Genomic DNA, 70,740 nt, shown 5'->3' with positions numbered 1-70,740 from the left:
TAAATAAATCTATATGGAGGGACCCGTGGCTCCAGATACATATGTAGCAGAGGATGTTCTTTTCTAGCAACAGTGGGAGGGGAGGCCCTTGGTCCTGTGAAGGTTTGATGCCAGCATAGGGGGATGCTGGAGCAGAGAGGCAGGAGTGGGTGAGTGGGTGGAGGAGCACCCTCATAGAGGCAAAGGGGAGGGGGGAGGGTATGGGGGATTTGTGGAGGGAAAACCAGGAAGGGGGATATCATTTGAAAGGTAAATGAATAAAATGATTAATAGAAAGAAAGAAAGAAAGAAAGAAAGAAAGAAACCCACTAAGGGTGACATACTAATATTTGTATATTAAGAACATGAAAAAACCAGACAGTAATTTTAATAAATAATACAGGGATAAAATAAATTAAAAGGAAACAAATATGAAGTAAGAATTATACAAACAGCATCTAAAGCCATGAACAAAACAATCAAGAAGTAAGGTTAAGGGCTGGAGAGATGGCTCAGTGGTTAAGAGCACTGAACTGCTCTTCCAGAGGTCCTGAGTTCAATTCCCAGCAACCACATGGTGGCTCACAACCATCTGTAATGAGATCTGATGCCCCTTTCTGATGTGTCTGAAGACAGCTACAGTGTACTCATATACATAAAATAAATAAGTAAATCCTTAACAAAAAAAGAAGAAGGAGAAGTAGAAGGAGGAGGAGGAGGAGGAGGAGGAGGAGGAGGAGGAGGAGGAGGAGGAGGAGGAGGAGGAGGAGAAGGAGAAGAAGAAGAAGAAGAAGAAGAAGAAGAAGAAGAAGAAGAAGAAGAAGAAGAAGCAAGGTTAAAATTGCTGACAGACTCTGAAGCAGATCTTAGTTTTTGTAAGTAAGAAGTTGAGATCATTTGATTTTTTGTTTTCAGGGTGACTGGGCCCTCGGGTCAGTCAACTGGGTCTGCAAGGGAGAGAGTGGGGATGAAGGGGCTAGAGACTCGAAGAATGGAGACAAGACAGGGTGTCTGATCAAGTCTCGTTTAGTGAAAGGTAATTATGGGTACATAAGCACACGCAGGGGAGTGCAGCTGGAGACACTTTATCACAAATGCCTTGCAGCTGGGGGACACTAAACCTTTAAGTCCAGGATATGTCTGAGAAAAACAAGATGTTTATCAGAGTGTGCTCGGCTGTTGTAGGCTGTTTGCAAAAACATCATGCTAGAAAAACAGGTCTCTTGTCAGGTTGGAAAAATATCAACCTTCAAATATATGGCCCAAGATGGCTGCGAAGATGATAGCCATTTTCAGCCAGGAGTTGGCTCCCAACAGTGGGGCAATTTTTAAGTCTCTGAGAGTTTTCAGGTTTAAGAAACCTTGTTCTGAGCACATTTTTGATGCTGTGATGACTCAAAAGAGAAATGCTTTGTTCTAGAGAGAAACTTTTGGGGTTTATTTTTTTTATCTAGGTGTAAGCCTCTAGACTTCCTAGTGAGGTTTCAGTTAACACCAGAAGATATTTATAGAGCTCACAGGAAAGCATTTGAGTAAAATCAGATTCTTGGTATTTTGGTTAGAAGGTACCTGTCCTTTACCAAGTTAAGAAGTTAGTTAGTGGCTCAGTTTCACCTCTTGGGTTACCATGGAAACAGACCGGGGCAGTCCCTTATAGCTTTCTGTATTGTTGACTGTACAGTCTTTTTTTTAATACTCCCCTCTAACTTATTTGTCTATTTATTTTTTAATAAAAATCACTTTATTCTAATTAACTCACAACTAAAAATGTCACACAGATCATTTAAGCAAGCAACTTGAACAATTGCCTGATCCCAAACCCTGTGCATCTCCTTACTATAGGTACAGCTAGAATGGCCAGTGTCTCAGTTAGTCTTCTCTTGCTGTAAAAAGACATCATGGCCAAGACAACTTATAGAAGAAAGAGTTTATTGGGGCTTACGGTTTCATTGGGTGAGTCCAGGACCATCATGGCAGGGGCCCTGACAGCAAGCAGGTAGGTATGGTGCTGGAGCAGCAGCTGAGATCTCGCATCTGATCTCAAGTAAGAGCAAAGAAAGAACAAACTGTGAAGGGTGTAGGCTTTTGAAACTTCAAAGCCCACTCCCAGTGACATACCACCTGGAAACAGGCCACACCTACTAATCCTTCCCAAATAGTTTCATCATATAGCTTTAATACCAAAGTGTTAGCCCTGAAAAAATACATAAAAGTGGCATTATGTATACTCGGTATGTTATATTTAGGAATATACATATGTGTGTGTTCATACTTGAGTGTAGTAATTAATTAAAAATATGTAATTATAGGTCAAGAGTTTGAAAGAGAGCAAGAAAAGGTACATGGAAAGGTTTGGTTGGAAGAAAGAGTTGAAGAAGTATAATTATAGTCTCAAAATTAATCTTTAAAAGTCTACAAAGCAGACAAAGGGACATTAGTAGATGTCTTTTGTCACTTAAAGCTGCACACACAGCATCAGCATGTGGAGATTTTTTTTTTTTTTTTTTGGTTTTTCGAGACAGGGTTTCTCTGTGTAGCCCTGGCTGTCCTGGAACTCACTCTGTAGACCAGGCTGGCCTCGAAGTCAGAAATTCGCCTGTCTCTGCCTCCCAAGTGCTGGGATTAAAGGCGTGCGCCACCACCGCCCGGCCAGCATGTGGAGATTTTTGACTCTCTGTGCATTTCTTTTGCTGCCTTTCCTTGTTTGCTGGGAGCATTCCCTCATGTCAAGATTACTTCGACAGCGTGCCAACTCTCTCAATAAAATATAAACTATTTGTTCTCACTCATAGGATCAGTGAGATACCAGGGGCAAAGAAAGATGCAAAAATTCAAGTGGGGAGAAAGTTTGCTTGAGACTTTTAACACACACACACACACGCGCACACACACACACACACACACACACACACACAAACCTTGGTAGTTGAAAGTATGTATGTACCAGTCCACTTTCTGACAGGAGCCTGATATGGCTGTCCCCTGAGAGGTTCTACCATCACCTGACTAATACAGATGCAGATACTCAAACAGCACCATCAGACTGAGCCCGGGAACCCCAATGGAAGAGTTATGGGAAGGACTGAAGGAGCTGAAGGGGATTGTAACCCCATAGGAAGAACCAGACCACCAAGAGCCCCTAGGGACTAAACCACCAACCAAAGAGTACACATGGAGGGACCCATGGCTCCAGCTGCATATGTAGCAGAGAATGGCCTTATCTGGCATCAGTGGGAGGGGATGCCCTTGGTCCTGTGGAGGCTTGATGCCCAGTGTAGGGGGAATGCTAGAGGGGTGAGGCAGGAGTGGGTGGACAGGTGAAGGAGCACCCTCATAGAGGCAAAGGGGAAGGGGGAGAGGAGGGATGGGATGGGGGATTTGTGGAGGGGTAACCGGGAGGGGGGAGTGATTATAGGAAAGACAGAAAAGAAGACTCAGAGACAAAGGTTAGAAATCAGGAGGGCTGTCCAGTCAGTACTGCAGCAGCCTTGGGTTCACTTCTCTTAGGCTTTAAATACAGTGCAGTATTGTGGGAAACAAGGTCACAAGCTAGCAGAGACAATGGCTGGCATACATTCAATATCTGTACCCATCCAGGGGCCTCCCTATTCCTCCCTGTTCCTTCCTCCAAGATTAACAGAACATTCAGCCCCTTGCCCTGAGCTTCAAGTGTATCCCCTCTTATCCTTCCATAAATCAGCAGGCCAGGAAATCTGCCAACAGACCCTGGCCTGACTTGACTCTGCCCGACAGGCAGGCTAACACAGAAGCAAGCAAAATGGTTCCTGGCGTATGTATAAAGTAATCTTAATTTCCATCAGTGTGTCATCTGTGTTCTTTAGATTCACACTGATGGAAATTAAGATTACTTTAGGACAAGACTAGAAAGTGTGAAGCCAAGGAACAGAAGGTCTAGGTTGTATAAGGTTTGTGGACAATGGGACTTAAGGATGACATGTGTCTGCTGATTAAAGTTCCCAAGGCTGGACTGAACTACTCATGATAACCAAGAATGGAGTTGTGTGAGAATTCTGAGAGCTTGTGAGAAAATTCCAGGAAAACAAGATGAGTCTTTTTGACCTTAGTTGATTCAAAAACTCAGAGTTGCTCTTGGAATGTGTTTCTGTGTTCCTCCCGAGAGTACAGAGCTAAACCAGAGAATTCTCAACAGAGGAATCTCGAATAGCCGAGAAGCACTTAAAGAAATGTTCAGTGCTCTTAGTCATCAGGGAAATGCAAATCAAAATGACTCTGAGACTCCACCTTACAACAAACAGAATGGCTAAGATTAAAAACTCAAAAGACAGCACATGCTGGCAAGGATGTGGAGCAAGAGGAACATTCCTCCACTGCTGGTGGGAGTGCAGACTTGTACAACCACTCTGGAAACCAACTTGGTGGTTTCTCAAAAGATTGGGAATAGTTCTACCTCAAGACCCAGCTATACTACTCCTGAGCGTGTAATCAAAAGATTCTCCACCATCCCATGAGAACACTTGCTCAACTCTGTTCACAGCAGCTTTATTCATAATAGACAGAAACTGGAAAGATTCTAGATGCCCCTCAACTGAAAACTGGATACAGAAAATGTGGTATATCTACACAATGGAACGCTACTCCACCATTAAAAACAAGGACATCATAAATTTCACAGGCAAATGGATGGAACTAGGAAATATCACCCGAGTGAGGTAACCCAGACTCAAAAGGACATGCATGGTGTGCATTCACTTATAAGTGGATATTAGCTGTAAAGTACAGGATAGCCACCCTATAATTCACAGACCCAAAGAATCAAAATAACAAGGAGAGCACAAGGGAGGATGGTTGAATATTTCTCATAAGGGGAAACAAAATATCGGAGACCAATGGAAGGAGGGAACAGTGTGGAAGAAGGGATGGGAAGGGAGTGGGGAAGGGTGAGGGATTATATGTAGGGAGATTGGCTGGGGACTGGACAGTCTCTAGGATGTACCAGAGAAGTGGGATGGGTAAGGCCTCAGAGGGTCTAAGTGAGTGACACTAGCTGAGATTGTTAGCAGTAGGGGAGATGGATCCTCAAGCAGCCGCTTCCTGTAGTCAGGCAGGACTCCCAGTGGAGGGATAAGGACAGCAACCCACCCACAAAACCTTCAACCCAAAATGTGTCCTGCCTACAAGATGTTCAGAGACGAAGATGGAACAGAGACCGAGGAAATGGCTAACCAATGACTGCCCCAAATTGAGACCCATCCCATTGGCAAGAAGAACCAATCCCCAACACTCTTAATGATACTCTGTTATGCTTGCAGACAGGAGCCTAGCATAACTGTCCTCTGAGAGGCTCCACCACACAGCCTATGGGAAGAGACGCAGAGTCCCACACCCAAACATTAGCTGAAGCTCCAGGAGTCTTATGGAAGAGTTGGGAGAAAGATTGAGGGACCCAAAAAGGACAGAGACTCCACAGGAAGACCAACAGAGTCAACTAACCTGAAACCTTGGGGGCTCCCAGAGACTGAACCACCAACCTAAGAGTGAGCATGAGCTGGGAGCTGACTTTTAGCAGAAAGTGGCTATCAGCTTTGCAGCCATCTCAAGCCATATACCCTGTCAACTTGTTTTTCAACAGCCTACAACAGCTGAGCACACTCTGATAAACATCTTGTTTTTCCCACACATCTTGTTTTGCTGTTTAGTGACCCCAGTTGCATGGTGTACACGGTAAAGTGTCTTCATCTGTGTTCCCCTGCTTGTGCTTATAAATACCCAGGATTTCCTGGCAATAGGAGGAGACAATAAGAGAGAGACAATAAGAGGAGACAATAAGAGGAGACAATAGGAGACAGTAAACGAGACTTGACTACACACCCTGTCTTGTCTCCATTCTTTGAGTCTCTTGCCCCTCCATCCCCCACTCTCTCTCTTGCTAGACCCTGATGTCTGATCCCCTCGGACCAGAGCGCTTAGCCCCAAAGTGTGGGGCAGTGTGGCATTCAACATAATGGCCCCCAGTCGAGGGGCAGTGTTGCCCACAACAAGCATGGGCTGGACGTAGGCCTCTAGCAATCAACTGGAGCAGGGGCTATCCTTCAGCCTGTGGTCTACCTGCCTGCCTGTGGATCCTGCACCCCTAAATGGACAGCCTTGTCTGGCCTTAGTCAGGGAGGATGTGCCTAGTCCCACAGCAACTCGATGTGTAGGGCAAGGGAGTAGGGGGTGGGGGAGGGGGTATGGAGGTTGACACCCAGAGAGGGACTTTCTCTTCTAAGGGAAATGGGGTGAACACTTATGTGAGGGGGTATTGGGGGGAGAGGAAGGGTTGATATTGGGTAGTAAAGTGAATAAATAAATTTAATTTAAAAAAAAGAGTGAATTTACTTCAGATTATTCATTACAACTGGCTGTTATTACTTTATGCACCTCTATGGGGAAACATGTTTTTGTCATGCGTGTCTTGTCCTTGTGATTATAAACAGCTCAAACTCATGAGAACGTTACTCCTGTGACTCCTCTTAACCCCCAGAGTATAAATTGTCTGATGCTCTGAATAAAGCTGGCTACTGCCTGACACTTTACCCCACCTCACCTTTAGGCTCCATTCCTCCAGGTGCCCCCTCCCTCCCCGCCTTTAGAGCAGTAAACAGATAACAGTTGTGAAAACTGCCTTAAAGGAACAAAAATGTATTAAACTTTAATCGCATGGAAAAGTTGAGTCATAACAAAACCAAGATTTGAAACTTTTGGGGGCAGGGTGTTAGTGGTGCACACCTTTAATCCCAGCACTGGGGAGGCAGAGGAAGGTGGATTTCTGAGTTTGAGGCCAGCCTGGTCTACAGAGTGAGTTCCAGGACAGCCAGGGCTACACAGAGAAACCCTGTCTCGAGAGAAGAAGAAGAAGAAGAAGAAGAAGAGGAGGAGGAGGAGGAGGAGGAGGAGGAGGAGGAGGAGGAGGAAGAAGAAGAGGAAGAAGAAGAAGAAAAAGTTGTTAAAATGACTAGTAGAGCTGTCCTTCTGTGAATTCAACAACTTTCAGAAGTTTATTCAATGAGAATAAGACAAAGATAGCACCCAATATGTTGTCTCTCATCATCTTCTGAAGTCAGCCAGGACACAGGTAACAAGGAAATCCTTTTAATAACTCACTTGCCTCTTAACCAGAGAGGCCATGGAGTTCTTGGGTATTAGACTCTAACCAGTGTACATCCCACAAGAAGGGAGGTTACTGGTGACCTTAGGCTCTACGTGGTGCAATACAAGAGTTATAACTATGGAGGAATCTACAACACTGTTAAACAGATGCATGAATAATGTGTAATTTGTCAGAGAAGGGGGAAACGGTAATAAATAAACATACATATAAAATGAAGATAAAGGTTTTGACACAACCTTTATAAACAGAAAATGGATATGAAGAATTAAATACTTAGGTAAAGTAGGTTAAATTGGCATTAGTCTTTTTTCCCCCTTCCCTTCTCCCTCCAGCTCCACTCACTCTGGCCCAAAGGTTTTTATTTATTTATTATATGTAATTACACTGTAGCTGCCTTCAGATACCCCATAAGAGGGCATTAGATCTCATTACATATGGTTGTGAGCCATCATGCAGTTGCTAGAATTTGAACTCATGACCTCCAGAAGGGCAGTCAGTGCTCTTAAGCACTGAGCCATTTCAACAGCCCAACTTTAGTCTTTAATAGTAATGGTTATGCTTCCACAGCAGGACATTCCCCAGGCCTACATGTACTCTTTCTCCTTGAATGACACTCAGACCCCACCAGGACAAATTGCATGCTAGCCTTGTTATATATAGGATAACAACACACAAGGAAATAAGGTTTGCTATAATCTTGTGCTCCTGTTCCCAGATATACAGGCCAGGACAGCAAAACCTCCTCCTCATCAGCTGACAGGTGAATTACTCCTCATGTATCACATAACCAGGGGAATGGAGTCTCTCATCCAGTGCAAGCTCTTGAAACCTGTGGCCATGTCATGGATTTCTCTGCACTCCATATGTTTCTTGAGCTGGCATGTGGCAGATCTGTGGACAAGGGAAGTTTTGAAAAAGCCTACCATATAATTAGATCGGGACCTGTCTTAGTTAGGGTTTTACTGCTGTGAGCAGCTAGCTCCAGCTAACCAGCATCAATTATTCCAGTAATCTCTTCTGTTCTTGACTCTAAAGCCAGACCCACATGACTGAAGCTGCCAAGTTCTGCTGCTTTCTGGAGCTGAAACAGGGCCCCATTGTTCTATTACATTATCATTAGCTTTCTGTTTTCCAACACCCTCACTGCCTAAGCTTGGCTGTCCTGGAACTTGCTCTGTAGATTGACCTTGATCTCAGAGATCTGCATGGCTCTGTCTCCTGAATGCTGGGATTAAAGGCGCGTACAAGGAAAGCATGTAAAAACAAGAGTCTTGTGATCTCAGCTTCTTCAAAAACACAGAATTGTTCTTGGAATGTGCTTTTGTGCCCCTCCCGGGTACAGCAGATAGGAGTGAGTTTGCTTTGGGTTACTCATTACAACTGGGTATTGTTATTTGTTTAGATGCCTCTATAGAAAAGCAGGGTTTGGTTTTTTTTTTGTTGTTGTTGTTTTTTGTTTTGTTTTTGTTTGTTTGTTTGTTTGTTTTGCCACGTGCAGCTTGTTTTTGGGCTGTATACTTTATGCAGCTGACTCTTCTTAAGCCTCAGAGCACAAATTGTCTTATGCTTGAAATAAAGTTGGCTAGTCTGCCTTTTTAGGCTCCATTCTCTCAAGTCTCACTGACTTTAGATAGTAAACACCTGAAGTGGAAACTTCGAGTCTCTTTGGAAAGTCAGTATGTCTAATGATAGTTTGCATGAGCACACGGGTGAAAGGAAGCCTTGCTAAAGCAGACTGTTTTTCTAAAGTAGACACAGGTGAAAGAATGTTTTCATATAGCAAACATGTGAAAGGAAATGTGATAAATATGACCCCACAGTGTTGGGAGCCGACTTTTAGCAGAAAGCGGCTATCAGCTTTGCAGCCATCTTGAGCCATATACCCTGACGTGAGACTTGTTTTTCAACAGCCTACAACAGCTGAAGCACACTCTGATATCCCACATATCTTGTTTTGCTGTTTAGTGCCCCCAGCTGCAAGGTGCACGTGGTATCCAAGCCTGCAAGATGCACGGTTCACGTGCTATCCACGCCATACATGCCTGTAAGGTGCACGAGGTATCCAAGCCTGCAAGGCGCACGGTGCACGTGCTATCCACGCTATAGATGCCTGTAAGGCTTACGTCATATCCACACCTGCAAGGCACGTGGTATCCACGCGCCTACAAGGCACGTGGCAAAAGCCTATAAATACCTCAGAATTCCCTTCAATATAAGAGAGACAAGGGAGACAATGAGAGAGACAATAAAGGAGAGAGAGACACAATAAACGAGACTTGATCAGAACCTCTGCCTTGTCTCCATTCTTTGAGTCCCCCCACTCTCTCTTGCTAAACCCAGACCTGTGGAACAGAGCGGGGCCGTTACACCACAGACAATAGAAGCAAGAGCATTTGTTTGGTTTGCTCTGCCTTCCTATTCTTTGCTAATGACGGGCATGTATGGGTTATGTAGGATTGTTCGGCTCCTGTTCGGCTCCATTTGTGGTCACACTGCCATTGAGAGAAACTCACTCATGAGGTTCAAGTGACTTCTTGCCTCTTCAGTGGCCTCAGGCTGGTTGGTGAGCCTTCCTGTTTCATCAGGATTGAACTACACCTGCTGGTTCATGTGTGGTGTCTGCCGGCCGAGAGGACCGTACTGTCGCTGCTGATTCATATTTGGTGTTTGCTACGGGACTGAACTGCTGACAGAGAGGATCAAGCTCACCCCCAAAGAACTATTGCTGAACAGGTCCACTTCCCCCATGTCCTAATAACTTTTCTCTTCCACTAGCTTGGGTGGGTGGTGGGCTGGGGGAGAGGTTGAACAATTATTAAAATAGGCTGCAGAAAACGCATGCCTAAAAACTCCCACAGATTGCACCTCTCAGCCCTCATCAGAGAAGCTTCCTTTCGCAGTAGATGGTGATTAACACGGACTCACAACTGATCAAGGCGCAGAGAATAAGAGACTACAAGGGGACGCTTAGCCCTAAGTGAGACTCCAACATCATACCCTCTCCTGCTATGGCTCAGGGATTATTGTAGAAGTGGGTGAGAAAATTCTAAGGGCCAGAGGCATCAGATGACTACAAACAACAATAACAACAAACAAACAAAAACACAGTGTTTCCAGGAGAGTTGAACCTATGAAATCACAGAGTTTATAACTGCACACACAAGACCTGTACAGCCTGACAGACCAAAAAAAAAAAAAAAAAACCCTTTCACAAAGGAAGGGAATGGGCACCAAGTCCCACCCCTAGCTGAGGTACTATTGATGACTGAGGGCAGCAGGGAAAAGGAGAGTCAGTTTTCTTTAAGGGTACATCTGGTAAGTTAATCTCGCACATCCAAGACAGTGTAAGCGATACCATGTAAGTTTGTTGGGCTTACTAACTAAAATTGAGACCATGAAGTTGGGTGGGCAAGGAACACATAGTGAGTGTACCAGGGGTTGGAAAGTGGGTGGTTGTACTCAGAGTATCTTGAGAGCCTCTTAAGAAACCGCTCATGAAATGTTTCCAAACATGCACAATGAATTTGAAAAATGACGGAATTGTGTTATAGAGGGGGCATTACGGAAAATGTCAATGAGGGGCTGGAGAGACGGCTCAGCGGTCAAGAGCACTGACTGCTCTTCCAGGGGTCCTGAGTTCTGTTCCCAGCAACCACAGGGTAGCTGACAACCATCTGGAATGGGATGGATGCCCTCTTCTGGGATGTCTGAAAGCAGTGACAGTTTACTCACATAGATAAAAATAAATAAATAAATAAATCTGAAAAACAAAACGAACAAAAATGTTGATGAGATGTATTCTCTTTTCTATCAAAGGGTCAAATGTGGACAAAGGAAGAGCCCTCTTTACAGAGGTTTGCAAAGACATCAGTCAGCAAAATCCCTCCCCAAGTCTGCCTTTTTTTTTTTTTTTTTTTTTTTTTAATCAAAGCTCAAGGTTGAGTCCTATTCTCAGAAGTTGCACTTTGCTGGTCAGCTCTGCTGTTTTGAATTAGTCAATCACATAACGAATGTGAGGCCAGGTTCCGACTGACCAGAGTGAGGCACTGGACGCCCTGGTTGGTGGCTGGCTGGCTGGCTGGCTTGCTTGCTTGCTTGCTTGCTTGCTTGCTTGCTTGCTTGCTTGCTTGCATTGGTGGTTGTTAGGCAAGGGCTAATAAGTAGCCCTGGAAACTCGGTCTTACTGGGGATTAGTGAACTAATCTGAAGTGCATCTGTGCATCCTACAGAAGTAAAATTGAGATGCCAAATCTTTTAAATTCAGACTCCATTTTAGAGAACCTGACCTAAGTTTGAACTCAGGTAAACTAACAGGCTGGTACCTAGCATTAGTTTCCAAGTTGCCCCCCAACAAAACCTGAGCTTAGCTCCAATCTCTAGGCTAATCCTCAACAACACCGAGTTTCCAGGTTATATCCTCAATAAGACCAGTGTCTCCAGGTTATTCCCCCAACAAACCTGCACCCCCAGGTTACAAACCCACCCTCTGCCTAACGACCACCAATGCAGAGGGGAACAGAAGTTAAGTTTATGATATGGCTCCCAGCACCAGCCAATTATGTTAAAGGGCATAGTGCCGATTAAATTCTTGCTTACTTACTTTCCCTGTTTACTGTTTACTATAAAGCCTTGCCCTGATAGACGTTCGGGGCTCCCCCACTACCAAAACTGTCCTGAGTAACAGTGGTGCATTGGGTTCGGAGGGTGCGGGGGAGGGGTTGAGCTAGCTCAAATAGAATAAAGACCCTGCTGTGAGTTGCATCAGATCAGCTCCTGTCTGTTTTTGGGGGATCATTAACACTTCCCTGGCACAACAAAACTTCTGCCTTGTGGATATCTGTCAGATTGCGTGGTCATTTTTTTGGGACCCCCAGACCCATTTCTAACAGGACACAACATGGGGGGGGGGCGCCAAAACTGGCACTCAGAACTGTCTGCTAAAGAACTAAGGAAAGAATAAGGCACTGGGTATGTCAGTAAGTATACCTTAAGAATGTGGGTTACACAACTCTGAATGGGCCTTCCCCAAGTCACTTCAAGACACCTGAAAGTTACTCCGGGCAGCGGCAGTGCACGCCTTTAGTCCCAGCACTTGGGAGGCAGAGGCAGGTGGATTTCTGAGTTTGAGGCCAGCCTGGTCTACACAGTGAGTTCCAGGACAGCCAGAGATACACAGAGAAACCCTGTCTTGAAAAACCAAAAAAGAAAAAAGAAAAAAGACACCTTTAAGTTTTGCTAACGACACACATCATTTATTATGATCGGAGAAGAAGAAAGAGAAGTTTAGGGGATTCCCATAGAGACATAGCCCAGGAGTGCCTGGACATTGTCGACTAAAAAGAATCTCACCTATAAAGCCCCACTCTTAATGTAAGAAACGGGGTGTAGCTAAGGAGAGCTCATAGCAAAGGAGTGGACCCTCCCTCTACCCTCAAGGGAATTAGAGGAATAGAAGCCAGTAAGTGGTTTAAGAACCAACTCCTTTAGAGCACTCCTGAGCAGCTGAAGTTTGCACCAAGGAGGGAGCTGTTGTTCCTTGGTCGCCTGAGTGGTCATCGTAGGCATTGATTCAACACCTGTGGGCGAGAGACTGCGGCAAGACAGGCATCTTTCAGCTGGACCATGCCTCCCATTTTCATAGAGAACAAAGCAATATTGAGTGGGGAGATTTTTAAAATATATCTCAAAATATTATAGATTTTTTTTCTAAAGCCAGCATTAAATTTTAAAAGGAAAAGCCCGTAATGCCTAAGAAATTTAGAGACGAGGGTTCGCCTCCAAGAGGAGCGCATGTTCTCTCTGGCTTTGTCTCTTGTCCACGCATGCGCGTCAGCTGTTAGTGCTTGCCGAGGGAGAGCCAGCGTTCATTGGTGTGGTCTTGGACCCCCATATTGTTGGGTCTCTATAAAGGAAACACTTCATCCCTCCGTGATGAGGCAGGCAGTCTGGGAAAGGCAACAAGACCTGAGTCATCATGCAAAATAGACGTGAGCAGCAATGAGAAGCAGGATCAATAGGATCGCGCTAGCCTGCACGACTCTCTTCCAGAAGTGGCTCTCCAGCTCGTCGCTCCAGTCTTTCATCCTGTCTATGTGATCCTCGCTCTTTCTAGATGCCATTCTCCTGGACAGAATCTCTAAGGCCATTGACGTCTCGTTGGTCACCATTTGCTTCCAGGTTTCCTCTAACTCCTCTTTGGTGGTGTTCTCAGGGCCTGTCTTAGACTTGGGCTGTGAGTCGAGACCACAGAACAAGTCCCAGAACTTCCAGAAGCAGGTGTGGGCCTCCCCGAACATACCTGGAAAAGAGGGAATGGATGGTCAGGGGTCAAGTAGGCTTGACTTTGGAAGTCAGGGAGGCCCACCTTAGCAGCATGAAGTTCCTTGGACTCCTTAAATGAAAGCCTGTTGTCAGCCTGTGCAAGGAAAGTTCTTAGAGAAAACAAATAAAACACCGGGTGAGAAAGGGGTTTGGGAAGTATTGGGGTGCTGGTCGTGCCCAGATCATCTAGATTGGGCAGCCCAAGTAAGTGTTATAGGAACCCACTGTGTTATAACTCAATATGCCGTTACGATACTGTTCTCCATCCTTTTAAGTATAGGACAAGTAGTGGTGGCCTTTCTTCTTTCTGCACCTGTTGTCTTAGAGTTTGTATTCCTGCACAAACATCATGACCAAGAAGCAAGTTGGGGAGGAAAGAGTTTATTCAGCTTACACTTCCACATTGCTGTTCATCACCAAAGGAAGTCAGGACTGGAACTCAAACAGGGTAGGAACTTGGAGGCAGGAGCTGATGCAGAGGCCATGGAGAGATGTTACTTACTGGCTTGCTTCCCCTGGTTTGCTCAGCCTGCTTTCTTATAGGACCCAGGGATGGCACCACCCACAATGGACCCCCATCCTTGATGACTAATTGAGAAACTGCCTTACAGCTGGATCTCATGGAGGCATTTCCTCAAGGGAGGCTCCTTTCTCTGTGATAACTCCAGCTTGTGTCAAGTTGAAGCACAAAACCAGCCAGTATTCTTGCCCCTGAGGTCATTATGCTTTGGAGGACAGAGGGAACCCCCTAAGTCCTAGAAACAGACGTTGTTCTCTTTAGTAACTTCCAGGCCGTGTCTTCTCCTGGAAGCTCTAGTCCTCTGTGTGGCCAGCAGGGACAACTGCAGACACCAGGGCTCCAGAGGACCATCCTACAGCTATCCAGAAGGGGAGCCCAGTAACTTCAGAAGGCTGCCATTCTTTTCTCTGGGACTCCCAACTGGAGCTGCATGTTACTCCAGAGTCTGTCTTTGCTGATAGTGCTGGCTGGATCAGCACCATACTAAGGTCTATCCCACGACTCAGGGCCCAGCCTCTGCCTAGAATGTGACCTCGCCTAGCCACTCCTGGGAATAGGGCCCTGCTGGGTGACAAGGCAACTCCATTTCAGCCAGAGCTGGTTATGCTGTGACATCTGATGTCCCCCGAGCCCATGTCTTCTGCCTCTTGTCCCTGCAGCTGAGACTGGAGAGGCCTCGGGGACAGAGGCCTCTCCAGAGATAAAGTGGCTTCCATTTCAAGGTGGAGGAGACCTGTAGCCAGGGAGGACCAGCCGGTGACTTAGTTATTTCATTTTGTGGCTGAGAGTCCTGGTCCCCAGTCATCCTGTGGCTTCTGCTCTTAAATACCCATGGCGTTACTCTATGGCACACAGGCTGCAGAGAGAAGCATTGGAAATATTCGGAAAAGCCATCTAGTGATTCAGCCAGAGCTCAAAGGCACCTAACAGGTAAGGCGATATGGTGAGCATCTGGCTGTTTCATGGTCAGAGAGTGCACATTTTGAAGCTCCCGGGCTCGCTGACTTTACCTGACTGCTGGGCACCTTCTCTTCCCAGCTCAAAACCTGAAGAAACTTGAGGGAGGAATTCCCCACCATTGCCCTTCTTTTACACTCGAGTACTCCTCTCTCAATGCCGCGCTTCCGCTTCCGGTATGCTCCGCCAGAGGTACACTGTGCACTGTGTGTGCAGGGGGTGAGGGAGTCGGATGGGGGCCGCTAAACCCAAAGGCCAGTTCTTGAGACTTGACCTCCACCCGTCATCCAAACATTGCTGGGAAGTGTTTCTAGGGCACTAGGTTTTCCTGGATCCTTTCTCCCTTTCCGGTGCCCCCTCATCGCCTGGCTTTCCCATCCTTTGACCTCATAGACTCCACATGTGCGAACAACCCCAGAAGCAGTTTAGTGGGAAGAAAGCGAGCGATAGAAATCCTTCTATCTGGATGTATCTGGGGGGGGGGGTAGAATGATGGGGTAGGAGGTGTTTGGGGCAGCTGCCCCAGCTTCGGGGTCCACCCAGGATGGCTTCCGGAGGCTATGGATGTCCGTCATTACCTGGCTGGGATGAGAAGCTGGGGAAGGTCTTCCACCTCATCTCTTTGTCTAGAGTCACTCTCCTCTGTGGACTGTTACGTAAACTCCAGCAGAGACCATGGAGCTAGGTGTGGAGAGAGCAGGGTAGGAGGGTGTCACCATGGGACCTTGGCCTACAGACATATATCCAAGTTGGCTCTGCTTATCATCTTTATGACAGCTTTTCCCTGAGTGACTTAGGCGGCCTTGAAATTTGCTACTTACCCGGCTGACCTAAACTTGTAATACCTCTGCCACTGTCATGGCTAATTTAACTTTTGACAATGGAATTCACCCTTTTTGTCCAGACTAAGTAACACTGCAAGCAAGGTACTTGGTCAAGACCTTGCGCTCCGTACCTGTCTGTCTTGCTTCCTCTTGATTGACAGGTAGATACCTGGGACCCTTACTCCTGCCAACACCAATTCCTTGTGCTAAGTGCCAAACAAAGTAGGCTATAAAATGGAGGCAGTTCAGGCTTTGGAGAGCATGGGAGCACTTCATATGCTCATTACAATGAACAACTATTTTTAACTTCTCTAAGTCCAAGCTTTCTAATAAACACGTAAAACAGATGACCGACACTTGCCTCCTGAGGAGAGTAGGAAAGAGCTTCTGAAGAGGAGGTTGAGAGGGCCTATAGTCTGGGGCCTATAATCCTGTCCCATGGCCCTTCTGCGTGGACTGTCCTGACGGCATTGCTCTATACTGAGATTAGTGAACTCAGTGCTTCAGGGACAATAAGCCCTTTGTAAGTCTAACTCTCAAGCTTAAATGAATTTGTAGTTGATGGATCATTGAATCATGTGTTTATTACTAATGTTATTGTTATTGTTATTATTTTATTTATTATTATTATTATTATTATTATTATTATTATTATTATTATTATTACTGTGGTGGTGGTGGTGGTGGTGAGATTGTTGAGCCAACATTCAATTGCAACCAGGATCCTTTCTGGGATCCTTTGCCCATGGCTGACTGACTCTACCCGTGGTCCTCCCATATCCAGGAATCCAGCCAGTCCTCCCCCATTCCTGATTACCCTGGGACTCTTCCTCAAGCCTCGGTGTCACTTACATGATCATCTGGAATCGGTTCCGTGAATAAGGAAATAGCCAGTATGACCAGAATGGTGACCAAGAAAAGGCAAAAGCCAAAATAGAGGTAATGGAGGTTGCAGATAAACATGGGACACTGTCGCTCTCCCCCGCAGGTCACGGGTCTATAGAAAAGCTCGGCCAGCAGTCGGAAGACACCAATTGTGGTTCCCAGAATCAGCCCCCAGAAGGCGCCCTGCCAAAGAAGCCGAACAAGAGTTAGACGGGCAAGACAAAGGGCTTCTTCCCCCCTTCGCTGATGAGCTGGGTTCTAAAGTTAAGTGTCTTGTGATGGGGGCATCAATACCTTGCAGATGAGAGTCTGAGCAAGGGAGGAGATGCCAGGCTGTGGCACTGTCCCTTACATCGAGCAGGGGACTTGGGAAGAATTGCAGATGCTTTTAACTGAGGCATCTCAAACTGTGTATGAAAAGAGCTGCATCCCTCTTTTCCCTACGTGGGAGCCCAGCTCTGAGAGCTCATGCTCCAGTCAAACCCAGGAGCCAGCTCCAGCTCACTGCTTTTCTATGCTCTTCCCCATCATCCATCCCTCAGCAAGTCATGTTGGCCTCTGCTTCCAAACTGTGTCCTGAATCCAGTCCTTTCTCGTGGCCCTCACCTCCTCCATCTTTTCTGGTTCAGGGGCCCACACCTTGTTCCCAACTGTCCCCTGGCTCTGCAGGAACTTCTACTAGAGAATGCCAAGCCTCTCCCTGGACCCTCCAGTGACTTCTCAGCACCTGTCACCAGGATCAAGACTCACCCCTATAGTGTGCTTCATCCCTACGCCAGCAATCCCCAGTTAACTGTGAAGCCAGCCCCCTCTACCAAAAGGAGTGGACGTATGACTGCTTGTGGTGCCTATCAACACATCAAAGCCCATGATGGCCTCTGGACTCTCTCCGCATCACAAGTCCCTGTTACGCACTTCAGAGTCTGTGCTGGCATGCTCCTCCTCCTCTTCCTCACCCCAACTGCCCGCTCTGTAAAGGTAAGGACTAGATCGTGGCTCAGGAGTCGAATCTAGAGACTCTTTCGGGCTGGGGTGGATGTAAGACAGGATCTTGAATGCAAGTGAATAGTAACACGGGGTATTTGAAGAGTTGTGAGGCAGGGTGGGGTGGGGTGGGGTGAGGTGGGGTAGGAGAGATAGCTTCACCTGTTAAGAGCATTTGCTGCTTTTGCAGAGGACCCAAATTCAGTTCCCAGCACCCACTTCGGGTATCTCACATCCTGTCTCCTCCTCCCTTACCCTAAACCCTCTCCAGCTCATGGACTTCCCTCCCCCAAATGACTCATTCTCCTTAATAACCCTGTTATCCCTGCTATGCCCCTCCCCCACTCTGTCCCTATGTCTCTCTATATACTTTCTCTCTTCTCTCTCTCCCTCTCCGTCTCACCCTCTCAGCACTGGCCTTGTCCAGTCTACTTCTTTCTCTCTCTGTTCTGGATTCTTCCTGATGCCCTTGGTTGTACTCTCTCACATCTATAATAAAAAGCTTCTGTTCATCATCTGTACCATGGAGTGGTCATGCCATTAAGTTTATACATGGAGGATTGTTGATAAAATAAACCATTCATTGAGACCTTTTGGGTTGGGGAGGGGGTCTTGGGGCATTGGGGGGAGGTTGTCTTTCTCTTTCTTTTTCGTCTGAAGCGTAACTGAAGAGTCGGTTCAAACAATCATCTCAGCACAGAGAAAGCAAAGGCATCTACCGCTGTAATTCAATATAAAGTGTGAGCTCTCTCCATGGACAGAGGCCACGGAGGGGCAGTTTCTTAGAGGCAACTACTCAGCAGAGGGGTCCACTCGGGTTTTTATCACTTCCACAAGTTTAAGGGAGATAGCTTCTTCTGGCAGGGACAGAAGTGGGTTGCTTTACAAAGGGAAGAAAACAAAGGAGATACATTCCTTTCCCTCTGTGCACAGCAGTGCACAACTCCAACTGGGAAAGACCAACTCCCCTGGGAAAGAGGTCATCTCTCAGAAAGCAGATGATGCCCTCCTGTGAACTCCTGATACCCAAGGAACCTCGCTAAGGCGGCTCTTGTAAAGATATCTGGGGTATGAAGATGGCCCCTTGCACCATTCCACGTGAACACCCACCTGCTCGTTCACCCTCTTGCAGAACACGGCCAGCAGAAAGACGGCAGTCACGCTTGGGGTCAAGCAGCTCTTAAGGACCTGCATGTACTCAAACAGTGTCTCACTGGGTGCCATTTCTATAATGGGGATCCAGACAATGGTGACCGCGAGCAAGATTATAACAAAAAACCTGTGAATTAAACCAACACTCGGTGATTGATTTGAAGATTTTTCCTTCCTGCAAAGAAACCCTGCAAACCCTAACTAGTAGCTTTTTTATGATTATTAATATGACTACTATTGTTGTGGTTATGATCTATTTTAGGAATAGTTGTTTGTTGAGACTATATATTCATCAGTGTTTGAAAGAAATGCACTACAACGTCTACTAGAACCTATTGGATCTACAATGCCATTTGAATCAGATGTTTCTCTGTTTTTTGGTAGAATAAGTTGGAAAGACTAGACTATTGATGTTGCCCACGCTATTAAGTTGGGTCTAATCTGTTTCTTTGTAGTTGGTGGTGTTTGTTTTATGAGGTTGAGCTGACCGGGATTCTTCTCTTGATCATTTTGAAATGACTCTCTTCACCCTTTCAGACTAACTTCGAAGTCTATTTTGTTCCAATAGTAATACCTTATTTCCTAGTTTCAATTGCTTGGAATGCTTTCCCCCGCCCCCATCCTTTTACTTAACATGGCACCCATTTTGGTGGTAAAATACATGTTTTGAGGCAATGAAGAGATGAGTCCCCTTGAGATTTTTCACCCCAGTCTCGGAGGGTGTAGGCCGTCGACCAGACTCGGCAGGCCAAGACACGCACGCCAGCCAATCTGGCCAACATGGCGCCTGCCTAGGCCTCTGGTAGTAACTACCAGTGCACTGCGCATGCGCAATTCAGTTTGGCTCCAACCCCTCCCGAACGGGGTATGCTAATTAAGTACCACATTCTGACCAATCACCCCTCCCGGGCGGGGTATGCTAATGTGGTATGCTAATGAAGCACTGCAATTTGACCAATTGTGCACCTCCATGTGCTTCCCCACCCTCCCAGGGCTGAGGGTATATAAGCAGCCCATTCTGGGCATTCGAGGTCTCTCCCTGAAATCTAAAAGAGCACTTCTACAATAAAGGCTGTTGAGAAGGATCCGGTTTGTCGTGTCTTCCTTGCTGGTCGAGCGGGGCGCGACAGGAGGGCACAAGGTCTCTGTGCTCACAAATAAGCACTGGGAAGCCGGGAATATTAAACACGCATGCATACTTGTCTTTTTAAAGGAAGAGGTATATAACCTGTTTTCTGCCCACAAAGCTTGGAAAGGAAGTGGTTAACGGGCTGGTGATCTGTGCTATGTGTACAGCCTGGCCACACTTGGCTCCCCTAGAACCTTCATGTTTACCTCAGTCATTCTCCCTAAGAACCTTATCTTGAGCACTGTTTTTTTCGGTCAATAGAACCCACCTTTATGGGTGAAGTCACATATACTTTACAAAGAGCAGAGGTGGTTAATAGCTCGGTGACCTTTGTGCTACCTGTATGACTGAGATCACCACTGGTCCTCCCCCAGATCCTGAAGATGTCACGTGTAGGCAATCCATAGAACCCATCTTTATGGAAGAGATCTGGAGTGGAAATTTCTGGTTACATCATGTGATGCAGACTCATGTGATGTTTTGCTGAGGCAAGACCGGTGAGAGGACATGTGATATTTGGAGAGAGTATAAATAGGACTTGACAGGCAGTGGTGGAGCACTTGCATAGCTATGCATAGCTTGCTAGCTGTTCAATGCTTCATTGGTCTTGAATTTTCACTGATCTTTACTTGGTTGAGAAAGGCACGGCAGAGAACTACTCCTGCCATTCCCTCTGGGTCTGGTCTCTCTCACTGACTCCTGGTGATTTGGGAGAGACCTGGCTGTTTTTGCTGGATCCTGCCACTGGTGCTGATCTGTGGTGGAATTTTTGGACTAGTTTGTTGGTATCCTGACACTACTGAACTGGACTGCCGGTATCCTGACAACAGAGATTGGAATCACCACAAAGAACTACTTCTAAACAGATCCACCTCCCCTTGCCCTATTCACCATCTTTTCTCCCCTACCTTTGGATGGTGGGCTAGAAGGGGCGGGTTGTCAAAGCATGTGAGAACCCTATTAAAGTAAGTTTTGAAATATCTAAGCCTACAGAGACCACATGTACTTTACAATGTGTTTCGATGTGGTCAAGCCTTAAGTTTTTTATACTGTGCACACAGAATTAAGCTATTACAGGAAGCTTTTTTTTTCTAAAATTGTGTCATACTTAAATATGCCTAAAGTATTGAAAAACCAAATATATATATGCCTAAAATAAACTGTTCAGTATCTGAGTCTCAAGTTTAAGCTAAAACTGGATATTGAGTTGTGTTGAAATAGACCTCCTGCTTGCTTCATGTGGACCAACACTCTGTTGGATGTGGTGTTTGCTGAAATACCACATGCACACACCAGTCTGCCAGTCTGTGTCTCTTTATTGCAGAATCAATACCGTTAGTATTCAGGGTTCTTGAACTAAACCCCAATTCCTGTCACTTTGCTGAGTCGGCTATGTTTCATATTTTCTTACTTCTTGTTTGCTTACCAGCTCTGCTGGGACACTTTATTCTTCCCTGTAGCCTTGTGGATGCATTTTTTTCTCTCTTCAGTTCAAAGGATTCCTTCAAATACAGTCTGTAGAGTTGACTTAGTAGTCAAAACTTCCTGTAATCCATTTTTTATCATGGAGAAGTTTTTCTTTCTCCTTCAATTATAGAGGATAGTTTTGCTGGGTATAGTAGTCTGGTTTGGTAGTTTTGTCTTTCAGAACTTGAAATACTTTATTCCAAGCACCTCCTCGTTTTGAACATTTCGTTTGAGAAATGTGCTGTTATTCTGATGGGTCTGCCTTTGTGTGTGACTTGGTGTTTCTGTCTTGCACCTTTGAATATACTTTCTTTGACCTATATATTTAATATTTTAACTATAATACAATATGTGGAGAACTGACTTCCTTATATCATGCAGCCATTTGTATTCTCCTGAAATTCACTTGAGAGTTTGTATCTTCATTGGGCCTTTTAATTATAATTAAATTATAATCATTTGTTCAAATTCTTTGTTTGGAATTTCATCTAATCCATGCTCATTAGAAGCTTAGTAATTTCTTGGAGGGCAAGGGGGGAATCATACCAGTTACATTCTAACTTATAATATTAAGATTATATTGTCTGAAAAACTTTCTTTTCCCATTTAAAACAAGAAAAGTGAAAGTTGCTTTCAACAGTTTTTCTCAGGATTAAGGAAATTAATAGGTCAGCTTATATGAATATCCCTTGATGGACCATTTAGGAGAGGTACATTAAACCACGCTCATTTTTATTCTCATTATAACTAATACTTCCCTTTTTAAACCATATGGAAACAGTATTCCTTGTGACAACTAGCACCTTATAATTGCAAAACTGCATAAGAATAACCCCCCACCCACCCACATGGACTGAGAAGAAAAAAAAAAAAACAATAATTTTATGTCAAGTATTAACAGCCTACTTTCCAGGCAGTCACTGCCATGGCTGACTGACGTGACTGGACACTTCACCTGCCAGCTATCATGAGCTCCTTCTCCGTGGCGGTGGGCCGAATCCAGGTGTAAATGTTCAGTGTGAACAGGGCACTGGAACTGTTGAAAATGGAGGTTAAGGATGACATAAGGGAAGCGCACACTGTGGACAGCATAAAGCCTTGCAGGCCTGGAAGAAAAAAAGAACACATTTCCTGGACTTCCAGCTCTCTGACAAGGCCAGAGAAGACCTCTGCCCCGAAAGGGACATTGCCAAACACCAGAGTGTGCTCTCAAACACGCAGCCTGGACAAACCTGGAATGGAATTCCGCCTAAGAACACTGTGTTACATTTGTTGGTGACAGGACAATAGTTTCCTGTTGTGCCCTTACAGAATAATGGGAGTTGCAATTTCTTGGACGGTTAGTCTGCACCAGGTTATATTACCCTTACTTACTACAGCCCTGCGAGATGAATTGTTTATGTCCCAACTAGGCGAGGTCCTTGCTGGAGACAAGAAGTACGGCTCTTCATCTGTGAAGTGGGCAGGCAGTGCCTACCATGAGGCCCTTAAGATGTAGGTGTTAGGCTGCAGATTTGAGGATGAAGGCCAAGATGGCATGAACCAGGAGGTCCCTGCCTTTCTCCTCCAGTCAGGAGTTTACCCTCCCAAAAGCCTGGGGAAGATAGGCCACACAAAATAGTAGACAAAGCCAACACCTAGTTCTGGATTCCAAAGTGATCAATGGACCTAAGACCCACTTACAGGGCCCTAAACTCACCTGATAAAGCTATTCTCATACCTTACCAGCACACCACCACTCACACCTTCCTTACCCTATAGAAAGCTCATACACCTGCCCAGGGGCAACTTCCTTGACCTCCTCCTGTGAGACCAGGGAAACCCACCGGAGAGCTAACCTCAATAAACCTGCCTTTATACATTAATTTGGCTCAATTTGGCTTATTGAGTCAGTGGAGAAGCCATGCAGTACAGAAGGTAGGTAGATGAGTTCACACCGAGTCCAAACAGAGGTACAGCTCTATAGAGATGTACCAGCTTGGTACCACTACCTGCTGGCCTGTTGGTGGCACTGCTCTGCTTAAATTCTTTTGTTTGTTTCTTTTGGGTTTTCGGTTTTTTCAAGACAGGGTTTCTCCATGTAGCCCTGGCTGTCCTGGGCCTTGCTCTGTAGACCAGGCTGTCCTTGAACTCAAAGATTTGCCTGCCTCTGACTCCAGAGTGCTGGAATTAAATTCGTGCACTGCCACTGCCTGGTTGAAAGTTTCTTTGTGCTATCAGGAGAGTCCAAAGGTAACCAGCACCCTACCCGGAAGCTCCCTGTGGCAGTATCTCAACTAATTTTAGTGGGGCTTTTAAAGCTAGAAGACACAAGACTGGGACAGTGCCTGACTGAGTAACTGCCTGACTCTTTAACTAACCCCACGGTATAACAAGCAGTTTGAGGACAACACTGTTCTTGCTGGTGTTTTGTGTTCTAGGGGCTTACAACAAGACTTACGCTGTATGGAACCAGTTTTCTGAATAAATGAGCACGTGACCTAAATAATGCAATCAAGTGTGTATAGGTTGTGCCTCCGTGAGGATGTGTACTTCAGTGAGGGAAGGAAAGAGAGGGCCAAGGCCTTGCTCCTACCCGAGTGAGCAAAGTTTGTTGCAACGCTAACTACTCCCAACACGCAGCTTGCCTCTATATGCAGAGTGATGGACTGACAGGTAAGGAACCCATTCCTGTAGGCTCCTCCCACCTGCCTTTCCAAAGGGAGTCATGGAACCCTCAATGGAGAGGCCCACTCCTTACCAGGAGGCATCACTCCTAAGACCAGCACTGGGTAAGCCAGGGCACTACAGCCGGTTCCTTGGCCACAGAACTTCTGGCATTCTGAAGGCACAACACATGCCACTTGATCTGCAGAGAGAAGTATGGGTTGGATCAACATCCTGGTTGAAGAGTTCTCAGTTCTGAGTTTGGGGGGAAGGGAGGAAGCGGATTAGGAATCGTACTCGGACAGGTAGGTGTCCGACTCCTGATCCACCGTAGGGTTATCCAATCCATGATCCTTCTATATAAAGAAAGAACAGGGACTCGGGATCCAAGAAGTCAAATGCTCTGTCCTTCTACTGGCCCCAGAGCGAGCCACAGAACCTCTGCAAGGCTTTCAAAGGCCCTGATGAAGTGTTAAGGAAGCCCGTGAACCATCCACCACGTAATAATATTGGAACTCGGAAATTCACTACCCTTTGCCCCAAGATGGGCATAGTTCAAAGTGATAAATTAGGCTCTGCCAAGTCATGGAGAGCAGAGAGGTCGATTTTCTACTTATCAAAAAGAAATATCCATGAGATTGAATGGCACTGCGAGATTACTGAAGAGCAAATGGTGAGACGTTGAGTCTCTTCTCTATTAAAGCTGGTTGGGGGCTTGGGGGGAGGGAGGAATGGGCATACGGAAGGAAGCATGTCGGGGCAGACCAAAGGGTGAGGTGGAGTGAGAGATGGCTGCCGCCCTAGTGACCGAACACTAAGCCCTGTTCTCCATTTTCTTTGACCTTGACAGAAACACTTAGCACGATGTGGTGCTAGAATTCGCCCATGCTACCTGGGCTGCTAGGGGGTTTTTTGTGTGTGAAATTAACACAAGCTAACATCATCTGGGAAAGAGAATCTCAATAGAGAAAATGTCCCCCATCAGACTTACCCATAGGCAAATCTGTGAGTCATTTTCTTAATTAGTGACTGATGGGGGAGGGCCCAGCCCACTGTGGGCGGCGCCACCCCTAGGCAGTGGGAGGTTCTGGATCGTATAAGAAAGCAGGCTGAGCAAGCCTTGAGGAGTAAGCTAGCAAGGGGTTTTTCTCCACGGCCGGGGGTGGGGGTGGGAGCGGGGGTGAGGGTGGGTGTGGGTGATGGGGAGGATGGGGGGGTGGTCAGTTCCTCCAGGTTCCTGTCTTGAGTCCCTGCCCTGACGTCCCTCAGTGATGGCCTGTTACCTGGAAACATAGGATGAAGTAAACCCTTTCCTCCCTCAAGTTGCTTTTAGTCACGGTGTCCAATCACACCAACAGAAACTTAACTAGGACACCACTCTTACGGCAATGCCTATCAGAGTAACTGTTCCCTTACCTAACCAATAAGCAAGACTCGTAGCCTGAGAGACAGGTCAAGCTAGCAAAAGTCAACATGGGGACGAAATGCATTAATGGAATTCTGATCACCCATTAGGAGAGGCAGGCAAGTTGTTAATAGTGTTTAGTAGAACGAATGTGGGCCTTTCTTCGGGTCTTTCTTTCTGAAGCAGCCTCTTCCAGGTTGTGTCTTGAGTTCAGCCAGCACTGTGGGATGCTCAGTCTGGGGCTGTGAGAAACAACTGTCTCAAAGAGATCCGGGTTTCGCACCGGAGGCATGCGGCATGAGGCCTGCGATGGGACAGAGCGGCCGGAACTCCTAAAGACTGTGTTCCAAAGTTGTGGCTGGGCCTCTGGTGCGGAGGAATGTGACTGTGTCGTGGGGGAAATGCTTTTATCTGTTCTTTACTCTAAAGAGCCCCCCCCCCCCAGGCAACCCCAATAACCGCTACGCCGCCATGAGAGACGCCTCCGGGTCGCCCAGAGAGTGTGACAGAATCAAGACTGTACCTGGGAACAGGATACGGCTGATCATCCCCGGCATTACCATGAGGAACATGGGCAGCAGCTTTAAGTAGCCGCACAAGAGGCAGCCACCTTCCATGTGAAGCCTGCTCTTTCCTGCCAGAAACCGCTGGACAGAAACCTGCAGTGGAGAGAAGAGTGGGTGGAGTCATAGGTGTATCGAGGTCGGCACAGATAAGATTCTTGTCTCTGCTGCAGCAGCGTGGTCTGCTGGGGTTTGCTAAGATGCTCAGCCTTCATCCGTACATCTTTGGGCCATCCACAGTTGGAGAGACAAAGGTTACAAGTGAGCACATATTGCCCCATACACAACTAATGGATGGGACAAGGTCATCATGTTTGATTTGGGCTTCACTGCTAGCATTACATGCCAGCCATGGCAAGGTAAGGCTCACCAGCCCCTGGCACGGGGAAGACATCCTCCCTTCTGCCACACAGAAGGAGTAGGCCCTTATGAGTGATGAGGATAAAGGCAAGACTGTGGAAATAACCAAATGTTCAAGGGAAGCTTCATTCAGCCAGGGCTACATAGGCAAACCCTGTTTCATGAAAGAAAAGAAAATATGGGTTCTTCCATTGTTTGGGGACCAATTCCTTGGTACTAGTGCTAAAAGAGACATCAGTGATGTCAGACCAAAGGGAACAGAACAGCCAGAGGGTGGAGAACCACTTAGAAGGGAAGGGAAGACAGTAGACAGGGTAGAGCGATCAGGCCATCCAAATAATTTAATAAGTGTCATATTTTTAAGGAACATGCCTGTAGTGACTGGTTGTGTGTGTCACCTTGACACAGGCTAGAGTTATCACAGAGAAAGGATCCTCCCTTGAGGAAATGCCTCCATGAGGTCCAGCTGTAAGGCATTTTCTCAATTAGTCATCAAGAGTGGGAGGGCCCATAGTGGGCGGTGCCATCCCTAGGCTGGTGATCTTGAGTTCTGTAAGAAAGCAAGCTGAGCAAGGCAGGGGAAGCAAGCTAGTAAGTAACATCCCTCCATGCCCTCTGCATCAGCTCCTGCCTCCAGATTCCTACCCTGTGTGAGTTCCTGTCCTGACTTCCTATGGTGATGAACAGCAATGTGGAAGTGTAAGCTGAATAAACCCTCTCCTCCCCAACTTGTTTCTTGGTCGTGATGTTTTATGCAGGAATAGAAACCCTGACTAAGACAATGTCCATGGCGATTTAAAGGCACAGGATACAAAGTAGTGTGTACACTAGGATATTCTTGTGTCTAGAAAAAAGAACCCACCAAGAGTAAATCAATGTGCTAGTGTGATTTAGCAGTAAGAGGAACAGCAGATAGGATTTAATATTTTTAATGATTATGGAAGATTAGAATTATGACACTGCCTCATGTGAGAGAGCTATGGGCAGCTGCGTCCAGCCTCCGGGTGGACAGATGCCAATGCTAAGTGTATGGAGGGAACACAGAGTACATACAGTTCCTGGCCACAGAACATCTGGTGTCCCATGGAAAGTACCAAACTTGAAATTGTAGAAAAAGAAACACTCTGGAAACCACCATTGACATTAGAACACGTCTTCTTGAGATTACAGAGGGAAAGAGAGTGCCATGCAGGGATAAATGGAACTGTGGGTTTTTATAGTTACTGAAATGGGAGAAAATGTTCCATCCAGGAGTCACGGTGAATCCTGAACAGAAGTAGGCACGGAACAGCTGGTCTCCTGTGGAGCCGACGGCACAGAGGCAGAAATGGCTCCCTAAGCTGCAAGGGTCCACCAGGAGTCCTTAGCTCATCGGCCTATTATTGTCAGCTGTAAGTGATGAAGGGTCACTTTAAGATGCTGGTGAGTTACACTGTTTACAGCTTTCCTTCTTACTCAATTAAAAGTCTTTATTAGGGCGTTTGTCTGGCATCGTTAAGATCCTGGGTTCCGTCCCCAGCATGGCAAGTTTGCTTTCTCTTAGTCTCCTTCACGGCTCAGGCAGTTATGGGTTTGACTCCTGTGCTTTTAGCTAAGTAGCTTTATATCTTCAACACGGAAACAACATAAAGTAAATTAATATTCCTCAGGTCTTTCGCATGATTCAGTGTCTTCAGACAGATTAACGACATTCTGTGGTATCAGCTTATTTTAGTTTCCTTATGTTTTATTGGTGATGGTGATGGTGACAGTGATGATGATGGTGACGGTGACGGTGATGGTGACAGTGATGGTGACGGTGATGGTGATGATGATGGTGACAGTGATGGTGACGGTGATGATGATTACGGTGCTCGAATCAAATTCAGAACCTTGAAAGCTAGGTAGAGACTCTATGACCGAGTTACAACCCTAGCCGTTGGCTTCATTGGATAAGATCTTTTTTAAGTCTTTGAAAATTTCACACATGTCTACAATGAAATATGATCACATCCATTCCACATTGCCACCCTGCAACTTCCCCTGGATCACCTCCAGCATATCCCCTTCCCGAGTTACTGTCATTTTTTTTTCCATAGTAAGTCACCAAGTCCTGTCAGTGCTGCCTAAAAGTTCATGAGTGTAGCACCATCCGCTGGAGGATGGGCAACCTACTGTCGCCACACCTCCAAAAAGAACAGTTCTCACAGAGAAGCTATCACCTGCAAATGGCTCCTCAGTTAGGGATGGGTTTTTTCCCTCGTCTATAATGGAATTTTGGCTGGCTTAATTGGTCAGCAATACAAAAAATAAAACTGATAAAAATCAACAGTTCAAATGAAAGAAAGCCAACATGGAAAAAGCAGAGGCAGAGGGAGGGAGAGAGGAGAGATCAATGCCACTTAGGATGTTTGAAAACGTCACGGGGAGACATTATTTTTATGATGATCTCAAAATAATAAAGCAGGGGCGTTGTGGTGCACACCTTCAATCCCAGAAACGCAGGGGACAGAGACAGGCAGATCTCTGAATCCAAGGCCAGTCTGGGCTTGTACATTCCAGGACAACCGATGTAGAGTGAAAAATTATAAAGGCCATTTTATGAAATATGTGTAGATTTCTTTGCCCTTAGACCTGGGCAGAAAAGTGCAGATTCCAGAACGAGGAACTGAAAATAAGATTTCAGGCCTTCACTTTCCCTGGGGCACATTCCGGGTGGAGGACATTATTCCCTGAATCAAGCCTCAGGCAGTAGGCCCGCCTATGGGTGGAAAAGGCCCAAAGCAGGAAGACACATTCCTGACCATAAAAAATACAAGCCATCTAGGTGGGGCTGTGACTGGAGGAAGTGAGAAATATTTTGTAATGACGGTATAGGGGACAGTGATTTGGTAAGACTACATTTTTTGAGAAAAATGATTGTACTGAGTAATTTCCATGGCTATTAACCTTTCAGGGTGGGTTTCTCTGGAATGTTTCTCTATTCTTATGTTATGTATCCTTGGCAACCCCTCACCCCCTCCCCACTCCCCTGGTTTGTGGTTTTGCTCTTTAAAAGACCCCTGACCCATCACTCTGGGCCAAACCTTGCTCTTCGGAGAGAGGACTTGTGGTTTGACCGCCGGCCAATTTCCCTAATAAAGCCTCTGCTGATTGCATCCAGGTATGGTTTCTTGTGATCTTTGGGTGGTCGTGATCTCCTGAGACTTGAGGAAGGGTCTCCCGAGTATGGGGGTCTTCACCAGGACTACCTAGAGGAAACACTGCTTCAACAAAACAAAATAAACCACACAATATAATATAGAAGGAAGCCAAGGAAGCCACGGTGCGTCCTCCCTACCATGTTGGATTCTGTTTACAGGAAAAAACAGGTTCAAAGGTTTAGAAGGAAAGAAAGGGAGCAGTATAACTAGACAAAGTATTCTCAGCTGACCCTTAAGCTGATCGATCCTGAGTGATGTAAGAGGGCTGGTGGACCCACAGTGAACAGGGGGAATTTCCGAACACTGAGATAACAAAATAGAAATGTTTCAGCTGTAACTTTTTGGGTTATTAGTAACTGTAGAGTGAAAAATTATAAAGACCATTTTGTGAAAAATATGCAGGCTTTTTCTTTGCCCTTAGACCTGAGCAGAAAGAGTGCAGGTTCCAGAACGCAGAACTGGATGCAAGATTTCAGGCCTTTACTTTCACTGCCCCCGGGACACATTCCGGGTGGAGGGCATTATCCCTGAATCAGAGGACACTTGCTGGATTAACATTCCTCAAGCCTCAGGGTGGGGCTATGGCAAGTGAGAAATAGTTAACCTGAAATAGTTGGTAATGACAGGGTAGGGCACAGTGACATGGCAAAACTACATTTTTGAGAAGAATGAGTATGCAGAGTGATTTTCACGTGGCTCTAAATCATTTAGGGTAGGTTCCTCTAAAATGTTCCACTGTTCTTGGTTATTCCCCCCCCCCTTTGAGGTTTTCCCAGTGTTACAGCCTGCTAATGTTCAAAATTTGTAAAACAACCAATCATGTGTAACTGCAAGAAAATTCCTTCCTTTCCCTACCCCATGCTAAAAAAAAAAAAAAAAAAAAAAAAAAAAAAAAAAAAAAAAAAAAACCTCAGCGCTTGCTGGTCTTTTGTCAAAATTCTGTATCTGCGTGAACGAGCAGTTTTGACCTAGGCTAGCCAACTTTCTCCCTAATAAACCTCTGCTAATTCCATCCAGGTACAGTGTCTTGTGAGTTTATGGGTGGTCGTGACTTCCCGAGACTTGAGAGAGGGTCTCCCTATTTTGGGGGTCTTCATAACATTCTTCAGTGTCAGCTGGTGATAATTACTTCTGGGAAGTAGAGTATGAGAACCTGAACTTAATTTCACCTTACAGGCAAAAATGGAGACAGGATACAAAATGGCTACATTTATGTTAAAAGGAGCAGGCCTCAGTAGAGGCCATTAAAGAACTGGGCTGACTAAAGATTTACCTAAGGCTAAGTTTAAAAGTTTCTTGGGTGGGTGGAGGAAAATTTAAAACAGCACAATGTTCAGTCAGTGGCATGATTGTTTAAAAAGAACACAGTTGGACATAAATAAATTCAAAAATGTTTGGAGAGGAAGAAAGAACACCAGGAAGCTCCCTGGTACAGCCAGGAGGTACACTGAAGAGAGGATGTAATTGTTAAGGAGATTAGCACCATGGGGAGGGGCCTGATTCATTCTAGAACAAAGCAAGACTCACCCAGCTAAACTTCCAAGACAGCCTAAGGCATTTTCTGCTCCTAGAAAACAAATGGATTTTTGTTTCGTTTTGTTTGCTTGTTTGTTTGATGTTTTTTGAGATGTGGTTTCTCTGTATAGCCTTGGCTGTCCTGGAACTCACTCTGTAGATCAGGCTGGCCTCAAACTCAGAGATCCATCTGCCTCTGCCTCTCAAGCGCTGAGATTAAAGGCATGCGCCACCTTTAAAAAGCTGCTACCGATGCAGTTCTCAAAGGGGCCGGGGTCCATCCTGAGCTGGTAACAGAGCTTGACTTTGGAGGCATGAAGAATGCAGGAGTGGATCCGTGGGTCCCTCCTCCAGTCTCACAGAGCCATTGAAGCCGGGCAGTGCGTGACAGGGGAGGCCCTATGTGAATGTTCCAAGAGGGCAAGACCCCCGAGGGCCCATTGCACGACACTATGAAAGTGAATCCTGGGTTTCAGTGAAGACCTCAAGATGTTAGAGGTGCCAGAGCCGTGGGATATCTTCCAAAGAGAGCTTCACACAGGGATGGAGCCAGCCCGGAGATGTATCCTGCAGGCTGCAAAGCTGGTGGGACATAAACATGTGAGCCCTTTGACAGCAGATAGATAATTACAGCCTTTGCTGTTTATTCTGTGGGTTTAACATGTGCTTCCTACAGAATTACATCACCTTCTCCTTCCCTTCCCTCCTTCCAGTCCCTCCCCAGCTACCTGGCTCCAGCCCCTCCCTCCCACAGATATCCCTACTCTCAAGTTGACCACCTCTTCTTTATTATTGTTAAATACATAGGCGTGTTATGTGTATGCACAGATATGTGCAAGTACATCCTGCTGAGTCTAAACAAACACATAACATACCAAGCTACATCACATCATGGACCAGACCCATGCCATCACATTGAGGCTGGACAAGGAAAGTCAGTAGGAGGGAAAGGGTTCCACAAATAGGCAGGGATAGCCTCTGCTCCACTGTGGGAAGCGGCTACGCTCTCACCATTACAAGGTGGCGCTTGGCATAGGCATTGCTTGAGAGAAAAGACAACTCCATATATGGAGTTGTATGCGCTGAGAGGTGTGGTTGCCCAATCACCCCACCTCGCATCATTGAGAATGGCCAATCACCAGTGACTTTGTGGCAGCTGCTGATAGGATTAAGGCAATGTTTATAAGGGGCTGTGGGAGCTGGGGAGAAGAAGAAAAAGAAAGAGAAGAAGCTCATTGTACAGGGATAGCTGAATAACCGCTAAGAACACGGTTGCCGTTGTCTTATTCCACGAGTCGGACATGGGTATCGACACTCCACCTGTTATGATTTCCACAAGAACACCAAGCCACTCCACCATAACATATATGCAGAGGACCTAGGTCAGACCCCTACAGGTTCCCATGAGTCCCAGTCAGGTGATTCTGTAGATGATTCTAATGTGTCCCTGATCCCTCTGGTTCCTCCAATCCTTTCTTTCCCACTAATAAATGTAGTTCCTACCTCTTGTCAAAGAGGCTTCTTTCTGCAGCAGATAGAGACCACTAGAGATGTTGTCTTAGTGTTTGATTTGTGTGAAGAGACACTATGACCAAGGCAACTCTTATAGAAGAAAGCAGTTAACTGGGGGCGGCTTACAGTTTCAGAGGTTTGGTCCGTGATCATCATGGCGGGAAGCGTGGCAGCATCCAGGCAGCCATGGTGCTGGAGAAGGAGCTGAGAGTTCTACATCTAGATCCACAGGCAGCAGAGAAACACTGGACCTGGTTTGGGCTTCTGAAATCTCAAAGCCCTCCCTCAGTGACACACTTCCTCCAACAAGGCCACACCCACTCCAACAAGGCTATACCTTCTCAAGCAGTGCCACTCCCTGAGAATACGCAATCAAATATATGAGCCCATGGGGGCCATTCTTACTCAAACCACCCTAATTACCCAACCCTCAACTGATACATCTGCAGTACAGCTTCTATACCTAAGGCATGTGGAACATTGAAGAGAAGGCAGAAATTTTGTGAGAGCCAGGGTATTAACACATGTTTCTTCTTCTTCTTCTTCTTCTTCTTTTTTTTTTTTTTTTTTTTTTTTGGTTTTTTCGAGACAGGGTTTCTCTGTGTAGTCCTGGCTGTCCTGGAACTCACTCTGTAGACCAGGCTGGCCTTGAACTCAGAAATCCGCCTGCCTCTGCCTCCCAAGTGCTGGGATTAAAGGCGTGCGCCACCACCGCCCGGCGCATGTTTCTTCTATGTGTGTCAAGAAAGCTTCACCCACAGAAAAATCTCAACAATATTGCTGCTTAAGCAAAGCCTGAAAAATGATACCACCAGCTGACATGCCACTGTAGATGGGGGAAATTTCATAGTGCCCCAACCCTAGATGAAGGGTTATAAGCAATCAATGGCTATTGATTGTTTGTTGTTTTTTTTGGGGGGGGGCGGTTCGAGACAGGATTTCTCTGCGTAGCCCTGGCTATCCTGGAACTCTGTAGATCAGGCTGGCCTCGAACTGTTGGGATTAAAGGCGTGTGCCACCACTACCGCTAATCAATGGCTATTGAGAAAAAGAGAATCATTCTTCTTCAGTCTCAGCCCTGCCCCCATAGGTTACCTAATCCCAAAATCCTAAGTGGGCAACCCTGAACACACACCTGTAAGCAACACTGGAATCATCAGAATATATATATGTATATATGTGTATGTATATGTACATTACATACATACATATCTATATACATTACATATATATTACAGATATATAAATATATACATGTAATGATAATGTTTTTAAAAATATTTTTAAAAGGTCATGAACTGAGGGTGACATAGGAGGAGTAGGAAGGGGAGAGAAGGAGGGCTATAAATTATGTAAATACAGTACTCGTGTGCAAAACTCTCAAAAAGAATTTTAAAGGCATAAAAGACATCAGTAATTTATAAAACAGAAACACACATGGAAGTTTTATATAAAGCTAAGGCTCCTAAATCACAAAAGCTTGAGAGTACTTCAATAAGTATCATAAATACTTAAACAAGAATAAATTTCACCATTTATATCAACTGGGGGGGGTATTTCTTACAATGTTATTGAGGCAACAATTATAGATTAGGAAGTGACCATGAGCAAACAGACCAGCCTCAGTGGCCTGCACATGCGGGGACACTAAAGGACAGTCACTTCAGTGATCATGTGTTTAATTACCTGATCAGCACACCCATAGAACAGAGAGACAGTAGTGCCTCCTAAGATGAGTCCAGGCCAAGGGATGTCTCCAGAGACACAGCTTCGGAAGATATGGAAGGCATCCTGACGAGGCATGTAGCACTCTGGCTTGGCAGTCCAGTTCCCCTGCTGGATCTTACTTGGGATGGCTTCCGAGTACTTACTCACCAGCTCCTGATACCCTCCCACTTCATAAAAGGCTTTGGAAACAAAAACAAAAAAACGTATTTATCAGTTCCTTGATGAGTACCATAAACCACACAACTGAAGACCCAACGTTGGAAATAAGACCCGGTGTGACCGTCTGTCTCCCACTATAAACTGTAAGATTAGCATATGATCAACACATTATGTGTGCAAGAAAAGACTAGCACACTTCCTGTGAGAAGAAATTCAGTGGACACTGAACTGTGTGCTCAGAACCCCACCTCTTTTATCTGGTTTCAGAACCTGTTGGGGGCCGACTTTTAGCAGAAAGCGGCTATCAGCTTTGCAGCCATCTTGAGCCATATACCCTGACATGAGATTTAAATTACAATAGCCTACAACAGTTGAGAACACTCCGATAATCTTGGTTTAGATACCTTGAGATTAAAGGTGTGTGAGATTAAAGGTGTGTAATTTAAGAGTATGATTTAGAAGTATAGAGATCAGAGTTAGAGACAAGACCTAAGGGCATGATTAAAGGTGTAACTTAGAGGCGTGGCTTAGAAGTAAGACATATAAAATGCAGAGGCAGACAGTAGGATTCAGACATTAGGGAGACACAGCGGAGAGAAGACATTAGGGAGACGAGAGAGAGAGAGAGAGATTCATACATATCAGACATTAGATAAAATCTGGCCTCACCCTCGCTCTTGCTGAACCCCCGACCTGCAAACCGGAGCAGCAGCTTGGGCCGGGATACAGTGGCCGCCCAAACGTGGGTCGGCCCAGGCCTCAACATTTTGCCTGGGCTGCGACGTTTTTTTGGCCACCCCAACGTGGGACTAGTGCGGTCCCCAACATTATTTTGGCGCCCAACGTGGGGCTAGTGCGGTCCTCAACAAGAACCCTTCTTTCAAAGGTGTGCGTGCTTTAAGTAGAATGAGTCAAATCATCCCCTTTCCCAGTCTTCCAGAGAACCTGAGCTTAGTTGACATTCCCTGTCTCCTGGTCAACGACCAGTAACTGAGGAATACACACAAGCCCCTTGCTAGACTAGAGAGAATATACTCTAGGATTCTGATGAAGATGTCAGAAGTATTACTTCCTTCTTCTGGGTTCTTGTTAGTGCAACATCTGGGAGGTCTTCTGTCTACCTGGTCCATTCATAACCCTGGATCCAGCCATGCCTGAAGGCAGTGTGCTCCTGGGATTTTTATCTATAGAAACTAAAGACATTGGTTTCACACCAGTTTTTAACTGAAATTCCATCATAAATTATCTAAAGAATCTTGGTTTAAAATAAATTAACATTCTGTGTTCCTTAGATGCCAACAAAATGCCAACAAAACCTTAGCTAAACTTTCCACCATGTCAAAGACCAGCTTTGTCATCACAGGGTAAAAAACTGAGGCAGGCAGTTGATGGGAGTCAGCACTGAGAGCAGCTGACAGGTTGGTACAGGTACATACGTACACACACACACACACACACACACACACATACACACACACAGAATGCCTGAAGCAGAAGACAAGCTCCAGTGATTAACCCCTTCTTATAACCATTAAGACAAAGTGGTTTTTTTTTCTAATAGGAAGAAAAGTACCTCATAGCCACAAATTACACATTTTCCAAAGACAGTCGCCACAAAAACATATTCTTCAAAAACAGATTACAATCATTAGACAAAGGAAAATCATAACAGGATATTGATTACATATTTTGTATATGAAACTTCTGTCTAACTTGACAATTCTTATCAATCTTTCTTTCCAAAAGCTCATTGTGGCTTCAAAGCAGTAAATGTTTTAGCCACATATTAACAAGGTTTAAGCAGGTCAAGTCTGTAGCAGCAAGTTCTTTCCTGTGCTCAGATGACAACACTCTGAACTTACTAAGAAGCAGGGCATCTATCTCACATCTTAGTTTTTGAAGTTCCATTCGATGAGGCTGGCTGATCATCTGTTTTCTGTTCTTATACTCATAATAGAATTATTTGCTCTTGTGCAGTCGCCAAAGGTAGACACTGATGTGGATGGCAGGAAGTGCATGATGACAAGAGCCTGATATAGCTGTCTCCTTAGAGGTCTGCCAGAGTCTGACACATTCAGAGGCAGATGCTCACAGCTAACCAATGGAGAAGTTAGAGAGAAGACTGAAGGAGCAGAAAGGGTTTGTGGCCCCATGAGGAGAGCAACAATACCAACCAACCAGAGCTCCCCAGGGTCTAAACCACCAGCCTAGGAGCACATAGGGAGGGATCCATGACTCCATCTGTACACATAGGGGAGGATGGCTTTGTTGGGCATAGGTGGGAGAAGAGATCCTTGGTCCCATGAAGGACAAACACTGAGTGGGGGGGGGGGGAATTAGAGGGTGGGGAGGTGGGATTGGGGGGTAGGTGGGGCCACATCCTCATAGAAGCATAAGGAGGGGGGATGGGATAGGAGGTTCCTGGGTGGTGGGGGGAATGGGGATAAGGGGATAAAATCTGAAATGTAAATAAAATACCCAATAAAAAAAAAATGTTTGCCAAAAAAAAAAAAAAAAAAGAATTACTTGCTCTTTATTATAACCTGGTACACAGCAAAAACCTGTTACCTCATCCCTAGATCACAAGATCCAGGAACTCGGGAGTGAATGCTTTCTTCGTTCACTTTTTTAACTTGCTCCAAGTCTATTCTTCTTGCTTCTACAATTACATGCTTGTAATGCGTGAACTCTCGAGACGCTCCTTTCTCTAACTCAAGAAGCTTTTGCTATACTCTCAGCAAACTTCAGACCATGGGCAAACTTCATTCTTGATTCTAACTTAAAACTTCCTATCACCTGTCCGGACTTCCTAACTTTATACTTTCTATCAACTACTCCAACTCTTCCAAAGGTATTTAGATCAAGCTAACTTCCTAAAACTACTTACATCAAGTCAGAAATTCCATAACATCATTCATTCATCTAGACATCACTATCTCAAGAACTTTCATCTTCAAGTTGATCTACAAGACCTTTGCCCAACAGAGTAGGCTATCACCCAGGAAGTAATCACACCAGGCTGTAGGCAGTGAGGGTCTCCCTATGTCCACTCACACCACGCCAAATGAATGAGAAATGTGGCTGGGATGGTTTGTATGTGCTCAGTCCAGGGAGTGGCAGGATTAGAAGGTGTGGCCTTGTTGGAGTAGGCGTGTCACTGTGGGTGTGGGCTATAAGTCCCTCATTCTAGCTGCCTGGAAGTGAATATTCTGCTAGTAGCTTTCAGATGTAGACTAGACCTCTCTGCTCCTCCTGCACCATGCCTGCCTGGATGCTGCCATGTTCCCACCTTGATGATAATGGACTGAACCTCTGAACCTGTAAGCTAGCCCTAATTAAATGTTGTCCTATAAGAGTTGCCTTGGTCATGGTGTTTGCTCACAGCAGTAAAACCCTAACTAAGACAATGACAATGACAAACATGAGAAGGCACATCAGGAGCAAGCAGCAATCCTGCGATGAAGTCTCTGGGACTGTGCCTTACCAGAGCACACCCATTAAAGCTGAGCAGGACCCTGGGCTATCTCCAGGGAGCTCATCTGCCCACCATGGCTCTCCCTGCATGGTGCCTACCACCTTCAGAACTTACAGCATTCCCCCTTAATGTCCTAGGTGGTACAAAATCTTAACATTAAAGTAGTATTTTTTTTTTGTTGTTCTTTTTTCGAGACAGGGTTTCTCTGTATAGTCCTGGCTGTCCTGGAACTCACTCTGTAGACCAGGCTGGCCTCGAACTCAGAAATCCGTCTGCCTCTGCCTCCCAAGTGCTGGGATTAAAGGCGTGTGCCACCACCGCCCGGCTAAAGTAGTATTTAAAATCTACTAAAACATCTACTTAACTCTGTTTTATCTTATTTTGGCATGTAAACACATGTTCCCTTGAAACAGACTCAGTTTTTGTATGAATTCAGATCTATGTGGTAGTTAACATTAGCCAATGAAACGGTATAAAATGAATAAAAGGCATATCACAGCATCTACAAAAAGCAAATTCATGTCCAATAACAAAAGATAGAATACAAAATTACAACAGGAGAATATCTTCATGAACACTGGGTGATTCAAATGCATCTTGACAAGACAGGAGAAGAAATAGAAAGTTTGAGCTCAAATTTTGAAATTTACAAGTTACATCCTGTCTTAGACTGAGGGCTGGGGAGGTGGCTCAGTGGATAAGAGCACCTCTTGGGTATTTATGAGGACACAGGTGCAGATTCTCAACATCCATGTAAGAAGCCAGATGTGTAGCTTTCTGTAATGGTTTCCATCTGCCTCACAAAGAAGGCTCATTGATGAGGGGTGAGAGCCACACTTGTCTGTGGGTCTAAGGATGAGTACTTAGAATGTAGTAAGAAATGATACTGCTGGGCTGGAGAGATGGCTCAGTGGCTAAGAGCACCGTCTGCTCTTCCAGAGGTCCTGAGTTCAATTCCCAGCAACCACATGATGGCTCACAACCATCTGTAATGGGATCTGATGCCATCTTCACATGAAAAAAAGAACTGATACTGCTTTGAGGCAGTGTCAGTAATAAGTTCTCTAGGATCCATGGCCTCCTCAGCCATAGGTAGTAGGTGAGGTTTACAGTACTGCCATGAATTCCCTCCTATTGAGAGGGCCTCAAGTCCAACTAGGTGTCCGTGGGTTACACCCAAGACGTAAGTGTCACTACTGCACTTTGGGGTTATCTTGCCCATTTTGGGGTTATCTTGCTGTTCTAGTCATTGTTGTGGTCCACACACATTACAGCTATGCTAGGTAGAAGTATTGATTACTCCCCTCCCCCCCCCAACCCCTTTTGGCAGCTTGCTATCTCTTTCCAGTAAGTAGAGTGCCTAGCTCCAACTGATACATTTAAACCTGCTTTTCAAGGAATACCTCAGAAGACGCCGGCAAGAAAATTGCAAGAGCTGAAAGACTTGAAGGTCGTCTGTAAAATAGTGTCTTCTCTATATGGGAAGGAAGCTGAACCCGTGAAATTTCAAGTTTGATCACCTAAACAAGGCTTGTTCGATGACACCACCAGTTGACATGCCCGCCTCGTTGTGGGAGATGAGACTAATTTATTTTCTAACCCTGCTCCAGCCAGTGATTGATGTTTTAAGACTAAGAATTTTGCTCATCTGATAGGCTTAAAGAGTATCTCATACCTCAGTTTCGTTTGGCTTTTTAGTTTCAAAGGTCCAAGTCTCGTCCCGAGATGAAGACCTACAGGTGACTCATGGATGCTGAGACAGTGAGAATCGTCTTCTGCAAGCCCGCTGATAAAGGTTAGTTAACTCTATTCAGTCAGTCTTAAACACATTTGCGGATGAGCAACACTCGAGTGTTTATAAATTTACATATGCATCCATGTAAAAATAATAATTTAAATACAAGGGGTCATGAACTTGAGAAGGCATGGCAGGGGAAACAGAGAGGAGGGAAATGGGATACTGTATTCACACATGAAATCCCCCCTAAATAAATAAATAAATAAAAAGTTGTAAAAGGCAAGTGAGGCTGTGTGTCCACAGCATTATAGGGTGTGCAGATGAGAGGATTTCTGGACCTTTCTAACCTAGCGTCAGGGAGTAGAGTTGGGAATCCTCGCGAAAGTGCTAAAGCAAAACAACAGATTCTTCTCAAGCCAGGCTTCTGCACATGCGCACTCCTCCAGCCTCCCCCCCACAGGCATGTGCACATACCACACAGAGCCTGGCTCTCGGTCTGAAAGAACAGATTTGCTTTATGCCCACAATCACTCTTATACATCAGTGGCCAGAAGGAAGTTCTGGAAAGAAAGTAAGCGTCATAAGCAAGTAATAAAAAAGGAAACTAAATTAACCGAAAAGTACTCAATCTTACCCTATCTTAGAAATGAGATGCTTTTCAGCCTGTTAAAATGAACAAAACAGGCTGGATAAAAACCAGAGGAGGAAAATGTGTGTGTGTGTGTGTGTGTGTGTGTGTGTGTGTGTGTGTGTGTGTGTGTGTGTGGTGCGCGTGTGTATGTGTCCCACTTGTTACAGCACAAAAGTCACTCATTTAGTTAATCCTTAATTCTTCCTGGCTGTACTTTCTGTAAAGGACACTTTGTGTGAGCGCCAGAACTTTTGCACAGAGTGTGTGTGTGGTTTATTTGTGAAGCAATCATTGAGGTCTGTGGGGCAGCATGGTATGCTGTGTGGTGGTGATTTGAGTGTGCAGAATCACACAACTGGGGGTGGCTCGTCTGGATCTGAGTGGGCAAACGGAAGGGGGCTTCCAACTGGAGACCGAGAACAACACATGGGCTGGGGAGGGGCGCGCTGGACCACAGCCCTGGAGTCCACCATCTGCACATCACTCCGTTTACCCCTGCAGTGGGGCTACCTTCAGAACTTTGGCATGGCCTTTGACCTATTCTTGGGTCCTGACTGGTTCAGTCACTTCATCTTCACCCATAAGATGCAGCAGCTCGTGACCCCCGTGTAACCCTAGATTATAAGATTTCCCCTTGAGGGTGGGGGGTGGGGCAGGAGGGGCGCTTACCATAACCCATTAACAAGGCTGAGCCCAAAACCATAATGCCAGCTTGGAAGGTCTCAACGTAAGCCACAGTGGCCAGGCCACCTGAAGAAAAAAAAAAAAAAGAAAGAAAATGAAGTCACAAGTTCTTCCTGCTCATAGGACCTCTAAGCTGCCTGCTCTGTATGCCTGCCCACCACCCCACCTCTTTTCAGATTCCTTATGGATTTTATATCTACTAAGTCTAACTCATCATATTCTCTCTCTCTCTCTCTCTCTCTCTCTCTCTCTCTCTCTCTCTCTCTCTCTCTCCTTTTCTCCCTCCTTCCTTCCCTTTCTCCCTCCCTCCCATAATTCCTGGGCTTTGGGGGGGATTCTTTTTTTTCTTTTTTCAGTTTTGTTAATTTTGCTGAATCAATCAAACTCCTACTAAAAGCAATGGGACACATTCTGAAGGTGTAAATTGATACTGTTCTGTACCAAAAATTTCGTTTTTTTTTTTTTTTTTTTTTTTTTTTTTTTTAACGTGATAAAAAGAGCAGTTGTGGGCGGTTCCCGACTGAATGCACTGCTCCTTTGTTTCAGGTGTGTTTGCCTTGATTCTCTAACAGTTCCTTCTTTCTGTGCTCAAATGATGTCACCCATCCCCAGACAACAGCAGCAACAGAAGACATGTCGAAGCAGTAGAATATTTTGACTTTCTATGTCCCAATTTTCCTTTGGTCTCCATGTTTAAAAATAAATAAATAGCCGGGCGGTGGTGGCACACGCCTTTAATCCCAGCACTTGGGAGGCAGAGGCAGGCAGATTTCTGAGTTCGAGGCCAGCCTGGTCTACAGAGTGAGTTCCAGGAAAGCCAGGGCTACACAGAGAAACCCTGTCTCGAAAAACCAAAAATAATAATAATAATAATAATAATAATAATTAATAATAATAATAAAATAAACCCTGACCATCTTCCTAATCAAACAAGTACATCTTTGATCCCAGAAACTCAAGTCTGGAAACAACCATTAGCCCCGTCCCTGGCCTCTACCAGCTAGATAGCACCTTCCCAGTCATTGCCCAGTTTTAACATCCAAAACTGTCTCCAATCATCACCAAAGAAAAAGCCAGGAAGAAAAAGCCAATTTAGACTCCTTGTCACTACGGGACAACTTGCTGCCTGTTGGGGTCCACACTAGCCCCACGTTGGGGCAGCCAAAAAATGTCTCGGCCTAAGCTGCCGCTCCAGTCCTCGGGTTGGGGTTCAGCAAGAGCGAGAGTGAGGACGATTCGAAGAATGCAGACCAGACAGAGTGTAATTCAATCCCATTTATTCTTCAGTCTAAATCCTAAGTCTTGAGTTCCTAGTGCCTAGTCCCTAGCTCCTAGTCCCTCCAAGTTCCAAGTTACTTCTTCCAAGTTCTCTTCCAAGTGCCTGCTACCTGTCTTCTCTCTGCTGTGTCTGGTTCTCTCTTCTGTGTCTCCCTAATGTCTGATGTGTCTCTCTCCAGTCTGTCTGCTGTGTCTGATTCTGATCTGTTCTGTCTCTGCCTTTTATATGTCTCACTTCTAAGCCACGCCTTTGGTCACACCTTTAATCATGCCCTTAGGTCTTGTCTCTAACTCTAAATTATACTCTTATATATATCTCTATACTTCTAAATTATACTCTTAAATTACACACCTTTAATCTCACACACCTTTAATCTCACACACCCAAGGAAAGTCCTGGGTATCCAAAGCAAGATGTTATCAGAGTGTGCTCAGCTGTTGTAGGCTATTGTAATCCAAGTCTCATGTCAGGGTATATGGCTCAAGATGGCTGCAAAGCTGATAGCCGCTTTCTGCTAAAAGTCGGCCCCCAACAGCTGCCTACTTTCTATCTCTCTGATTAGCTCTCCTTACACTGTGTAAAATAAAATGACTGTTGAGAGCTCCGACTCTAGGCAGAGGCTGCATGCGCGTGTGAGGTTTGCCTTTTTTATATATAACATAATATTTTTATTGATCATTTGGGAATTTCACATAACGTATTCTGACCACCCTTGCTTCCCAATCAATCCTTCCAGGTCTGCCTCCACCTACCCTGGTGACCTCTCCAAACTAAAAAATAAATTAAAAAAAAAAAAAAATTTTTTTAACTTTTTTTTAAGTTCAAGCTGTGTGGTCCATATAGTCCCTGGAGCTAGTCAAATTCACAGAAGCCAGCCTCCGAGACAGAAATGAGTCCCTCCCCACCCCCGCTCCCATCAGTAACCATCAATTATGTACAGCTACTCTTCACTCCGATGTCCACGGTCTGTGCTGCTGAGGGAGGCCATGTTGATGTCTGTAGGCCAGGATACTTGGGAGGGGTGGGGATAGGGGCGGGACATACAGACTTAAGTAGCCCTTGCAGCCTCCTGAAACCATGTTGATGTCCAAGGCCCACGCTGCCTCCAGGGGCTAGGTCTGAGAATCACCTTTCTTAAAAAGCCCATCTGAAGGCTTGGTCAGGTGGCCTCCTTGAGGGCCCTACCTCATTTCCCTTCATTTGCTTTGTGTGCTCCCACTTTGTTACCTGGTCACCCACGTGATCGTTGCCGACCTATCTATCAATCACTCTTCGATGAGATCGGTCCAACCCAATATGATTCCTAGAGGTACTTCCACCTCTGTTATACTTCCTGACATCTACAGACTTGGGGAAGCTCTAATACTCTGCTGAGTGTTTGGGTCAGTATAAATTCGTGTGTGCTTAGAGCAACCTCACCTGTGATCGCATACATGCCAGTGATGGTCAGCACGGTCAGCATTGTTTGGTAAATATCAGTGTCCCAAACCATTTTCAAGAACATGGCGCCAAAGCCAATCTCCATCTGAAATGGGCACAAGGTTAGCAGCGGCACGGTCATCTCCAGCAGAATCAACAACCACCCCGGAACGAAATGGGCCTTGGAACCCACATCCAAGAGGTGGCCTCTGGGCAGCACCTCACCGTGACCAACGAACACCAAGAGAGGTCTGTGCCCTCTGAGTTTAACCAAGGTTAGTATCTTCAAGGGCATGGGTTAGCCCAAGTTGCCCAGTTAACTCAACTTTGCCCTTAGTGTGGGCATTATGATTAGAGAGTGTAGTTCTACAGCTAAAAGAAGACCATGGGGGCTGGGGAGATGGCTTAGCGGTTAAGAGCACTGGCTGTTCTTCCCGAGGTCCTGAGTTCAATTCCCAGCAACCACATGGTGGCTCACAACCATCTGTAATGGGATCTGATGCCCTCTTCTGGCACGCAGGTGTACATGCAGATAGAGCACTCAGACATAAAGTAAATGTCTTTAAAATATATATACAAAAAAAAAAAAAAGAGCAGAAATTCATTCAAGAATTTATTCCCCCAAATGACTAAGGCCCCACAATGCTGCTGACACTTTGCTGCATTCAGAAGATGAGGACTGGCAAAGCTTGGCTTCTGTTCTCACTGAGATCGTGTTGAATAACGATAACGTGGTAAATCCGGCTCATTTGGTTAGTGAAAACCATCAATTCAGTGGTGTATGTGCAAAACGAGACTCAGGAGGAAGTGCAGTAAACACCCCAGAAAGGACTCATAGCCTCAGGTCACTTGGATGAAAATGGAGAAGACACATATTGAGTAAATACACCAATAAATTACTTTCACACACTGGCACTGTGCCCGTTATAAAGAGAATAACAAAAAGACTCGGAGTATAGACAAGGAGACACATCCCTGGGCGGTCTCGCCACACGTTTGCTTAGATGACTCCCTCCCCATCATTCCTCGGAGGAGGAAGGTCACCTCTGTGGAGAGGCACTCTAAGGACTTGCCCGGTCGGTTCCTTCTCCCTGTGCAAGGACTCACTGATATTCTGCTGAAGATATATACGATTAAGAAAGTGAAAGTGAAGAACAGCTGGATCCGGAGGCTGCCAAACCTCTTCTTCAGATACTCCGGCAACGTCACCACCTGCAAAGACAACAGAGCAAGCCCCTGTCAGATGCTGAGCGTCAGAGGCAGGTCTGGGGATGGCCTTTCTTGCCAGATGGTGGAGACAGCTCGGGAATACCAGACGTGGGCTCGATGCCTTTGGCGCCAGTTGAGGTATGATCGAGAAGGGAGGAGAGACAGCACATCTCTGTACTGGCTGGTTTTGTGCATCAACCTGTTACAGATTAGAGCCATCAGAGAGGAAGGAGCCTCAGTTGAGAAAATGCCTCCATGAGATCCAGCTGTAAGGCATTTCCCAATCAGTGATCTATGGGAGAGGGCACAGCCCAGCCCAGCGCAGCCCGGCCCATTGTGGATAGGGACCATCCCTGAGCTAGTGATACTGGTTTTCTATAAGAAAGCAGACTGAACAAGCCATGAGGAGCAAGCCAGTAAGCAGCATCCCTCCGTGGCCTCTTCATCAGCTCCTGCCTCCAGGTTCCTGCCCTGTGTGAGTTCCTGTCCTGACTTCCTTCAGTGATGAACAGCGATGTGGAAGTGTGAGCCAAATGAAGCTCCCCAACTTGCTTTGTGGCCATCGTGTTTTGTCACAGCAGTAGAATTCCTGACTGAGATAGCTGTCTTCCGGCAGCTTAGATGCCACTCTCTGCTCAATCTTAGGAATGTGGAAAGCAACCCAGCTAATTGAAAATGTGCAGTAATGATAAATTACCCATTACAGAACAAAAGAGAGTGCTTTGTCACACTTGGCTGGTGGGAGATAGAACCTGATAATTCAGGCCGTTCTCAGCCGCCCCTGTGTGAACACTCCAGTCAGATGGCGGTGTCCCATAGAACCCTATTTTCTGACATCATCTTGGGCGATATGTGCCATGAGCACAGGGTCTGTGCCCTCAGTGATCACAATGTCACTTGACCCCAACAGCTCCTGGCTCAAGAGAAGTGAATCTGGAAGAGGATATTGCCTCCCTTTGGCCTGGCTAATTGGCGTGCTCTGGTCTGGCTACCTACATATGTCTGTTGTGAGCTCCAACTCAAATTCCACCTGTGTGGTGGTTTGAATACGCTCAGTCCAGGGAGTGGCACGATTGGGAGGTGTGGCCTTGTTTGAGTGGGCGTGGCCTTTTGGAGGAAGTTCGTCACTTTGGGGGTGGTCTTTGAGACCCTCCTCTTAGCTGCCTGGAAGCCAGTCTTTTTCTGGTTGCCTTTGTAGAACTCTCAGCTCCTCCTGTGCCATGCCTGTCTGGACATTGCCATGCTCCCGCCTTGATGATAATGGACTGAACCCCTGAATCTGTAAGCCAGCCCAAATTTAATGTTGTCCTTTATAAGAGTTGCCTTGGTCATGGTGTCTCTTCACAACAGTAAAACCCTAACTAAGACAACCAGCTTCACAAGGACTCTGCTGAGGTCTTCACAGGACCCAGAGACCTTTGCCTAAAATCACATAGGCTTCATTCTCTTAGCCTTTCTTTGACTCTATGCCATACCCTGCCATATATATCAATCATTCTCCCAGGAAGGTTCTAAAGTCCCCATGCTGTTTCTAAATTGATTGTTTGGGCTCCCATAACATGTGAGAACAGTTTAGGTCAGTGGTCCTCAACCTTCCTAATGCTACAACCCTTTGATACAGTTCCTCATGTTGTGGTGACCCCAAACCATAAAGTTATTTTCCTTGCTACTCCACAACTGTAATTTTGCTGCTGTTGTGAATTGTAATGTAGATGTCTGTATTTTCCAGTGGTCTTAGGTGACCCCCGTGAAAGGGTCATTTCACACACACACACACACACACACACACACACACACAGGGTTGTGACCCACAGGTTGAGAAGCACTGGCTTAGGTGGCTTAAACAACAGGTTAACTACAGTCTCTCGGTTGTAGAGGATACAAGTTCAAGGTGTCAGTTGGTCCAGATGGTGCCCCTGGACTTATGGAGCTACAGTGATCTGATATTGCCACAGGCATGTCAACAGCAGGTGACATATAGGCATGTCACAGCAGGTGACATATTTATCTCTTAGATATCCTAGTGCATGCTGCAGATACTTTTAAATTTTCTGTTGCTTTTTTAAAAGTTTTTTTTTAAATACTTGTAGCTGATGGTAGCGCACATATTTTTTTAAAGATATATTTATGTATTTTATGTGTATGAGTACACAATAGCTGACTTCAGACACACCAGAAGAGGGCATCAGATTCCATCACAGATGGTTGTGAGCCACCATGTAGTTGCTGGGAATTGAACTCAGGACTTCTGGAAGAGCAGTCAGTGCTCTTAACCGCTGAGCCATCTCTCCAGCCCATGAGAATGGCAGTTTGTTTGTTTTATTATTTTTTTAAAATGTATTTATTGCATTTGTTCTTATTAAGGAGAAAAATCTTTTCCCATCATTATTTGCATTTGTGGGATTTTTTTTTTCTGAAATATTAATTTTAACCTGTTTGTCATAGACATAGTTCTTTGTTTGGTTGATTGGTTGGTTTTTTTGGGGGTTTTTTGGTATGTTTGTTTGTTTGTTTGTTACGTAAAATAACCCATTTATTAGGGAAGTCTCCTAATTGTAGAGCTTCTACTGGTTTTTCTGGTTTCTTCAGTCCTCTGATGACTGCACGTGTTGCTGACTTGATCACCCTGTTTTTTGTCTTGTATGAACATCCTAGGGAGTGGTTTCTAATTCCCCGCTAGACAATACAATCACAATGCATAACAGTATTTCCCAAAGGGCATTGCCACTCAGATAGAGCAACAATTTAGCTGAAGACTTCCTAGAAAAGTTTTAAAGATATGTATGGTTTTAAAATTTAGGTTAAGGTGCTTTTTTTTTTTTTTTTTTTTTTAATAATAAATTAAATCAGGTCAGGGAGTTTTGCCAGGTGCTTTGTAGCAGAAAACCTAGGGCACAACGGAAAAATAAGAAACACGTTCTTAGTTATTAAACAAACAGAATGCTAAGGTCAGAGAGCAAGAACAAAGTGGGCCTGTTACAAAGGGCTTCGAGTTTCATCTGCAGGAGACAGGCTAATGATCAAAGACAGTAATTGAGTTTCAGTGGCCGCTGTTAAGATTGAGCCTCTAGGGGCTGGAGAGATGGCTCAGTGGTTAAGAGCACTGGCTGCCCTTCCAGAGGTCCTAAGTTCAATTCCCAGCAACCACATGGTGGCTCACAACCATCTGTAATGTACTCATATACATAAAGTAAATAAATAAATCTTTAAAAAAATAAAAAGATTGAGCTTCTATGTCTAATCTAATTTTCTGGTCTTTTTTTTTTTTTAATGGTTTATTTATTTTATTTATATGAGTACCCTGTAGCTGTCTTCAGACACGTACCAGAAGAGGGCATCAGACCCCATTACAGATGGTTGTGAGCCATCATGTGGTTGCTGGGATTTGAACTCAGGATCTCCAGAAGAGCAGTCAGTGCTCGCAACCACTGAGCCATCTCTCCAGCCCCCTGATTTTCTCGCCTTAGAACGATAAATTTGCTGGTGAACTTTAGTGCGATTTGAGGACTTGGTGCTGTACAGCATGCAAAGTGGAGAGATTCTTGTTCTTCTGTTGCCTCGAGAAAAGTTAAAGATCTCTGACCTAAGGTTCTCTAGCTAACTACACATGTGCTGCACTATGAAAACAGTGTAAGAACAGGTAGATGGTTAGCTGTGCTAGATGACTAAGAATTGTGTTAAGTTAGAATAGCATGCTGTCTTTCTCCATTCTTGTGACTGCAAACTGCTACCAGTCAGTTATAAGAGAAACTGGTTGTTGAAAGTATCTGGCTTGCCCAAATTCTGTTACTCTGTAATAGAAAAACTGTTCTGTTTGGATACAGATGTATCGTGGGAAGGAGCCACAAGAGAAGCTGAGTGGCCAGGTGTGGGATTCAGAATAACTTGTCTTTAAGAGTATGAAACTTGTCATCATTGTGTGTAATTGAAACCCATGATTAAGAAGTGATTGTAAGCCGGGCAGTGGTGGTGCACGCCTTTAATCCCAGCACTTGGGAGGCAGAGGCAGGCAGATTTCTGAGTTCGAGGCCAGCCTCGTCTACAGAGTGAGTTCCAGGACAGCCAGGACTACATAGAGAAACCCTGTCTCGAAAAACAAAAAAACAAAACAAAACAAAGAAGTGATTGTAAAGTGTTGGGGGTGGGGAGTTGTTCCTTCATGCGAGATTTTATTTAGGTATATAAGAACTAGGAAAAAGGGCTGGAGAGATAGCTCGGTGGTTAAGAGTACCAACTGCTCTTCAGGAGGTCATGAGTTCAAATCCCAGCAACCACATGATGACTCACAACCATCTGTACTGAGATCTGCTGCCCTCATATGGGTGTCTGAAGACAGCTACAGTATACTTTGGGCTGGGGAGAGAGTGGTTCAGGAGCAAGAGGGAGAAGGGAAGGGGGGGGAAGGAATAAGAGAATTACAAAAAACTAAAGTGGTTGGAGCCTTCCTTCATCCACCAAGTGTGGGTGAGTATGTGCCTGCTTTACGTTACCTACATCTCCTTGGACAGCTGAACTCACTGTCGGAGCTGGCGTCTGACAGACCTTAATTCAGACCAATGACTCATTGCAATGAGCATTTGCCAGTGAAGATGTGGTTGGATCTGGTGTTTCCCGATTGGCAGTGTCTGCATTATAACCACCTTTTTAATTACTGTAACCAATACCTTAGGTATTTATTTTGGCTCATGATCCATGGCCTGTTGAGCCAATTGCTGTGGCCCTGTGGTAGCATCCTAGCAAGTGAGCGTGGTAGAAGAAACGATTCACTTTGTTGACAGAATCAAAAGAGTGAAGACTGGATTGGGGTCCTAACATTCCATCCTAGGTCTATGACTAGAAGAGTCCCCACTCTACCTCTCTAGAGCTCCTACCACCTCCCAGAAGCATCGGGGTATGGAGACTAAACCTTTAATAGGCCTCTGCAGGATGCTTATGCAAATCACAGCAATGTGTTTTACCTCTGAATTAATATAATATGGTTTTGTTGATGCTGTCTAATGAATGTCAACATTTTGTAGGACAGTTCTGCCTTCACTGTTCTTACACCTTTGACTTTAGAATAAGTATGTCAAGGTTCTCACAGAGCCCCACTTGCCTCTTTTGTGGAATTTTATCCCGTGAATAAGCCAACTGGAAAGAAATAGCATTTTAGGGTGCCAGTCGTTATCACGTTTGTTCTCTTCATTTCTCCACATTGTATTTTTTTATAATGTTTTGAAATATTTTCTATAAAAAGCCTTAAAAAGTAGCTGTGACATTTTAGGCAGATACAGATTTAGGGAAGAATATAGCAGGATCAAAAGACTGACCAAGTGTAATCTGTCCTTCATGATGTCCATGTACAATGCATGCAATATTTACTTTTTTTTAAAAAATCATGAACTATAGAGTAACTGATAATGGACTTACCTCAGCTTTGCTATAAATAGGCACAAATATCCAACCAAGCACAAAGAGCATAAATATAGCCTGAAACGAAGAAAAAGCAGAAGAATTAAATCAGGCGCCCATGTGGGTCAGGCTCTTAAGAGAGATGCAGGTTCTATTACTGTCTGCTTCAAACCTAATGATGAGCACGTAAAAATGACTACCCAAACACAGACCTTTCAACACCAAAAATCTAGCTTTCAGGCACGTTACCTTTGAAAGTTTATTAACTTAGGGAGTTCATTTCCAAGTTGTTATTATTATTATTATTATTATTATTATTATTATTATTATTATTATACTATATTGTTTTTCTACTCCTGGATAAGAATTATGGTGTCTTATGAATCAATTTAAAAATAGTCTAAACAAAGGAAAGAAACTAGACATGGTGGAACATACATGTAATTCCAGCACTTAGGAGACTGAGGCAGGAGGACAGCCAGCAGTTTGAGCAGGGAATTAATGTCTCTTATTAACTGATCTATGTAGTGTGTTCCAAGCCAGCCAGGACTACATAGTAAGGCACTCTCTCAAAGAAATAGAAGAAAGAGAAGGAAAAGCAGGGGGAGGGGGAGGAAGAGGGGGAGAGGAAGAAGAAGAGGAAGAGGGGAGGAAAGGGGAGGAAAGAGACAAGGTGGTAGAGAAAAAGACATTTTATTAAGTTTGGAATCGGTAGAAGTATTCCTTATCTCTTATAGTTTATAAAAACATAAAGCATCGTAACTTTCTCATGGATCAAAAGAGACAAATGATTTAAATAAATAGGGTGAGTGATGCAAGATTTATAAAATAATTTAACCTTTTAGTGAATAAGTTCTATTTCTTACGCACAACAAATTCATCAACTAAATAAATAATGCAATATTTTAGATGGTTTATAGTTAATTTTATTCTGTTTATAATTTAAACATGTGTTTCAAGTTAGAAACTTTGTAGTAACTAGTCTGCCATCTCAGGGAGCTTGGTTGAACCCTTTCTCAATATGTAATCAAAGCACAGACAGAGAGTCTATGTATGTGTGCTTGTGTGCACGCACACACCTGCGCTCCTGTATATAGTAGAGAAAGATGCATACACTTCAATGTGGAGATCTTATCCCCACCTGACTGATCTAACGTTCTTTGTATCCCCATGGCACACGGCATATACATACCCTGTCCCTTGCCATACTAAGGAGAATGAAAAACGGCATAATCCTTTTGAAAAACCAAAGACATGGGCTGGAGAGATGGCTCAGTAGTTAAGAGCACTGCTCTTAAGAGGCTGCTCTTCCAGAGGGTCTGAGATCAATTCCCAGCAACCACATGGTCTCTTACTACCGTGTATAATGGGCTCTGATTCCCTCTTCTGGTGTGTCTGGAGACAGCTACAGTGTAATCATATAGATAAAGTAAATATATAAATCTTAAGAAAAGAAACACCAAAGTCTTGACTCCCTTAATTTATACTTTCAAAGGCATCTTTAACAGTCACTCGAGGTTAAAAAGCAGGTTTTTTGCGTTTATGAGTCATTTGCACAATGCTCAAGTAGAGATAGGTTGCTGCAGAAGATATTACTTACATTCCATTCGAGGGCTCCAACAGCAATTCCTGAAGCTGCACCTGTGCCAGCCAAGGCCATATAGTGCCCACTGCCAATATTTGAAGAATAGATGGAAATGCCCATCTGAAAACCAGAAGATGATTCCGTGTCAGAGCCCTTATCATTTGTGTTTCTGGGCTGAGAGTCCGGCTCAGCTGTAGAGCACCTGCCAAGCCTGTGTAAAGCCTGAGTTCCAGACCATAAAACCTGCCATTCCAGCACTCGGGAGATGGAAGCAAGAAGATTAGAAAGAAGTTCAACATCAGAAGTTCAAGGTCATCCCCAGCCACATAGTTTGGGCACAGGAATTCCGCCCGAGGGAGAACCCCTCTGGAGAAAAGTGAAAGTTGGTGGAGTTGCAGGCTTGTTGGTTTGTTGGTTCTTTGAGCATTGTTTCTTTACTTTGAGATAAAGTATCCCAGTATCCCAGTATGTCCCCATGTCAGGAAGTAGTCCAAAGGCATCTTGGTTGGCTGTTTCCTCTACATAATATTATACTGATCCACTATATTGATGACATTATGCTGACTGGACCAAGTCAGAGGGAGGTAGCAACTACTTTGGACTTGTAGATAATGCATATACCTGCCATCAGAGGGTGGGAAATAAAGCCAAACCAAAAAAAAATATTTCCCCCCAGGGCCCTCCCAGAACCGATGCAGGGTTGTAGATGGTCAGAAATCTCTACTGCCGTGGGGTTTGAGTCAGTCCTCCTGGACAGAACCATCTTCTAAAACTCTGATGGTTAAAGCCGGTTGTCAACTCAGCTAGACCTGTGTGCTGGCTAGTTGACACAAGCTAGAGTCATCAATGAGAGGGGAACCTCAGTTAAGAAGAGGCCTTCATAAAATCGGGCTTTAATCAAGCCTGTAGGGCATTGTCTTAATTAGTGACTGATAGGGGAGGGCCTAGCCCATTGTGGGTGGTGCTGCCCCTGGGCTGGTGGTCCTGGGTTCTGTAAGAAAGCAGACTGGGCAAGCCATGAGGAGCAAGCCAGTAAGTAGCACCCGCTCCATGGTCTCTGTGTCAGCTCCTGCCTGAAGGTTCCTGCTCTCTTTTAGATCCTGTCTTGACTTCCTTCAGTGATGAACTGCAATGTGGACGTGTGAGCTAAATAAACCCTTTCCTTCTCGTGTTGCTTTTGGTCATGGTGTTTCATCACAATTGTAACCTTAAGACAAGCTGTAATCAAGTGAATTGAAAGCAGCCGGTCATTCCTGCGAGGGATTTTTTTTTTTTTTTGATTAGGTTATTAAAAGCAGGAAGACACTAGGTGTGAAAAGCACCTTCTGGTAGCAGCTCAGATAAAAGGACCTGGGAGAAGGAAATCTTTGCTGCCTGCTTGCCCTCACCCCCTCTGGCAAGTACATTTATCCTGTTGCTCTTCTAGATATCTTGAGTTCATGGTGGCTCACAACTATCTGTAAGAGGATCTGAGGACATCTTCTGGCATATATATATATATATATATATATATATATATATATATATATATATCAGAGCACTCATACATTAAATAAATAAAAAAAATTTTAAAGGAAGAATGGGTGTCTCTAAGCTGAGGATCGGATGCCACAGCCATAGACTAAAGACCAGGAACTCTACAGGAATCTTCCAGGCCTTCAGCACCAGATTGGAACTGCTGAGACAGCCAACTTTGTAGCCTAAGGCATTCCTGTATTCTCAGCCTCTCCAGAATGAGACAACCATTGTTGAACTACCTGGACCACATCCTGTAAGCCATATATGTATATGTTGTATATCATATATATCTACAACATATACCACATATACATATACAACATATACAACATATATATATCATACATCATATACATCATATATGTATATGTATATATACACATTTACATATATAACATACATATACAGCATATATTTACAACATTTACATATATAACATTTACATATGAAACATCCACAATGTGTATATATAATATAAATATATAATATTTACATATACAACATATACAGCTACATATACAGCATATACAACATATACATCATATATATACAACATGTTCCTATACAACATGTACATATAGCTATCAGTTCAACCTTTTAGAGAACCTTAACAAATACAATAACCAAAGCATTATTTAGCATACAAACAATGATTCTACCTTTTACCCCACACCCCTCCATCCAGCACCAATCTATTTCTGTACCACCAACTTAGGTGCATGATGATCCACTGCTCAGAACACCTCCCGCTCCATTTACCTGGAAAAGGCATGGTCCACTTCAGCTCTCACTTGGAAAGCAAGAAGACTGTGATACATAGATACATACATGTCAGCCTGGGATACATAGAAAGATTGTCCCTTTTTTGTTTGTTTTGTTTTGTTTTTTTGTTTGTTTTTCGAGACAGGGTTTCTCTGTATAGCTTTGACTGTCCTGGAACTCACTCTATAGACCAGGCTGGCCTCGAACTCAGAAATCCGCCTGCCTCTGCCTCCCAAGTGCTGGGATTAAAGGCGTGCGCCACCACTGCCCGCTCCCCCCCTTTTTTTAGACTGATTTATTATACTATGTATACAGCATTCTACTTGCATGATGCCTGGAGACCAGAAGGGGGCACCATATTTTATTACAGATGGTTGTGAGCCACCATGTGGTTGCTGGGAATTAAACTCAGTACCTCTGAAAAGCAGTCAGTGCTCTTAACCTCTGAGCCATCTCTCCAGCCCCAAAACTGTACATAAAAGAATAAATAAATAAATAAGGAAATAAGGAAGAAAAGCACATATTTTGGATTTAAGAGATTAAAGTACTAAACAAGCCAACACAGACATTCCCCGAGCAGACAGCCACATACAAGCTTACTCACCAACCACCATGCTAGATTTTGTCCAGCCAGGAAGAAGTCTTTTATTGTCCCACGACTATGTGTCAGTAAAGCCTGTAACGAGAATCCTCTGGTGGAATTCAATCCATAGAGAAATTGGACGGCGTGTGCTGGTCTTACTATTCTGCAACTAATTGAATACAAGCTAGATCTCGGGGTTAGTTTGTGTGAGGGACTCTCCAGATGCATTGGTAGAGTAAGGCAGCACACTGCAGGCTAATGTGTATAATTTGATCACATTTTATAAGAGAACATATAGAATATGCATGTGTGTCTGAGTGTTTGCCCAAGCAATGTAAAAGAGAAAAGATACAGTCTCTGGTTGTCGCAGAACGATGACATGGATGAGGGAAGAAAAATAACTCCTTTCTTAAGTCTTTGTGTATATTTTGCTTGTTATGCTGTGATGGTTTATATACGCTTGGCCAGGGAGTGGTACTGTTGGAGTAGGTGTGACCTTGTTGGAGTAGGTGTGACCTTGTTGGAGTAGGTGTGGCCTTGTTGGAGTAGGTGTGGCCTTGTTGGAGTAGGTGTGGCCTTGATGGAGTGGGTGTGTCACTGCGGGTGTGGGTTTTAAGACCCTCATTTTAGCTTCCTGGAAGTCAGTTTTCTGCTAGCAGCTTTCAGATGAAGATGTAGAACTCTCAGCTCCTCCTGCACCATGCCTGCCTGGATGCTGCCATACTCCCACCTTGATGATAATGGACTGAACCTCTGAACCTGTAAGCCAGCCCCAATTAAATGTTGTCCTTTATAAGACTTGTCTTGGTCATGGTATCTGTTCATAGCAGTAAAACCCTAACTAAGACATACACTGAATGTTAAAGCATTTAGTAATTAACAACAGTATCTAATTGTTTTTATTTTAAAGCAAACAAACGAAAGCTGGGTGCAAGCTAGGTGTTTTGGCACACACCTTGGATCCCAGCGTTCTGGAGGCAGAAGTTGGGGAATTCAAGGCCAACCTGGTCTACAAAGTAAGTTCCAGGACAGCGAGGGCTGTTACACAGAGAAACCCTGTCTTGAAGAAAGGAAAGAAAAATAAAAAGCCGGTGCACAGTTTTAATCCTAGCACTCACAAGCAGAGGCAAGTGGATCTCTGTGAGTTTGAGGCCAACCTGATCTACATAGTAAGTTCCAGCCAGAGATACATAGTGAGGTCCTTTCTCAGTAATATAAAGATAATATAAAGAGGGCTGGAGAGATGGCTCAGTGGTTAAGAGCACTGACTGCTCTTCCAGAGGTCCTGAGTTCAATTCCCAGCAACCACATGGTGGCTCACAACCATCTGTAATGGGATCTGATGCCCTCTTCTGTTGTGCAGGAATACATGTAGGCAGAATACCAGATAGATAGATAGATAGATAGATAGATAGATAGATAGATAGATAGATAGAAAGAAGGAGAAGGATCAAAATATGCCGGATATCATACATTTATGTCTTCAAGAAAAATAGTAAAGGCAGCATGTTTACTGATTCCCAAATCTTGGCCAGACATGAGTGCAGCTTGGGCCGAGAGTGATCTGGGATGCAGGGAGAATTCCTAATAACAGCGCTGGAGGAAGAACCCCAGAACTGATGCTCAAATACTAGGAGTCCCTGCTAAGGCCACCTGGAAACATACTTCCCATGACTGAATGAAGCTATCGAAGGGAGATAAATAAGTGCTATGTCTGTATACTCAGGATCGCCTTTCCTGTTTGGAATCGAGCCTTAGTGTTGTTGGGGGATTAGTTCCTGGAACCATTGTGAATATTCAAACCTGAGGATGCTCAAGTCATATGTCAGATTGCTTTGCATCTGAGCTCCTCCTTCCCCCTCCCCCTCCCCCTCCCCCTCCCCCTCCCCCTCCTCCTCCTCTTCCTCCTCTTCCTTCTCCTTAACCTTTCAGAATCCCAGTTCAAGTCAGTGTAGAGTCCTGCCTTGGTGTACAAGGAGAACTGGCTCCGAGAGTCTTTTTTAGCTCAGGTCTCTTTTATAAAAGTGATATACTATTTGGATGTAACCACCGGTACATTCTTTTTGCGTGCTTTACGGTGCCTCCGGGTTTATAATTTAGGAATTATAATGCATAAGCACTGTGAAAGGAAAGAAAAACTCAGACACTTTGAGCGTGACTGGCTAGATCTGCAGACGGAGAACTCGTGGATAGAGAGGACGGAGTTAGAGCAGCATGCTTGTGTCAATCACAAGGGCTTTCAAAAAACCATTCAGGTTTGGGGTTGTAGGGAACAGGGCAGGCACAGGTGGATTACTTGACTAGTATTTCAGGGCAAGGGGATGGAGTGGGTGGGTGGGACAGTTATTGAGCGTAGGAAGAGGTAATGGTCCAGAACGGTCTTTGTTAAGGAAGTAGATAGAGTTTGGTTGGAAGGGTGGGGAGGGGCTAGGCAAAGGTGGGCAGGGCCATCCCTTCTGAAGCTGAAGGAAGGTAGGGGGAGGCCAGGTCTCTGCAGGAAGTGGCACACCCCAGCCCAGAGGTCACATCGTACCCACATCCCGACGCACAGAACCAGCAAGAGGTAGAATGTCATCACCAGTGTGTCTATGGTACTGTGGATACTTAAGCCCAGGGTGCTCTGGTTCCAAGTGAAGCCACGGGGATTCGCCACAGGGTCCATGGCAGCGTTGCTGAGACAGGGAAGCACTCGCAGGCAGAACCCTAAACAACGGTTCTGTACCCAGTTCCATCTCTGGTTCGCAAAGCATCCTGGGAAGAGCCACTGTGCAGCCTAGAGGCTCTGCTACCTAATTCTAAAGAATTGCCACCAAAGCGCTAAAGACGTCTCCCTTTCAGTCTCAGTAGGTCCCGTTAAAGACACACACGCACACGCACACGCACACACACACACACGGAGGAGGAGGGAAAAAAGGAGGAGAGAGAAGAGGGAGGAAAGGAGGGAAAAAGAAAGAGAGAAAGGAAGGGAGGGAGGAAGGGAGAGAGAGAGAGGCTTGCCAGGTCAGTCCCAATGCTGTCTCTCCATCATTAGCCACAAGGGATCATCCTCAGCTAAATTTTGGCGCAGGTGGGATTAACTTGGGACAACTGAAGAAGGGTCTATAATGCTGTCTTTACAAGCTATATAGAATCCTGGAACTGACCCTGGAACCCATAACATCACTCCGGTCTTCATTTTCCGTTTATATTTTGATCGTAGTGGATTATTGCATTAATTTTAATTAAAATGTAATGTCAAAATGTTATCTACTTTCATTTCTTTTTTTGTTTGTTTTGTTGTTGTTTGGTTTGGTTGGTTGGCTTTGGTTTTTGGCACTTCGGTAATTTAAGAGTTTACCTTACCACGGCCACAGCTCTGGATGGTAGAGCTAACCTCAGGAGCGTTTCAGTTGTGTGCAGTTCAACTTCTTAAATTATTTATTTTCTCTGTATGGGTTGGGCAGGGAATCACGGAAGAGCCAGGTAAGAGCTTTCTCTTCTGCACCCTCAAGCCCGAGTCTTTTTTCTTTCCTTTTCTGGCACGACGATCTGATGATCTTTCTCCATGTTTCTTGTTCTGGAATTCTAATGTGGGGATTTTTTTCTTAAAGTTTATTGATGTATTAGTTATATATATTGAGTACGTTGTTGCTGTCTTCAGACAGACCAGGAGAGGGCATCAGAGCCCATTGCAAATGGTAGTGAGCCACCATGTGGTTGCTGGGAATTGAACTCAGACCCTCTGGAAGAGCAGCCAGTGCTTTTAACCACTGAGCCATCTCTCCAGGCAACCCACCTCTGTCTCCAAACCCAGCCTTTTGGCTCCGGCAACTTTACTTACCAATCAAAGCCAACTTCGGACAGGGACACCCTCATCGTCTTATGTGTACACGTGTGAATTCCCGAGTAATTTTAGGAACCCAATTAACATAACACAAGCAATAAACCAAATGCACAACAAATACCAATGAAAAAAATGCCCGGGCAACAGGCTCAGTGAGCTTGCCAGGGATAGAGAAGGCAATCTTGCAAAAGGCAATAGCTTCCTTCTTGAATGTCCTTTTATGTAGGATGCCACCAAAAGTTGAGACTTAGCTTTAGGACACAGTCTTCCTTCCTCAAAAGATTCAGATGTAGGGTGGGTCTTCCCAACTCAGATGATCCAATCAAAATAATCCCTCCCAGGAGTACCCAGCTGCTTGGGGTTTAGTTGATTCCAGATGTGGAAAAGCTGACACGCAAGTTAGCCATCATGTGCTATACAGATGTATATAATATATACAATAACAGGATGTTTGTTAGGTCAATGGCCGTAGCCAGGGACTGCAATAGCAGTAGTACCTAAACAGCTAGGATTTTTACCTGGATGGAAATAATTAGAACCATTAAGACTGACTTTAGGGGCTGGAGAGATGGCTCAGTGGTTAAGAGCAGTGGCTGCTCTTCCAGAGGGTCTGGGTTCAATTCCCAGCATCCACATGGTGGCTCACAGCTGCCTGTAATTCTGTAATCTGACACCCTCACACAGACATGCATGCAGGCAAAACACTAATGCACATAAGATAAAAATAAACAAACTTAAACTTTCCATTGCATTATTTGTGTGTGCGTATGTGTATACACACTTTTCTGTATGTACATCTGAGATGTCATGTGGGTGCTGAGAACTGAACTCAAGACCTTTGGAAAGGCAGTGAATGCTCTTAACCACTACACCATCCAGCCCTGGTCTGATCCTTTTAAAAAAAAAAAAACAAAAAAAAAAAACAAAAAACTTTTAAAGCACTTCTCCTCTGCTGCATCCACTTTACTAGATGGTAGGTCTGTTTCTGTGTCATTTGCAAGCTGAGTTGTAGTTTGGAAAATTTAGTCTTTGTAAAAATAAATAAACAGAGCCGCAATAAAACCACACTCGCTGTCAGAGAAAGAAGGAAAGGAAAGAAAGGGAGAAAGAAAGAAAGATTGATTGATAAGATTGTAAAAGCCAGAACACCAGGAAGTCTGTAGTAAAACAGTCTCTCCTTCAGAAAGGGATCCAGATGGTCAAGGAGGTGAGAAGAAACTGTAATCAGGATATATTGTATGAGAAAGAAGAATTTATGAAATAAAAACATTGCAACATAACAATTTAATAGTTATTTATTGCTGTAAGAAGGCAAATATTCTTATTATTTCCCCCAATAAGCCTTTTCCATCTCTCCCTGTGTGCATACACACACACACACACACACACACACACACACACACACACGGTCTTTCTTTCTCTTTTTCTCCTCTCTGTCTCCTTTCCCATGGCGACTTCCCTGGCCTCATTTGGTCCTTGGGATCAGTGGATCCATCTGGGAGCTGCTTCCCATTAAACCTGCCTTTATATACTTTAAGTTGGTTTGAATTGGCTCATTTCACCATTGGAGAATAAGTAACTTGTCAGAAACTATCCAACTCCTTCAAAGAAGATAAATTCCGACCTTCAGCATGCTGGTGTTCTGCAGTGTCTGAATGACTTGCCACCGTCTACCATGGCACCAAAGGGAAAAGTCATGGTCACTGTGAAGTTTGGGGGATGGGAGTGATGGAGGGTTTGTTTGTTTGTGATTTAGTTGGTTGATTGGGTGTTTTTGATTTTTGTTTTTTTGATAAGCCCTAAAAGGAAAAAAAAAAAAAAAACATTTTCAAAAGTTCAGGAGTACCCATGTAGTAGAACACACTGGAAGCAAAATATCTAGTTAGTTGTATTTTAAAATCACAAATTAGATACTAAATTGGGAATTTTTAGTGTTGGGGGATGAAGTTGGATGTGAAGAGCCGCCAAGGGGCAATATCTCTCCAGTAGATAACTTCTTACTCTAACCTCAGTACCTCTCCAATTATTTAATCTTCCCTAGAAAGGATGGGCAGATTTAAGGAGAGTCACCCTTGAGATGGAGGAGTTTCTGTTCCCCACATTCTAAGACACGGTCTGACATTGCTTAGATTTTCCACCAGGTGTCGCTGTCTACTCATAAATAAGCACACACAAAAAAAGCCAAGCTTGTTTAAGTTATTTATTCGGGTTTTGAGATAGGATCTCCTGGTGTAGCTTTGACTGACATGGAACTTGTCCAGTATGGTCTCGAACTCACACAGATCTGCCTATTGCTGGGGTTTTAAAAAACACCGCACACTGCCCAAGATCGCCTTCAGAGGCCAGCTGGCAATTCTTCCAAGTGCTTAGGGCTCCCCAACAAATGCTCTAAGTTGGTTCTTAAACATACCTGCCAGTGGTCGTAATGACCATTTAGTAACACTGACTGGGAACGTGTGGCAGTCCCACATTTAATGAGTGAAGATGAGAGGTCCCCAACACTGTTAAATGTTTCCAGATTGAAAATCCAAAGATCTGGAATCCCAAACCGCCCACCTCTCTCATCTATACCCCTGGGCACAGGACAAACCCTAGGTGCAATCAAGGTTTCCAAGCTGGAGGCCCATGAGTGGCCACAAGTCCGCACACCAGGAGGCAACAGTGCTCCCCACAGACCGTGCACCAACTGGGGCACCCTCACGGTGGGCCAACTGAGCCACAGGTGGATCTGGTGGAGTGGAGCCGGGAGGACTAAGGGAGAGGACGCAGTGGGGAGCACCTGGACTGGCCCGGGGCCACGTGCTGGCTGGCGGGGCGGAGCCACATCCGGCTCCCCAAAGACCAGAAGCCCTGCTCCCCAGCTGCCCCCCACCTCCGCCCCTCAACCCAGCACCACCTCAGCAACCTACCCTCCCCTCCCCGACCCGCAGGCACTTCCGGGACCACTCTATGCCTCGCGGAGGTCTCATCATCTCTGTGCTCCTGCTGCTGAGCCTGGCCGCTGGTGGCCTAGTGTCTCTAAAGCATGTTCTGGAGGTTGGGCACAGCGGAGCGGAGCCCGCATTGTTGGACAGAGTGCACAGGAAAATATTGAGGGTGGGAAAAGGCGAATCTAGAGCCTCAAATTACTGCCGAACCTTCCTTGAGAGCCTCAAGAGCCTTTATTCAAAGGTAACCCTGGCCAGACCTGTCCTCTCCCGCCCCTCCCCCACGGCTCATATAAGATCACAATGAGAAGGGGGGGTGAAGGACCAAAAGATAGCCAAGAATGTAATCTAGACCCTCTTGGGACTCTGTAGCCCCCAAACGCAGCTTCCAGAAATGAGGTGCATTTTCAGGGCACCAGGGAAGTAGCTGGATATGTCTGGTTTTAGGTACGGTTTTTCTGTGTGTTTCTTTGCTTTTTCTGTCCTGGGGATTGAGCCCAGGGCCACCGTTTATACTTGGCAAATCCTCTATCGCTGATCTGAGACACCCTTCCCTCCCACCTCCAACACAAAAATTTTGTTTCGGTTTGAGACAAGAAGGGCTCACTATGACTGGCTGGCTGGAACTCCCTTTGCAGACCAGGCTGTCCTTGAACCCTTGAACTCACAGAAATCCACCTGCCTCCACCTCTGAGTGTTGGGATGTAAGGCATGTGCCACCACACTGGCTCAGGAATGTTTTACAAAGCTCCAGTCACCCTCGGTTCTGCTTCTAACAGCAGAGTTTGCCCTCGAGTCAATTGTGGCACCTCTTGCTCTTGGCCCATGACTGCTCAGGTGTGGTTACCCATCTGTGGGAAAGCTTGCCCCAGGAAATCAGTAGAACATACTGTCTCGGGGGGGGGGGGGGGGGGGGGGAAGAATGCTGCCTCATCTCCTACCTGCTTTCAATATCCTCATTTCTGACCCTCGGGGCCCTTCTGAGAACACCTGCCTCTAACCATCAAGGATTGGTGGAAACCTGCCCAGAGACTTCAGAAGAGAAGCAGGGGCTGCCCCTCCCCTAGCCGTCAGCATGAACTCCATGGGGACTAGCCACCCAAGAACCACAAGCGTTGGACCACAATCAGCCCGTGCAGAACTTGGGGGCGTGGGGGGGGGGGTGGCCCCGGAATGTTGGTTCCTGTTTCTCTACCTTCAGGTCACTGGAAGGTCAGGCGGGAAGCTAAACCCCTAAGGGACAGGGGCGAGGCTGGGCCACGTTCCCTAAGGGTCTCAGCTGTTTCCGCTTTAGACAACAATCATTAGAATCTATTAACTCATTCTGCAGAGGAAGGAAGGCAAGACTTAGAGAAAAAGAGGTGGACAGACAGACAGAAGACATTCAACCCAGCCCTAGGGTTCAAAGACGTAGGCGATGGAACAGAAGTAGTCGGCGTCATCCTCCGGCAGCACAGGGTTGATCGTGAGCACACAGGCATTGTGGGCCGCATCCCCAGTAGCCGAGAATCTGTCTGGGATGTCGGCGGGTCGATAGTGCTCCTCTTCTGAGTAATAGTAGAGAAGATGAGGAGCACCTCCTGGCTGCTGCCGATACCACGATACCCCAATGTCTCCAACGGTGGCTTGCTGAGAATTGATTGTGCAGCTGAGTTGAGCTTCTTGGCCTGGGAAGACCAGGAAGGCATCCGGCTGGGTCAGGGTTGGCTGAAAAACTGAAAGACACAGACCCCCTGAAGGCTAGCCTGGTCTCCTTCCTACCTTGCTATGAATATTTTATCAGACGCCCCAAGGAGTCCCAATCCTAAATTTTTTCAGGACCTGGTGCTATGGGATTTTGACCCTGGATGGAGCACGGTGGACCTGGTTTGCTCCATCTACTGTTCCGTTTTCCTCTGTGAATGGGGGCTTTGGAATGAGCGGCCCCTAAATTGGCGTTACTGTCCTGTCTCCAAGAATCCATATTCAGTTGAGAGCCTAGTATTCAAGTGTAACCTTCTAGGTCCCTCTAGTACCTACTGCCCCCCTTCTCTGTGGACCCTTGCCCCTCATACCTCTTCCAAACCTTGGCTACAAGGTAACTGCCCCCCAAAACCTCCCAGAATGCATAACCATCATCTTAAATTTCAAACTGCTGGCCACAGAAGATTTCCTGAAAGGACCTGTGGAGCAGGGGGCTGCCCGGCTTTATTAGTTTCCTCTGTGAGAAACAAAGGCAAAAAGTTACCCTCTCCTCAGAGACTCTGAAGGAACGCCGTCTAAGTGGACCCACAAATTGGGAAGCCAAGGCCCACACAGAAAGTGGCTTGCCCCTAATCCTGGACAGAGCTGCCTGGAGCTGCCAATGCCTCTCTCAGGATCAATGCCTCTCTCCCAGGATCCACCCCCACTTTACCCCACTGATTCACTTCTTTGCATGGGGTTTTCAGAGCTGGTGCCAACCCCCACCTCAATCCTAGATGTGTCTTACCTGCCAAGAAGGTTCCCATTAGAAGGAGAGGCGGGCAACCAGAGCGGGCCATGGCCAGAAGCATGAAGGCTGTCCCCGAGTTGTTCAGCAGTACTGTGCTCTGGATGCTTGTCGTACAGGGATGGGGAAGTCTCTGGACCACAGTAGAGCATGCAAATCAGCCTACTGACTGAAGAAGAAAGGGTGCATGTGTCTGGGGCCAGGGTCAGGTCCTGTCTTCCAAATGTCCTGACAACTGAGCCAGCGGAATCAGAAACCTTCACATTCATTTACAAGAAGTCAGCATTTCTGCAGAGAGGCCCTCATACCTTTTCCCAGTCTGTATCTACCTGTAATGGCTATTCCTGGTCGTCAACTTGACTACATCTGGAATGAACTACAATCCAGAATTGGAGGGCTCACCTGTGATCTTGATCTTGAGGCTGGAAGACACAAGTTTCTGACCTGGATCTTGCCATGGAGATCTTGAGGCATAGTGGCTGTGAAAAGCTTAGGCCCAGGCAAGGTAGTACATGTTTTTAATCCCAGGTGACTGAGGCAAGGAGATCTCTGAGTTCAAGGCCAGGCTGGAACAAAGCAAGTCTCAGATCCAGACATGGTGGTACACAACTTTAATCTGGGCCACACCTTCTACTGGAGACCTATATAAGGACATTGGAAGATGGAGGATTCACTCTTCTTCGCCTGTTTGCACTCACTTGTCAGCACATCTGTTGGAACCGACTTCTACAGAAGACCTGCTGAAACAACCAGCCTCATGGGACTGAGCAACTGCTAGATTCTTGGACTTCCCATTCACAGCTGCCCGTTGTTGGAGAGCTGGGCTACAGACTGTAAGTCATTACAATAAATTCCCTCAATATAGAGAGACATTCCATAAGTTCTGTGACTCTAGAGAACCCTGACTGATACACTACCCATGGGTACAGCCTGGATCTAGAACAGCACTTCTCAAACTGTGGATCTGGACCTCTTTCAGGGTCACACAACCCTTTCACAGGGGTTGCTTTCACCTAACACCATCAGAAAGCGCACTTCATAACAGTAGCAAAATTACAGGTATGCTGCAGTAATGACAATTTTATGGCTGTGTGTTCACTACAACATTAGGTGGTATTAAAGGGTTGCTGCGTTAGGAAGGTTGAGAACCACTGCTCTAGAGTGTCCTCACAAAGACCCAAGTGTTGGGCTGGAGGGATGGCTCAGCGGTTAAGAGCACCGGCTGCTCTTCCAGAGGTCCTGAGTTCAATTCCCAGCAACCACATGGTGGCTCACAACCATCTGTAATGGGATCTGGTGTGTCTGAAGGCAGCCAGAGTGTACTCAAATACATTAAATAAAATAAATAAATCTGAAAAAAAAAAAAAAAAGACCCAAGTGTTCCCAGCTTGACACCCAATGGGACATCTTTAGATCAATCAGGCCACACCCTTTTTGGTATAGAAGGTCATCTTCTCTCTTGCTACCTGGTCTGCCATGACTTTGCTCGACCTCATACTCTCTGCCATGCTGCCACCGTTATGTGCTGCCTTGCCACTGGCCCAGAAGCAATGGTGCCATAGACTGACATTTCAAACCTATGAGACAAAACTAACCTTCCCTCTTTATAAGTTGGTCACCTCAGTTGTCATAGTGACAGAAAACTAACCGATACAACCTTCAACAGAACCACCATTCTGGGTTCTGTCACAGTAGATTAATTTTGTTTGCTGTAGAGATTTTACTGTAAGTAGAGTGTGTGTGTGTGTGTGTGTGTGTGTGTGTGTGTGTGTGTGTGTTCATATTTGCTTCTTTTGTACAACATTAAGAATCATCCATGTGGGCAGGGCACAGTGGCACTAGCTTTTTAATCCCAATGAAGCAGGTGGATCTCTGTGAGTTAGAGGCCAGCCTGAGCTACGTAACAAGTCTCAGGACAGTCAAGGCTACAGAATGAGACCCTGCTTCAAAACAACAACGACAACAACAACAAATCATCCATATGTGTGTGTAGAAATATAAACTTCATTCTCATAGCAGTGTGTAATCTATGACACATACATTACAATTATTTATCCCTTCTCTTCTTATTTAAACACCCAGGGTCTGACTAGTCTTTAACCAAGACCGATGAAACTTCAAAAATTCCTCCTGTCTCTCATCTTGAGTGCTGGGATTAAACGTGCTGGGTACCACCATGCCCAGCTCAAAAATCATTCTGATTAAGGTCGAGTGAGTTTGTTTGACTGGTTTTTGTTTTCTGAACAACTTAATCTCAGGTAGAAAGGCCAGGCCACCTGAACCTGAGTCAGGAAGAACAGAACAGGAAATGGTAACTCTCAGAGCCTGAAGCTCTCTGGTCCTCCATGTCTTTCCTTCCAGAGTCTGGCTCTGGGTACCACTGTCTTCACACTTAGAAGTTGCGTATCCCATATGCAGATGAGCTCTGCAAACACTGCTTGCTTCTACAGTACTGTTCTGAGTACTTGCTGCATACTGGAGTACTGAGATAGGTTTTAAATCGTTAGGACGTTTAAGATGGGCACGGTGCTACCCACCTCTAATCCAAGCACCCATCAGGCTGAAGCAAGAACGACACTGAAGGAGGAGATGAGTGAGAGAAATAAACTGATGTTATAAAGGATTTACCGGGCTGGAGAGATGGCTCAGCAGTTAAGAGCACTGACTACTCTTCCAGAGGTCCCGAGTTCAATTCTCAGCAACCACAAGGTGGCTCACAGCCATCTGTAATGGGATCTGATGCCCTCTTCGGGTGTGTCAGAAGACAGTGGCAGTGTACTCACATATATAAAATAAATCTTTTTTAAAAACATGTTATTGGATTTATGAATAAACTTGCTTTTAAAATAGCTGCAGGAGCATGCCTCTGCCTGGCTGATACCTCCAGTTAAACCTCATGCCTCCTTTCAGGAAGAGCATAATTCTGCCAGCCAGGGAGAATGACCATGGCTAACAGCTGCCCAGGAAAAGCGGCTGTGGTCTGTCTTGTGATAGCTCTGGCAACAACATTACATTGGAATCTCCCCATTTGTCCAACAGCCAAACCTTAGAATTTCAGTCTCTGTAAACATGACTAATTGCTCCAAGTGCATGTTGGGGCCGTGAAACTATATAAGTCAAAAGGTATTTCTGTCGGAGACTGGGCCCCTTTTGTGCATTAGCTGGAGCCAATCATATGCTATTATTAAGGAGTTTTTCCGCTGCTGATTTCCGAGTGGGGTGGTTTCTCACTGGGAAGGCGCATTAATTCTGTAAATCATGAATCAAGACCATCTGGGCTACATACAAAACCCTGCCTCAATTAATGGCAACAACAAGAAAGTATTGTGAAAGCTGAAATAATCACGGTCACAAGAACCCCGCTGAGCTGTGATATGTATTTCCGGTTTTTTCAGATGGAAATACCCAGGCTAACAAAAAAGAAGTGTTTGTTTATGGGCAAAGTGGGTCAGTGGGGAGCTCTAGGGAGGACCCAGACCCCTTCCTACCCATCCAGATCTGTGCCTATGGAAGGCAGAACAAACAGCCTAACCATGGAGTACCCTTCTGACACTATGGATTCTAGTGGAGGGTCCTGGAGAGGAGAAGACGGAACAGAAGAGCAGAGAGACAGGAGAGGGGACAAATGAAAAGGAAAGATTGAGGAATAGAATAAAAAACAGAGTAAGAAATAACCACAGAGGTGAACAAAAAGAGGGGGTATGGGGGGAGTTAAGTGTGAGAATATAGAACATAGAAGAGACTGGAAGGAGGAGGAGAAAGAGAGACAGGAAAATATAGGACAGTGAATGCCGGCCAGCATTGCTGATAGCTGGGATTATAGCTCAGTGGCGAGCACTTAGCATCTGTGAGTCCCTGGATACAAAAGAAGTGTGTGTGTGTGTGTGTGTGTGTGTGTGTGTGTGTGTGTGTGTGTGTGTGTGTTGGGGGTGAGAGGATAGCAGAGACACTAACTAGTATCGAGAAATAACAAGTAGGTACTTCTGGCCTGCTATAGATCTAGGAGGCCCAGAGCCAACCAAAGACAGACAACAAGACAAAGCAAACCACGTATACACTGGAAAATACACAAGCTTTCCTATAAAGCCGAGCACACAAAGACACATAGACAGAAGTCTGCACGAACTTTATTCATCATCTCCCCAAATTCCAAAACAACAGCAAGTGAATGAGTCAACAAACTCCTGATCTCCCAGACAACAGAGCACCCCTCAGCAACAAAAGGAAAGCAATTACAGATACCCACAACCCGGATCAGGTTTCATGAAGAAAGCATATACCACCCACGTGGGGGGGGGGGGCGTACGCTCTGAGCCCACTTATGGGACACCATGTCAAAGACAGGCAGGAGACAGCCGTGGATGCCAGGGAGGAGGGGGGATCATGTGTACCTGAAAGATTCTCCAAAGATGCTGCAGGCCTGCACTCAGCAGCAAACAGGGAGAAGGCTTGAAGCAGGAGGACGTTTTCAAAGGTGAAACGGATTGCGTAAGGCATTTTTGAAACAATAATCCTTGGCTACAAGGATCAATAACAAGGGTGGCCCGAGTCCAAGACTAAACACACAGTTGCTGGGTGGATGGCCTCGAGGGAGCATTTCTGTAAGGTCGTGGTGGCCTTTGTGCAAAGATGTGATTGTGGCAGTCTTTGTGGTTAGCTCTTGTCATTAGTCTACATGTATAAAATTCCCACCGACAGCCACCCAGGTTAAGGCTTTTCTTTCTCTTTCTCTTTCCTTTCTTTCTTCCTTCTTTTTCTTTTATATTTTATTTATTTGGGATTTTTGTTGTTGTTTGTTTTCAAGACAAGTTTTCTCTGTGTAGTCTTGGCTGTCCTTAAATTCCCTCTGTATTCTACCCTGTCCTCGAACTCACAGAAATCTGCCTGCCTCCACCTCCCAAAGGCTGGGATATAAGGTGTGCACCACCATGGCCACTTAAGGGCTATTTTAAGTCTCACGGTTTCTGAGAGTTACCAGTGGAAAAGGGATGATGGAAACATTCTGTATCCTGAGTGTGGTCATTAAAGATCTGTCAAAACTACAAAACGGCGCCAACAAGATGGCTCAGTGAGTTAAGGAGCCTGTCACCAAGTCTGACAAGCCTGAGTTCAATCCCCAGGAACCACAGGGTAGAAGGAAATAACCCACACACATGGATACAAAATCACATACATAAATTAAGTTTGTGAAAATAATTGTTTCTAACTTAAAAACACTCCAAAGGAGAATATAAATTCTACCTCCATAAATGTGAGTAACAAGAGAAGACAAAAAGAAACAAGAACAGAAGAAAATACATTGGAAGGCTGGAAAAAGAGAAAAAAAAATGTGGGAAGAGGTCACTGTTAGTGGGGCCTTCAGCAATTAGCAAGGGTGCCCACATCTAGGCAGCCTGCACATTGTCTCTCCCTGACGTGGTCTCTGAAACAGTATCAGGGTATTCTAGAGACTTAGGTTTTTACTGCTGTAAACAGATACCATAACCAAGGCAACTCTTTTTTGGGTTTTTCGAGACAGGGTTTCTCTGTGTAGCCCTGGCTGTCCTGGAACTCACTCTGTAGACCAGGCTGGCCTCAAACTCAGAAATCCGCCTGCCTCTGCCTCCCAAGGGCTGGGATTAAAGGTGTGTGCCACCACTGCCTGGCAAGGTAACTCTTATAAAGGACTACATTTAATTGGGGCTGGCTTACAGGTTCAGAGGTTCAGACCATTATTATCAAGGCAGGAGCATGGCAACATCCAGGCAGGCATGGTGCAGGAGGAACTGAGAGTTCTACATCTTCATCCAAAGGAAGCCAGGAGCAGACTGCCTCTCACACGGCTAGGAGGAGGGTCTCAGAAGCCCACCCCAACAGTGACACACTTCCTCCAATAAGACCACGCTTCTTCATAGTGCCACTCCCTGGGTCAAGCATATTCAAACCACCACACCTAGGAACTTCAGTCTGAAGCCTAGGCTATGGCTCTGACCAGAGCTCCACTCAGAGGCCCGCCCCTGTGGGTCCAGTTACCAGGATACTGGGAATAAAAGCATTTCCTGCCTAGATGCCTCGGCAGCTCCCACTGTCATGGAGACCACTGGAAGCTGAAGGAGCTGCTAGCACCCACAACGCAGAAGAAGAAAGAAGAGGCCCGTGTTTTTGGACTAGGAGAGCCAGTAGGTGAGCAGGGGCCAGACCAGGGAGCCAGAAGCCAAGCTCACCTATTGCAGCAAAACTCACATGCACAGTTCCTGGGTGGGAAGTGGAAAAGGAGCAGGAGGAGGAAGTTCAAAGCTCCATGATCTGTCTCCTTCCTTCTGCAGCGATGTTTATCACTGTGAAGTTCGGAGGTGAGCAGAGTGTCCCCCATCCCTGAACATAGGAGCTATACTCAGGAGTTATGTCTCCTTCTACCTTAGAGACCTAGGAAGGAGAGATACAGACTGGGAGGGGGAGGGGGAGCAGAGAAAGCTATTCTCAGGAGGAAAGAACAAGAGGCAGGGCCAGAGTCTGGGGAGGACGTCAGTTGTGGTCCCCAACCCTCTACACAGCAAGAGATGACTGAAAGAGTCTGCAGTTGGAGCAGCGTTTGCCTAGGGTACTGGGCCTGAAGCTGAGTCTTAGCCCCATAATTCTAGTGGTGTCTCTGGGCGTGGGAGCGGAAGTTCCCTTAGTTGGAGGAGACTGTGACTTCTACTCATTCATCTCTGCCCCTCCTTCCTTAGCTGGTTGCCAGGAACTGATGAACCCCCGGTGCAGCCTGGTGAACTTCACTGTGCATCTGAAACAGAAGGCTCAGATCCCCCCAGAAGGTGAGAAGGCCTGGAGGGCCTGGGGAGGAAGG

General features: G+C 45.4%; 3 protein-coding genes across 14 annotated transcripts in view; 1 reads left to right on the top strand and 2 right to left on the bottom strand.

The window, feature by feature from the left end:
* Nucleotides 1–12,338: 12,338 nt before the first annotated feature.
* On the bottom strand, nt 12,339–57,429 carry LOC117724806 (solute carrier family 5 member 4-like). Its single transcript, XM_034524728.1, has 15 exons — nt 57,228–57,429; nt 54,716–54,787; nt 51,847–51,951; nt 50,265–50,324; nt 44,754–44,858; nt 43,647–43,752; nt 40,934–41,014; nt 34,220–34,440; nt 25,925–26,060; nt 24,091–24,198; nt 22,306–22,456; nt 18,713–18,881; nt 16,586–16,801; nt 15,488–15,590; nt 12,339–13,409 (listed from the first exon to the last, which is right to left on the bottom strand). Exons 1-15 carry the CDS (start codon nt 57,354–57,356, stop codon nt 13,084–13,086), a joined length of 2,088 nt encoding a protein of 695 aa, XP_034380619.1. The 5' UTR covers nt 57,357–57,429; the 3' UTR covers nt 12,339–13,083.
* A 3,988-nt stretch (nt 57,430–61,417) lies between these two features.
* Vpreb3 (V-set pre-B cell surrogate light chain 3) lies at nt 61,418–68,461 on the bottom strand. 7 transcript variants are annotated; one of them, XM_076917216.1, is made up of 4 exons: nt 68,306–68,405; nt 64,317–64,651; nt 63,915–64,083; nt 61,418–63,111 (listed from the first exon to the last, which is right to left on the bottom strand). In XM_076917216.1, the coding sequence occupies exons 3-4, from the start codon at nt 63,976–63,978 to the stop codon at nt 62,840–62,842; spliced, it is 336 nt and encodes a 111-aa protein (XP_076773331.1). In that variant the 5' UTR covers nt 63,979–64,083; nt 64,317–64,651; nt 68,306–68,405; the 3' UTR covers nt 61,418–62,839. The 7 variants fall into 7 exon arrangements, 5 of the variants coding, with proteins under 5 accessions (XP_076773331.1, XP_076773327.1, XP_076773329.1 ...); XM_076917212.1 differs by having other exon boundaries at nt 61,420–63,159; nt 68,306–68,385; XM_076917214.1 differs by having other exon boundaries at nt 61,420–63,159; nt 63,915–64,079; nt 68,306–68,385.
* Nucleotides 68,462–69,868: 1,407 nt separating this feature from the next.
* C20H22orf15 (chromosome 20 C22orf15 homolog) overlaps nt 69,869–70,740 on the top strand; it is a 2,036-nt gene continuing 1,164 nt past the window's right edge. For 3 of the 6 annotated variants that reach the window (XM_076917210.1, XM_076917208.1, XM_076917211.1), the window contains exons 1-3: nt 69,869–70,076; nt 70,220–70,246; nt 70,622–70,708. In XM_076917210.1, coding sequence (XP_076773325.1) covers nt 70,222–70,246; nt 70,622–70,708 — 112 coding nt within the window. In that variant the 5' untranslated portion in view covers nt 69,869–70,076; nt 70,220–70,221. The remainder of the gene's footprint in view (nt 70,077–70,219; nt 70,247–70,621; nt 70,709–70,740) is intronic. The other 3 variants (XM_076917209.1, XM_034524932.2, XM_076917207.1) reach the window with 2 other exon arrangements.

This window comes from Arvicanthis niloticus, chromosome 20 (assembly GCF_011762505.2).
Source record: "Arvicanthis niloticus isolate mArvNil1 chromosome 20, mArvNil1.pat.X, whole genome shotgun sequence".
NCBI lineage: Eukaryota > Metazoa > Chordata > Mammalia > Rodentia > Muridae > Arvicanthis > Arvicanthis niloticus.
The sequence above is the reverse complement of the archived record's forward strand: the minus strand, read 5'-3'. Positions and strand labels throughout refer to the sequence as shown.

What these genes read in the sequence shown, in the direction of transcription:
- LOC117724806 (XM_034524728.1), bottom strand. Translation starts at nt 57,356, where the DNA reads ATGGACCCTGTGGCGAATCCCCGTGGCTTCACTTGGAACCAGAGCACC. An exon ending in ATATCTTCAGCAGAATATCA is followed by an intron (nt 43,753 to 44,753) that starts GTGAGTCCTTGC and finishes TGCCCATTTCAG; the next exon opens with ATGGAGATTGGCTTTGGCGC. An exon ending in TGGCATGTATGCGATCACAG is followed by an intron (nt 41,015 to 43,646) that starts GTGAGGTTGCTC and finishes TTTTTTCTTCAG; the next exon opens with GTGGCCTGGCCACTGTGGCT.
- Vpreb3 (XM_076917215.1), bottom strand. Translation starts at nt 63,978, where the DNA reads ATGCTTCTGGCCATGGCCCGCTCTGGTTGCCCGCCTCTCCTTCTAATG. An exon ending in AATGGGAACCTTCTTGGCAG is followed by an intron (nt 63,160 to 63,914) that starts GTAAGACACATC and finishes TGTGTCTTTCAG; the next exon opens with TTTTTCAGCCAACCCTGACC.